Source organism: Furipterus horrens, unplaced genomic scaffold, assembly GCF_987537825.1.
Source record: "Furipterus horrens unplaced genomic scaffold, mFurHor1.1.pri manual_scaffold_4, whole genome shotgun sequence".
Taxonomy (NCBI): Eukaryota; Metazoa; Chordata; class Mammalia; order Chiroptera; family Furipteridae; genus Furipterus; species Furipterus horrens.
Genome location: NW_028327174.1, coordinates 75,912,174 through 75,984,262, shown reverse-complemented (window position 1 = coordinate 75,984,262; position 72,089 = coordinate 75,912,174). Strand labels below are relative to the sequence as shown.

At 35.7% G+C, this 72,089-nt stretch overlaps 1 pseudogene; it reads right to left on the bottom strand.

Annotated features, from left to right (window-relative positions):
- Window positions 1–45,840: 45,840 nt before the first annotated feature.
- On the bottom strand, window positions 45,841–48,236 carry LOC150012249 (mitochondrial import inner membrane translocase subunit TIM14-like; annotated as a pseudogene).
- Window positions 48,237–72,089: the final 23,853 nt, after the last annotated feature.

Here is a 72,089-nt window from a genome sequence, read left to right as displayed (position 1 = left end):
ACACATATGTCCTGTTGATTTAAAATTAATTATATGGGTGTAACTGATCAGTCTGACTAAAATCTGATACCCTTCAAGGAAGACAATATTTAGAATCCCTAGAGCATCAACCACAATGTCCAGAAAATAACTTGAAAATTCCATAAGTGTAAAGAACCAAGAAAAAAGATAAAAGCAGTAACAAAAACAGATTTCCAAGATGTCCTAGGTATGGGAATTAGCAGGCTAAGTCTCTAACATAACTATTATAAATATTCAAGAACTTAAATATTAAATGATAGATATAATCAATAAATAGGAAATCTCAGCTGAGGAATAATATAAATAAGAGTCAAATGAAAATCCTAGTACTGATAATTATAATATATGAAAAAAAAATTAAGTACTAAATGAACTTAACAACACGATAGAGACTACATAATAAAGGGTCTTGTACAAATTAATAAAAATCATTCTATCACAAGATCCAAAAAATAAAGATTGAAAAACAGGAATGCAGCCTCAGTGGCTTTTAAGAAAATGTTAGGCAGTCTATCATTACATACTTGGAGTCCAAGCAAGAAAACAGATATTGGAACAGAAAAAAAAAAGTATTTTGTGGGGAGGCAAAGAATGGGAAGTGACTGCTCAATGGGTTTATGATTTCCTTTAAGAATGATAAAAATATTCTGGAACTATAGTGGTGATGGCTGCATAACACTGTGAATGTACTAAATGTCACTTAAGGTAAATTTTGTTATATGTTTTTGTTATCATTTAAATAAAATGACTGTCAATATCAGAAGTTTGCATGGATGTGGAGCAAGGAAACACTCACATACTGCAAGAAAAAGGGTAAAACTGTATAACTAAAACAATTTGTAATAGTCAAAACTTGGAAATAACTCAAAAATTCTGTATCAGAATAATAGATAAAAATATTTATATTCACAAAATAAAACACTTTTTCACAATAAAAATATCTGAGCTAATACATGCAACCATATATGCATCTCAAAAACAATATTTGGGTAAAAGAAACCAGGTGTGAAAGTACACATACTATATATCATTTATGTCAAATTTAAGAATAGGTAATATTATTTCTCATGGTAAAATTCAGAATACAGAGAAACATTTACTGGGAAGGTAGTAACAGTGAACCTATCAAGATGACAGAAACATTGCATAACCTGATTGGGGTATGTGTCAGGTTGTTCTATATACAATAGTCAAAATGCATAGGATTGTACTTTTAAGACTTCTCATTGCACATATATAAGTTTTACCACAATGAAAACAATTGAGTGGGTAGAATATGAGTAGCTGTGAATCATTGTGGAGATTTTGAAAATATTTTCATGAATTCTTTGATTTTTTAAGTCAACAGATGGAGTTTAATCTCTTTTTCCTTGGTTTTAAACTGATTTTAGTCATTTATTTGCTTCTAATAAACTGAATGCAGTGGAAATAACATTGGATGCCTTCTGAGGCTAAGCCCCAAAGGTTGAGACAGCTTTCACCAGGCTCTCTCATTTAGGGTGCTGATTCTTATAAACTAGCTGCTAAAAGATGATAAAGCCCAAGCCACATGGAGAGGTCACACATACGTGCTCCTGTGACAGTCCCTACCTGAGATCTCAATCAACAGTTATCAACCAGCAGACATGCCAAAAAAAATAAAATTAAAAAAGCCTGTGACACACTATAAATACAATAGAAAACATCCTCATTTATATTCCTTACATAATGAATGTATGTAAAAACCCTATAGTTAACATCATACTTATTGGTAAGAGCCTGAAAATTGTGCCCCTAGGATGAAAACAATGCAAGGATATTTTCTCTCACCCCTGGATTACTAGACTTACTAGGTAATATAGATGGTTAAGACATCATTTATTCAAAAGTTTATCTTTGGATTCAATGCAATTCCAGTTAAATTCTCAGAAAGCAATATCTTAGATAGCAGTAAACTTATCCTAAATTTTATATGAAAAGGAAAAGGATGATGAAGAGATGACACAGTACTAAACGAGGACAAAGTTGAAGGATTGACACTACTCAGTTTCAAGACCTATTATAAAGCTATGTAATCAGATGGCATAGCCAATGTACCAGAGGATCCTGAAATAGACACATGCACATATAGTTAATTGATCTTTCATAAAAGTACAAGTGCAATTCAAATAAAATTGTAATGATCATATTCAACAAATGCTGGAGCAAATGAATGTACATATGCAAAAGTTTTTACGTAAACACAGACCTTATACCTCACACAAATTCAAATTGGATCAGAAACCTAAATGTGAAATTATAAGCAATGAAATTTCCGATGGAAACATAAAATGAAACTACATAACCTTGAGTTGGCAATGGATTTTTATAATATCGATAGCATAGGCCATGAAATAAAAATTAAAAATTGTACTGAATTAAAGTGAAAACAAAATTCACTGCAAATGACATGTTTAACAGAATGAAAAGACAAGCCACAGGCTGGAAGAAAATATTTGGAAAACACGAATCTGGCAAAGGACTTGTATCCAAAATATACACAGAACTATAAACACTCAACAATAAGAAAACTGATGACTCAATTTTAAAAAATGGGCAAGTGTCTGAACAGACACCTCACCAAAGAAGACATTAAAATGATGATGTAAACATATGAAAGAAAAGCTTAACATCATTTGCCATTAGGGAACCACAAATTAAAACAGCAGTGACATAATACTACACACCCATTAGAATGGCCAAAATCTAAAGCTACTGACAACACCAATATTTGCAAAGATGAAGAACAACAGGAACTCTCATTTATTACTGGTGGGGATTCAAAATGATATAATGAGTTTAGAGTTTCTCATAAAGGCTAACATAGTCATAGCATACAATCATGCATTCATACTGCTATGTTTTACCCAATTGATTTGAAGACCTATGCCTACATAAAAAACTGAAGATTAATGGTTATAGGAAATTTATTCATAATTTCCAAAACTGGAAGCAGCCAAGATGTCCTACAATAGGTGAATGGATAAACAAACTGTGGTACATCTATACAATATTATTTATTAATAAAAATAAATGAGCTGTCAAACCATACAAAAATAGATAAATTTTTGATACATATTGCTAATTAAATAAACCATACTGAATGATATCAATTATATGACATTATGAAAAGGCAAAAGTAGAGAGAGTGAACATATCATTGGTTGTTAGGAGTGCAAGGGTAGGGGTTAGAATAGGTGAAGCACAATCACTTTTTTAGGGTGTGCAATCATTGTGTGTGACTCTCTAATGGGAATACAGGACATTAAACATTTATCAATACACATAGACCTTTACAGCACAAACAGTGAACCTCAACACATACAAATGTTTGTAAATTACTCAGGGGTTCAGGATAATTACAAGATAAAATGTAAAATGTGACCAAAAAGTCTAACTGCATTACAAATTATAAAACAACCTCACTGGATGGGGTGGGAGAATAAGTTGCTTAGCTCAGTAAGTTTGGAAATGTAGTGTAAAAGCAATAGGACTAAAATCAATAGGAACTGTACACAAGTTCTCTACTATAGTTGATGAGGTCATTTCCCATGTCATACAGGTTAACAATTCTGAACCCACTTTACATGTTTTACTGGAATTAAACAATTAAGGAAATGGAAGGGCTGGTATGAGTAAGGTTTCTCAATGTTAAAGGAGGAAGCAAAGGTAGGAAGCTAGAATGATCAAACCATGCAGTAATTGATTAGACTTGGAGACATCAGTATCAACTCAGCTTAGTATAGATATAGGTTGTTAAATATTAACATAACTTTTAAATACACATATATGCATAGGTTAGTATACACATATATAGTTCCATGCTCTGTCACCTCAGAGGCCCTAGAAGCAATGACACCCTAAGAACAACAAGCACATCTACCACCCAGATTTTAAACTTCAAATAAAAGAAGCAAGAGCTCCTTAGAGAAACATCTGAGTCTTGGGATGGAGCAGGAAGTATATGGTATGGGCAGAAGCAGGTTTACAGTTGTGAATACACAAGTTTATTCTTATATTGATATTTATTAATTATTGTATTATTTTCCAGATGAACTACTTTTGTCCATCTGTGCATAAAACAAGTCTGGAGCATCTTGTATTGCCAGAAAGCAAGAAACTGCTAAAAATAAATAAATAAATAGATAGATAGATAAATAAATACACACAATTATGAAATATGTCAAAGGAATACAGGAGTCACCTGGAAAAGCTCCCAAGCTGACAAAACTTGGGAAACAGTAAACTAAGTAGTATAGGATTATAACCCAAAATATAAAATAAGTATTCAGAAGTCCATAGTGAGAAACAATGATGAATAATAAGTGGGAGAAAATAAAGAAAAACTTCCAAATAATCTATGTAGATATTATGCCCTATAAAGTTATAGTATCATTTCCCACTTCTTAAGTGTGGACTGTGCATAGTAATTTTCTCCCAGAGAGTATATTATGGAAAGGAAAAATAAAATTAGTAACTCAAGGTTAATATGGTAAGCAGAATAATGACCTCAATAAATTCCCATGTCCTAGTCCCTGGAACATGTGAATACATTATGTTACATAGCAAAGGGGAATTATGGTTGCAGATGAAATTAAGTTTGCTCACCAGCTGACCTTACAATAGGCAGATTATTCTGCATTATTCTGATGGGCCTAATGAAATTACAAGGGTGCTTAACAATGAAAGATGGAAACAGAAAAGTCAGAGGGAGATGTGACTATGGAAAAATGGCACAGAGAGATGCAATATTACTGACTTTGAAGTTGAAGAAAAGGAACCAAGAGTTAAGGAATGTGGGCAGCCTGTAGATTGAAGCTGGAAAGGCAAGAACACAGCTGCTACTCTAGAGGCCCTGAAAAGAACACAGCTCCTCTGAGACTTTAATTGTAGCCTAGAGAGACCCACACTGTATTTGTAACCTATAGAAATGTAAGATGATAATTTTTTGTTGTTTGAAATCTAAGTTTGTGAAAATTTGTTATATCCATAATATTGTAGAAAATGAATACAGGTAACATCAATAGTGAGAAGTAGTATGAATAATATGTATCTGACATTTTGTGACAAGATGTGACATCTTATCTCTGTGGTCTTCTCTCCCCCAAAACACATTATCCTAGTCTAATCATGAGAAAGACATCAAAAAAATCTCAGACATACCTGACCAAAAACCCTTAAAACTGACCAGGTCATCAAAAGCAAAGAAAGTTTCAGCAACTTGCAGCCAAGAAGAGTTTAAGAGACATGACCATATATACAGTATAATGTTATCCAGGAAAAATCCTGGAACAAAAGAAAAAAAAAGGACATTCAGGGACCAACTCCCGGAGCTCGGCTCAGCAGGACTAAGGGCACGGGCACGCGAGCGGGAAAACTCCTCAGCCTGGGGACAATAGGTTCCAATCGCGGGGCAAGCTATCAGGCCGCCTGCGTGTGCAGGGACGCGCGCGCAGGGACACCTCGGAGCTAACGCGAAAACACCCTAGCCCGGCAACAATAGGCGCCAATCACGGGGCAAGCTCTCTGCGGCCGGCGCATGCAGGGACGCGGGCGCGGGGACACCTCCGCGCGAACGCAGAAACACCTCGGCCCGGCAACAATAGGCGCCAATCACAGGGGCAGGGTCACGCGCACAAGGACACCTTAGCTGGCTCCAGTGGTCAGCAAGGGAACGCGCCGTGCCGGCAACCGCGGGCGCACAACATTGCTGCAAGAAACAAGAACCTCTGAACCGCCACACTAGACCAGCTGCAGACGCAGAAAAAGAAGGCGACACACCAAGGCTAAAACGGAGTAAAAACATCCCTTTTTTTTTTTTTCCACTTTTTTTTTTCTCTCTTTCTTCTTTCTTTCTTCTTTACTCTTGCTTTTCTTTCTTTCTTTCTTTCTTCTTTTTTCTTGGGATTTTTTAAAATTTTTTTAAATTTTTATTTATTTATTTTTTCTTTCTTTCTTCTTTTCTTTCTTCTTTTTTTGTTGGTTTTTTTATCCCTTCCAAAAGAAAAACAAACTTTATCTCAAATGTGTTGCATATAACCTCTCCTTCTCATCCTTTCTCTTCAATCATTGTTTATTTGTTTGTGTGTCTAGTTTAGCCCCCCTATCACTCTAAATAATAGAATATAATTACTATATAAACCCAATACAATACAATCCCACTTTCTTACTATATTATGCATTATTCCATCCTTTTCTTCTATTTTTATTAACATACAATGTAAATATTACCTACTGGCTTGCATAGTCTCAACTATTATTAATCTATCACCCCCTCTATCAAAAATTATATTTTTCCTCCCTAAAAACAACTCTTATCTATTCTTCTTATAGTATAAAAGCTCTAATCTCTTTATATTTATATTAATACAGGTTTGTTGGCAGACGATAGCGGGATAGAGGGTGGGGGACATTTTTTGAGGGTGTGGGTCTCCTGCCTGGGCTGTGTGTTTATGTTTTTAACAGCATCTCCACAAAAGAACTCAAGACAAAGTGGATAGAGTGACTCCCAACCAACTAGCCAGAAGGAAGATCCTACCAAAGAACATCTGAAATATAACCAGACAGCATAAACAAATGACATAAAGGGTAACTCAAGAACATCAGACTCAGGATATCAAAGAGACTGCACCACTGAAACCCCCAGATCTCCCATAAAGAATCTCATACCACAAAGGAGGGAAGTCAAAGCAGACTACCCCCCTAAAAAAACAAATAAATAAGTAAATAAAAACAAAAAGAATCCAACATGGTAAGATGCAAAAATAACCCCTCAATGAAAAGAGGAATCCTCAGAAAGAGAGATCGATGAAATAGACATAGCCCAAATGTCAGACATGGAATTCAAAACAATGGTGGTAAAGAAGCTCAATATACTCGACATCCTTAAAAACAACTATGACAACCTCCAAGGAAGTTACCAACAGCTCCAAGAAAATTACAGGGAACTTGCAGAGAACTACACCAGCATAAAAAAAGACATAGAAACTATTAACAAGAACCAGGAAGAATTGAAGAATTCAATCTCTGAACTGAAAAACACAGTAGAATCAGTCAAAAGCAGACTAAACGAAGCAGAGGATCGAATTAGTGAGTTAGAAGATAATGTAGAGAAAAACTCCCAGACAATACAGCAAAATGAAAAAAGATTAAAAAAATATGAACAAGATGTAAGGGAATTACAGGATAGCATGATAAGAAATAATATCAGGATCATAGGAATTAGAGAGGGAGAAGACAAGGAACATGGAATTGAAAAACTGATAGGAGAAATAGTGACAGAAAATTTTCCGAACCTGACGAGAGAAAAAGTTGTACAAGTTCAGGAAGCACAGAGAGTTCCAATGAAGAGGAACCCAAAAAAACCCACTCCAAGGCACATCATAATTAAAACGGCAACATTTCAAGACAAAGAGAGAATCCTAAAAGCAGCAAGAGAAAAACAGCAAATAACATACAAGGGAGCTCTGATAAGGCTATCAACTGTTTTCTCAACAGAAACATTACAAGCCAGAAGGGAATGGTCAAAATTATTTCAAGCAATGAAAAACAAAGGCCTACAACCAAGAATACTCTACCCAGCAAGGCTCTCATTCAAAATAGAAGGTGAAATAAGGAGTTTCTCAGACAAAGGAAGACTGAAAGAATACATCTCCACCAAACCAGCATTGCAAGAGATGTTAAAGGGTGTGTTCTAAGAAAAAAGAAGAAAAGAACAAGAGAGGAGAGGAACAGAGGTACAAAGGGCAATGAATAAATACACGTCAATAATAACCTTAAATGTAAATGGATTAAATGCACCAATTAAAAGACATAGGGTAACAGAATGGATAAGAAAACAGGACCCACATATTTGCTGTCTACAAGAAACACACCTTAAAACAAAAGATTTACACAGACTGAAAGTAAAGGGATATAAAAAAATATTCCAAGCAAACGGACCAGAAAAAAAAGCCGGGGTAGCAGTCCTCATATCAGACAAAACGGATTTCAAAGCAAGGGCAATAAAAAAGAGACAAAGAAGGACATTTCATAATACTTAAAGGAACAATCCATCAAGAAGATATGACATTGATAAACATATATGCACCCAACATAGGAGTACCAAAATACATAAAGCAAATACTAGAAGACCACAAAAAGGATATCAACATCAACACACTCATAGTAGGGGACTTCAACACTCCATTATCAACAATAGACAGATCATCCAAGCAAAGAAACACCAATGATATACAGGCATTGAACAACACACTAAACCACATGGACCTGATATATATATAGAACTTTCCACCCCAAAGAAGCAAAATATACATTCTTTTCAAATGCACATGGGACATTTTCAAAGATAGACCACATGATAGGACACAAAACAAGCCTCAACATTTTCAAGAAAATTGAAATCATATCAAGCATCTTTTCAGATCACAATGCCTTGAAACTAGAAATCAACCTCAGAGAAAAAAATCAAAGACACCCAAACTGATGGAGATTGAATACCATGCTATTAAATAATGAATAGATTAACAACGACATCAAAAAAGAAATCAAGAAATTTCTAGAAACTAATGATAATTAGCACACAACAGCCCAAAACCTGTGGGACACAGCAAAAGCAGTCCTGAGAGGGAAGTTCATAGCAATACAGGCATATCTGAAAAGGATAGAAGAATCTCAAATAAAAAACCTAACCGTAAAGCTACAAGAACTAGAACAACAACAACAAACAAAGCCTAGGGCAAGAAGAAGGAATGAAATCATCAAGATCAGGGCAGAACTAAATGACATAGAGACTAAACAAACAATCCAAAAGATCAGCAAAACTAGGATCTGGTTCTTTGAAAAAATAAGCAAAATTGACAAGCTTCTAGCCAGTCTAATCAAGAAAAAGAGAAGACCCAAATAAAAAAAATCAGAAATGAAAGAGGAAAAATCATGACTGATACCACAGAAATACAAATGATGGTTAGATATTACTACAGACAACTGTATGGCAAGAAATTTGACAATCTAGAACAAATGGACAAATTTCTAGAAACATACAACCTTCCAAAACTGAATCAGAAGAAGTGGAAAGTCTCAACAGACCAATAACAAAGAAGGAAATTGAAACAGTAATCCAAAATCTCCCTGCACACAAAAGCCCTGGACCGGATGGCTTCACAGGCGAATTCTACAAAACATTCAGGGAAGAACTAACTCCTATCCTCCTCAAACTGTTCCGAAAAATCCAAGAAGAGGGGAAAATCCCAAACTTTCTATGAAGCCAGTATTATCCTAATCCGCAAACCAGGTCAAGACACAACAAAGAAAGAAAACTACAGGCCAATATCACTGATGAACATAGATGCTAAAATCCTCAATAAAATATTGGCAAACAGGATCCAGCAATACATCAAAAAGATCATACATCACGATCAAGTGGGATTCATCCCAGGGATGCAAGGATGGTTTAATGTTCGCAAATCAATAAATATAATACATCACCTAAACAGAATGAAAGACAAAAATCACATGATCATATCAATAGATGCAGAAAAAGCATTTGATAAAGTACAACACCCATTATGATGAAAACACTCAGCAAAATGGGAATAGAGGGAGCATACCTTAACATAATTAAGGCTATATATGAGAAGCCTGAGGCCAACATCATACTCAGTGGACAAAAACTGAAAGCATTCCCCCTGAATTCAGGAACTAGACAAGGTTGTCCACTCTCTCCACTCCTATTCAACATAGTGTTGAAAGTCCTAGCCACGGCAATCAGACAAGAAAAAGAAATAAAAGGCATCCAAATTGGGAAAGAGGAAGTAAAACTTTCATTATATGCAGATGACATGAAAGTATACCTAGAAAATCCTATAAACTCCACTAAAAGACTACTCAATATAATAAGTGAATTTGGCAAAATAGCAGGGTACAAAATAAATATACAGAAATCTAAGGCATTTCTGTACACCAACAATAAAATATCAGAGACAGAAACAAAAAAGAAAATACCATTTACTATAGCAACAAGAAAAATAAAGTACCTACAAGTAAATTTAACCAAAGAGATAAAAGACCTGTATTCTGAAAATTATGTAACATTGAAGAAAGAAATTAAGGAAGATACAAATAAATGGAAGCAAATACCATGTTCTTGGATGGGAAGAATCAACATCATCAAAATGGCCATACTACCCAAAGCAATTTACAAATTCAATGCAATCCCTATTAAAATACCAATGACATATTTCACAGACCTAGAACAAATATTCCATAAATTCATATGGAACCAAAAAAGACCCCGAATAGCAAAAGCAATCTTGAGACGGAAGAACACAGCAGGAGGAATCACAACACCAGATATCAAACAATACTACAAAGCCACTGTAATCAAAACAGTATGGTACTGGCATAAGAACAGACATATAGATCAGTGGAACAGAATAGAGAGTCCAGAAACAAACCCAGGCCTCTATGGTCAACTAATATTTGATAAAGGAGGTAGGAACATAAAATGGAGTGAGAAGAGCCTCTTTAACAAATGGTGCTGGGAGAACTGGATAGGGACCTGCAAAAAAATGAAACTAGACCACCAACTTACACCACACACGAGAATAAACTCAAGATGGATCAAAGACTTAAATGTAAGCCGTGACACCATAAAAGTCCTAGAGGAAAACATAGGCAAGAAAATATCAGATATCTCACGTAACAATTTCTTCACGGATACATCTCCTAAAGCAAGAGAAATAAAGGAAAAAACAAATAAATGGGATTACATCAAACTGAAGAGTTTCTGCTCAGCAAAAGAAAACATCAGCAAGATGAAAAGGAAACCAACCATATGGGAAAACATATTTGCCAATGACATCACAGACGGGACTGATTTCCAAAATATATAAAGAGCTGATATGACTGAACATCAAGAAAACAAACAACCCAATTAAAAAATGGGCAAAGGACCTGAACAAACACTTCTCCGAAGAGGACATACAGAAGGTCCATAGACATATGAAAAAATGCTCAACATCATTAGCCATCAGGGAGATGCAAATAAAAACCACAATGAGATACCATTTTACACCAGTCAGAATGGCCATCATCAACAAATCAACAAACAACAAGTGCTGGCGAGGATGTGGAGAAACGGGAACCCTACTGCACTGTTGGTGGGATTGCAGACTGGAGCAGCCACTATGGAAAACAGTTTGGAATTACCTCAAAAGATTAAAAATGGAACTGCCTTTTGAACCAGCGGCTCCACTACTAGGATTATACCCAAAGAATCTTAAAACACCAATTCAAAAGAACTTACGCACCCCTATGTTCATTGCAGCACTGTTTACAATAGCTAAGTGCTGGAAACAGCCTAAGTGCCCATCTGTAGATGAGTGGATCAAAAAACTGTGGTACATTTACACAATGGAATACTATGTAGCAGAAAGAAAGAGGGAACTCCTGCCATTTGCGACAACATGGCTGGAACTAGAAAGAATTTTGCTTAGTGAAATAAGCCAGGCAAAGAAAGAAAAATACCATATGATATCACCTAATATAGGAAACTAAAGAACAACACAAATAAAAGAACTAAGTAGAACAAAGAGCAGAATAGCAGTCAATAGGGGGAAGGGGGGAGGGAGAGAAGGGGGATAAGTAAGGGAAGGGTTTAGTCAAAGAACATATATAAATGACTCATGGACATGGACAACGGGGAGGGATACGATTGCGGGAGAGGGGGTGGGTTGGGTGGGGGAGAGAAATTAGGAGAAAAGGGGACAACTGTAATTGAAAAACCAAAAAAATAAACAACTAAAAAGTGAAAAAAAAAAAAAAAAAAAAGGACATTCAGGTAAAAATGAGAACATTTGAATAAATTATGTACTTTAGTCAATGATTTGTATCAATATTGGTTCATTTATTGTGACAAATGTACCATATTAATGTAAGATATTAATAACAGTAGAAGCTGAGTATGGAGTGTATGGAAACTTTCTGCCATCTCTGTAAATATTTTGTATATATAAAATTGTTATAAAGCAAACAACTGAATTTAAAAAAAAGTAGCCTTTGATAGAATGCCAGTTCCAGTCACTCTCTGACCTCAGTCAGCTGAGGGACTTCAAGGACAAAAGCCTGAGAGACAACTAAGAGAGAGAATTTTCTTCAAAAAATTTTTTTAATGCCAGTACATTTAGGGTCATTTGTTTTGCAGCACTAGATAAAGGGAGCAGTCTTGGAAACTCATAATTCTCCTTTGTATCCCTTCCCTCTCCCTCACCAAATTGCTTTCCTAGGCAAGCGTGGCCAGTCTGCATCAAGATTGGCTCTACAAATGGTCTGGGTCCTCTCACCCTGTGCAATCTCCTACTTCTTTTATTTTGAAGTGAGAGTTCTAAAAACTAATTAAAACCAATTTTGCTGTCTTTGAATGAGAAATTGGGACTTTTTACTAAATGTTCTGTTTTAAACTTTAAATAAAAGCCATCATCTTCTTATACATATTAATAGTAGTAAAAGCAATACCCACTTAGTGGGTCCTTATTTTGTGCCATGTTCAAATCTCGGTATTTTACACATTATCTCATTCAAACCCACAACTTCCTGATGGATGTCGTCGGCAGCCGTCCGTCTCGAGAGACGATGGTGTAGCTTCTTAAGAGTCTATCTGCACCGCCGAGAATGGCTGTGCAGTCCGACTCGGGAGTGACATGGTATCTGTCTCCTCCCGTGTTGAATCGACATCTTGTGATGACGCTGAAGCTACAGAGCCTGGGCAGGGTAATATGGAGGGTCTGCTGTTGCCCATGCAGCAGACCCCCCCTCTCTTCGCAGCTGAAGGGTCCAAGGGAAAGACGGAGTCAATACAGCTTGGCTTCAGGTGCGCCGCAGGAGTTGCCGGTGTTGACTACAACGTCAAACCGCCTTAGGGACTCCGGCTCCGGATTTTCTGTCGGGGTTTACTCCCTTAGCCTTTCCCCTGAAGAGGTATGCCGCAAGGCAGCGGAGGTTTTTTGGAGTCAGAGTTTTCCTTCTCTGATGTACCCTGACTGGAAGATCGAACCAGCGACACTTAGCTCGCAGGCCGACGCTCAATCCACTGAGCTAAACCAGCCAGGGCAGATGGATGTATTACATTGATAATCTTATAGATGATGAAACCAAGTCTTAGGAAGATTAAGTAATTTATTAAAGTTGCACAGGTAGTGAGCACTGCAGTCAGATCTGCAACTAGGTGACTTGACTCCACAATCCATGCATCTAATATACTGTACTTCCTTCCAAAAGGCAAGCCACTTGAACCACTAGAACTTCAGAAACACTGACAAAAATTAAACCAGAATCCTTTTGGGATCTTGGAGATCAATGCACCCAACCATGGTCGTATACCTCATTATTGGATGTCAAATGCCTCCTTTCCCGATGCCTATCTTCTCCTGTGAGCTTATCCCCATTCTTTTCCATGTAGCCTCTCTCTACACCCATTTTTTCACTGTTCCCTTTCCTTCTAAATCTTCCTTCGGAAATGGCCCTTTCATGGTGAACACATTTTCCTACATAACTATTTCACAGTTTACTTATTTCAGTATCCTTTCTTGTATGTCAATAATATATATTTGTTATAATCTTGTTATTTCTGTTTGATAGCATTATTTACCAACCTGGTTACATCTATAGCCATTGGTGGCTGTAGTAGGCTGACCCAGAGTGTGTCCCTCCACCCCAAGCCTCAACCCAGTCCTGAGGGACTTGGACATCTCTGTGGATAAATACCTAGTCTTCTCAATTTCCCTTGGAACTTTTCTTTACTGAAGTCATCCACACCCATGGTCAAATATTGAAAATTGCTCATTTTCCTCAATAGTTCTACCTTCACATTGTAAACTCTAATAGTTCACTCTCCAGATTTTTTGTGTGTGTTTGTGACTTCAACTACACTCTTGCAACCCCATCAATGACCTTGCTTATTTTGATATTTTATATCTGTCTGAAAAAACAAATCAAACAATACTCTAATTCTGAACAGGTCTAACATTCTATCATATCTATTTTCTTTGGGATTCTCAGTACAGTCAAGAAAGTGACTTAATTGCATCATTTGCTACTGTAAAATTACTTGGAAATCTTTGTATATGAAATGCTTCAGCTACCTTTCCCTTTACTTAATACTCACTTATACCTATACACAAATTACAGATTCTCTAGGTCCCTCTAAAGTGCTCCTCAAATATTTACAGGTGCTCACAAACAACTTTGATATAATCTGCCACCCCTACTACACAAAGGAGGTGATCAGTGAATATATCTGGAATGACTAATTCTGGTTACATATTTTTCATTCATAGATACTATAATATTCCGCTACAGTATTCAAGTATGTTGTATGAATTACATCCTTTAGTCATCACAAGAATCCATCAAGATACATAATATCACCATTTCAGAGGAGGAAAATGGCTTAGACAGTAACTAATGTCACATAGAAAATGAGTATTAGAGTCAGAAACTGAACCCATTCTAACATTGAACTGATGCTTTGGCCCACTGTGCTTATGCTCTTAGCCGTCTCAAATTCACCATCCAGTGAATTCTCCTGCTGGTCACTCCGGTGTAAATATAGGGTTGGCTGAGTTTTAGTGCAACACAGAGTGATAGAATTTGCAGGCCTGGGGGAAATCACTGTGACATTTTTAGATTTTAGCAAAGTTTCAGATTCCATATTTTGTTTCTGTGCCCTCACAAAAGTTATCCAGTGTATTTGTTTGAAAGTTCCACAACTGAATCTGAAGAGCAGGGGCTAGTAGTTTGCGATAGCCCCAGGGAGGTACATATCTACAAAACTTTGACAGGAGACTGACTTTTGAAGCTGAGCAGTAGTTAACTGTGGGACACCGGCCTCCTAGTCCCTTGCCCTCCTATTCTGCAATGCCCTGAAGGTTCACCTAGGATTACATAAACCTCATCAGTCTAAAGTGACAGGCCCATGGCATTTCTGGGCTCCTTAAGCAAACCAGCTGTCACCGGTTAATGCATACTGTCCTTAAAATAAATTCTCTTAGTTATTTTATTTTGTGGACTATTTATGAGGAAATGGGTGGAAATTTCACAGCACAGCTGAGATGCTTTTAAATAAGCAGACGGAACCCTTTCCATAAACACTGGACGACATATATAATCAATATTAAACATCTATATTGCACAGACACTGAGTTTTTTGTGGGTCTTTTTTTCACCAATATCCAAAAACTTGAACTATGTGCTTGATTTAGGTAGATTTGTTTCTTTCATGTTATACAAGTTTAAAGAAAAAGAAAAACCACCAACAGTTCCAGAAAATCGAAGTTTGGTTTTAGAGACAATTTTCAGGGTTTTCTTTGTTTTCCATTCACATAATTTTTGAAACTTTTATTTTTACATATTTGGTGACTATATTACTTCGGTATGTACATACCTCTCTTTTTATATAACTTAACTATTTTCAGAGCATTTACACCACTATTACCCTATTTCCCTCACAACAAGCATACTTTGGTTTGCACTTGGTATCCTCATATAAGACAAGGGTAATTTTTACTTTTCATTAACTTTGCTCTTATTGTAGTGAGTCTTTGAAATATCTTAGTTGCTATCTGTTTATCTTTGCAAATCCCTGTCTTCTAGATAACATGTGTCTTGAGAAGAGAATTTAACATTTTAGAAATGTATGTTTAAGCATGCAGCAAAGAGGCATTCTTGTTCTTGCTATATAATTTTAAAATCAGTCTTCCATATGTATGCAGGAAGGCTTTTGTTATTTGCTAACCCTGATTCTCAGACTTGGGTACACCAGGAATGTCAGGGGAGCTTGTTAAAAGTGTAGCTGCTTTCCTTCTTGAGACCCACAGAGCTGGAGACTAGAACATTTTTATGTTAAACTACCTTAATAGGTGATTCTGTGGCACATGAAATCTGAGACCCAGTGCATTGTCAGATTTTGTCAAATTATCTCTCTCCTCAACAACTTTGAGTTATTGTGTGTCACTTTCATTATACTTTTTTTGGCAAATGAGTGAGAACATTAAATACTATGTGAGCTCTTGGAAAACTTTTGCTCAGGAACAAAACTTTTAATGTGAGCCTGTCTAAATCTTTGGGATGGTTAGTCATCCAACAGTAACACACAGATGGTAAGTGACTGAGAAAATTTATAGGGAACATTTTTATTAAAATTATTACTTTATTGCCTAAATTGATGACAACATGTAATTTTCTTCTTTGCAGCCCTTGCTTTAATTTGTTTCATTTCGCTCATGAAGAGGAAAGTTATATTCCCCTGTGATCAGTGTAGCAACATCAAAAGAAGGTGCTTTCATGTATTATTTCATGTGCCATTTTATAATGCCAAATAAAAGGCACATTTTAACAAGAAGAAATCAGAAGGTTAATGTCAATTATGATTATCCTTTCCTTGTGACCACTTGAGTGATCACGATCAGATTAGACTGAGTACACAAAATAGCTCCTCCTATACATGTCAACCTGTTAAAGAGATTATCTTGCTCTTTAAATGTTCCAGTCCTTAAAATAGATATTTCTGAATCAACCTCAGAACTCAGAATTCACAGTTCCAACTTTTTTATAAAAAGAGGAAGAAAAAATTACTAAGATAACTCTCACTGTATTTATTTTTCCTTGAGACCTTGATATCTCTCCTTGGCATTGCTGTGATGTCACGGATTTGCTTCCTTATCCCTAAATTTTGGATTTCTTCAAGGACTAAAGGCAATGCATGCCTGATAAAGAAAAACTTGATTTCTGAGCCTTACAGTTCTCAAGGAGAAGGATAGATTTCTTACTTCTAAATCTGACTGCATCATTTTTATCTTAAAAACTGTGTGCTATTTTCATAGTAAAAAAATTAAAGTTCCAAAACATGGCTATCCTGTTTCATCCCCTAACACCCCTGCCTCCTCCCTGAAGTAAACATACATAGCTCCCTGCATATTTCATTTTGTTTCTTTTCTCATTGCTCATATTCTTTCTGCAGTGTTTGTCCTCACCTCATATTCTTCCTCCTGCTTCTGGAGCCTATCTACCAGCTCAAACTTTGTCTTACAGGTCAGAAAAGGCAAGTAACAAGAATGCTCTTTGGCCTTTAGGCTAGGTGATTTACCCTGTAGTTCCCCAATGCTTTGTGCACGTTCTGTCAGAGTGTATTCAGATTTTTTATCATCTTTCTCCCCAATTGTACTGACCTATTTAAAAAACAGAAATAAGTCTAAATCATCTTGAAAATTTCTAGAGATAGAAATAGCAGAAGCTGTATCTTCTTATCTCTTATTCGCTCCTTATTTCATGTTCCCTGGATTTCTGATTAAGGCTTCAATTCTCATTGTTGTGTTGATGAAATAATTTTATGCCCTCAATAATCTGTCATCAGATTGTTCCCTGATATTTAAAGGAACAACAAAAAACAAATAAACAAGCAAACCCCATATTATTTGAGGGGTTGTTTACGATATCTCATTGTAGGTGTTGTTTAAATCTAGATGGATTTATAAGTTGTCTCTGGTGATGTAAAGAAAAATATTTATGGCCACTATAGGCGAGTTACAGATGTACACCTCTTCCTTGAATGGATAAATAGGAAGACTGTGTTATACTCCAGCAGTGTTTCTCAAAATGTGGTCTTAAGACCACCTGTAACAAAATAACCTGGAGATTTATTCAGAATATGCATTCCTTGGCCTAAATCTTGCCTATTAAAACTGAACACCAAGGATTAGGACCTGGGAATATAAATTTTATAAGATATCCAGGTTATTTACCTATACACTACATTTTGAGAAATACTGTTTTTAATATTCATCAACTTCTGCTATGAGCTATCGTCGTCGTCGGCAGCCGTCCGTCTCGAGAGACGATGGTGTAGCTTCTTAAGAGTCTATCTGCACCGCCGAGAATGGCTGTGCAGTCCGACTCGGGAGTGACACGGTATCTGTCTCCTCCCGTGTTGAATCGACATCTTGCGATGACGCTGGAGTGTCCTCTCAAGTGAAGCTGAAGCTACAGAGCCTGGGCAGGGTGATATGGAGGGTCTGCTGTTGCCCATGCAGCAGACCCCCCCTCTCTTCGCAGCTGAAGGATCCAAGGGAAAGACGGAGTCAATACAGCTTGGCTTCAGGTGCGCCGCAGGAGTTGCCGGTGTTGACTACAACGTCAAACCGCCTTAGGGACTCTGGCTCCGGATTTTCTGTCGGGGTTTACTCCCCTAGCCTTTCCCCTGAAGAGGTATGCCACAAGGCAGCGGAGGTTTTTTGGAGTCAGAGTTTTCCTTCTCTGATGTACCCTGACTGGAAGATCGAACCAGAGACACTTAGCTCGCAGGCCGACGCTCAATCCACTGAGCCAAACCAGCCAGGGACATATGAGCTATAGTAAGTCAATAAATACCTAAGTCTACCTTTCTCCAAAGAAAGGATTATTCATTCAAGTATCATTCTGCATAAGTAAATGATAAATGTGACCCAAATTTTCAGGGGCTGCATGAATCACCAATACAACACTTATTTTTTAAATCCTTTGATGTTTTAAGATTCATCCCATGGAGCTGTTAATTTCTTCAACCAAGGCATAGGTGTGAAAGATTTATTCACTGTTTTTCTAATTATAGTATCACACTATCAACCATGTAGAATGAATCAGTCCTTTCAATGTTGTTTCAGTGTACTGCTGTTGGAGGAAATATACTAGGAAGCTAAGCTAAACTTTCAATCTTAAAAGAGTCTAGAACGAAATGAAACAGAGCATCTCAAAATCAAATATAGAAAATATCCTATTTTTTCCCCTCTCCTGATAACCTTAGAGAGAAAGAGGAGAGAAAAATATAGGAAAGGAGAACTAAAAGAGCTTATAAGGGATCACTCAATATCACTTTTAATATTCAAGTTTACTTTCTTTACATCTTAATAAAAAATTACCACACAATGCTATCTGTATTCCATTAAAATCTATCAAAAATTAATCACTAGAATGTCACATTTTTCATTCAGTTTTTGAAACAGGAGTTTAAGTAACAAATGGGCTAAAATATTCTTTTAGTACTACTTCATCTTTCATTTTTCCATCCCCAACCTACTTTTCTCTGTGATCAATCAAGGACTGTGTAGGAATAAAACAAGAGTCAGTCAAGGTCAAAATAGAAATTCTTCAAAAGAATTCAGTATAAATAGAACTTTGCTGATAAATAACATTTATGAATGGATATAGTTCCCTTATCTCATGGAAGGTCAGCGGATGTGGGTTACATGGAAAGACTTCCTCTGATTAGTCTGAAAAAGTTCTGTCAAATGAGATATGATTTCGTTTATAATTTATCCACAACTTATCTTTGAAGGGCAAGAAACTTTACCACTTTTGTTGGCTAGAATTTCAAGAAAAGGAAGAACTTCCTATAACAAAAGAGTCTATGGCCCTGGCTGCTATGGCTCAGTGGATTGAGCATCAGCCTGCGAACCAAGTATTGCTGGTTCAATTCCCAGTCAGGGCACATGAGTAGGTTGCACGTCAGGTCCCCAGTTGGGAGTGCGAGTGAGAGGCAACCACACAGTGATGTTCCTTTCCCTCTCTTTCTCCTTTCCCCTCTCTAAAAATAGATAAATAAATAAATAAATTATTTTAAAAAGTCTGTGACACTGAAAAGACAAACACATATGTAAGTAAATATGATGTTCCTATGACAATGTACACTATTGTTTTCAATGTGCTACTAGTGAAATCTGGGGTATATGTGCAAAAGAAATTTTCCTCGTGCAGTATATGAACACAGGATAAACCATTTTTCATAAATTGTAGGGAGATACTAGTCAGCCAAAGATGGTATCTGTGTTGTAATTTGTAATTATTAAGTGCTATGTGTTAGATTCAATGCCAATGTTTTGGATTATTTTTTTATTTAACAGCTATACTGTTATGGTAAAGTATTATCATCACAAAAATTTACATATGATGAATATGTAAAAAGATCATAAGACAATTAGAATCCAGATCAGCCTAACTCTAAAGCACATCTTCTTTCCTTATACTATGTCTCTTTTAAAAATATATTTTATTGTTATTCTGTTACAGTTGTCCCAATGTTTACCCCCTTTGCCTTCCTCTGCCCAGCCCATCCCCTGCTCACACATTCATTCCTCAATTATAGGTCATTCCTACATGTTCCTTGGCTAGTCCCTTCCCCTTCTTTCCACCCATATCACTCTCCTCTCTCCCCTCTGGTCATTGTCAGTTTGCTCCTTGTTTCCAACCTCTGGTTCTATTTTGCTCATTAGTTCATTTTGTTCATTAGGTTCCTCTTACAGGTAAGATCATATGGTATTTGTCTTATACCAACCAGCTTATTTCACTTAGCATAATATTCTCCAGTTTCATCCATGCTGTCATGAATGGTAGGAGTTCCTTCTTTCTTTCTGCTCCATGGTATTCCATTGTGTAAATATATCACAGATTTTTTATCCACTCATCTACTGATGGGCACTTAGGCTGTTTCTAATGCTTAACTATTGTAAATAGTGGTGCTATAAACATAGGAGTACATAAGTTCTTTTGAATTGGTGTTTCAGGATTCTTAGGGTATATTCCGTGCAGTGAATCACTGGACCGAAAGGCAGTTCCATTTTTTGTTTTTTGAGGAAATTCCATACTGTTTTCCACAGTGGCCACACCAGTGTGCATTCCCACCAAAAATGCACTAGGGTTCTCTCTTCTCCACATCCTCACCAGCACTTGTTGTTGATTTATTAATGATGGCCATTCTGACTGGTGTGAGGTGATATGTCATTGTGGTTTTAATTTTCATTTCTCTGATGGCTAGTGATGTCGAGCATTTTTTTTTTTTTATGTCTATGGGCCACCTATATGTCTTCCTTGGAGAAGTGTCTAGTCAGGTCTTTTGCCCAGTTTTTAATTGGATTGTTTGACTTACTGGTGTGGAAGCATATACTGTGTTCATGGTTTGGAAGAACTAACATCATTAAAATGTCCACACTACCCAAAGCAATCTATAGATTCACGCAATTCCTATTAAAATATCAATGACATATTTCAAAGGTCTAGAACAAATATTTCAAAAATTTATATGGAACCAAAAAAGACTCCAGATAGCCTCAGCAATATTGAGAAAGAAGAACAAAGTAGGAAGAATCACAATACCTGATATCAAACTTTACTACAAGGCCATTGTAATCAAAACAGTCTGATAATGGCATAAGGACAGACACATAGACAAATGGAACAGAATAGATAGTCCAGAAATGAAACCAAGACTCCATTGTCAATTAATATTTGTTCAAGGGGCCAGGAGCACACAATGGAGTAAAAATAGCCTCTTTAATAAATGGTGTTAGGAAAACTGGACTGGTACATATACCAGAATAAACTCAAAATGGGTCAAATACTTAAATATAAGGTGTGACACCATAAAAGTCCTAGAAGAAAATGGGCAGTAAAATTTCAGATATCCCATCTAGCAATACCTTTGATGATATATTTCCTAGAGCAAGGGAAAAAAAGGAAAAAAATAAAACAAGTGGGACTACATTAAATTAAAATACTTCTGCACAGCTAAAGAAACCATCATTAAAATAAAAAGGTAACTGACTTTATGGGAGAACATGTTTGCCGTTGATACATTATTGGACAAGGGTTTGATCTCCAAAATATATAAAAAAACTTATACTATGTCTTAATGATCATGGATCTGCACTAACTTTGACTGTCATGGTGTCTCCAAGGATGATCAACCCCTTCAACTAACTTGTTAACTTTACCTTCCATTCATTCTTTCTTCCCAACTCAGTATTTAATGATGTTGTTGAACCTAAAACTCTCTCAATTCTAACAATAATATTTAATACATTATAATTACCTCTGATTTGCAAGCCACTTTGGCTAGACTAAAATAAAATTGGTCATAATAACAATATGGAGTCCTGAAATATATCTGGTTTTGTAAAAACATTAAAAGATTCTTTAACATCTCTAGCACACTTTGTTAAATGTCTGGAGCAATCTTGTGCGGGCCTAATTGGCATAGCCGTATATGTAGATCAGAAGTAAGGAAATTTTATATCTGTTCTTACATTATTTATCTTATCAGTGTAACCATGTAAGTTAATATCAATATCATAATACAACATCATATGGTATAAAAGAAAAACTATATAATTCTCCATCTGTCTGCCCTTCCTTCCTTCCTCCTTCCCATCTTATTGTTTTTTTTCTCTCTCTCCCATCAAAGATTTAATGAATGTCTACTGTATGCCATACCCCACTTTAAGCAAGGACATATAGTAGAAAACAAAAACAGTTCGAGTTCAAGGAGCTTTGATTCTAATAAAATTTTATTTATATAAAATAAGTTAATTACCATTCAGATTTTTTTATTTTGCATATTTTTTCAGAAGATCAACATGGCAAAATAAGTTTTATGAGTATTCTTAATAATAATGTTACTTATAATGAGCTAAACTCTGGCTGGTTTAGCTCAGTGGATTGAGCGTCGGCCTGCGAGCTAAGTGTCGCTGGTTCGATCTTCCAGTCAGGGCACATCAGAGAAGGAAACTCTGACTCCAAAAAACCTCCGCTGCCTTGCGGCATACCTCTTCAGGGGAAAGGCTAAGGGAGTAAACCCCGACAGAAAATCCGGAGCCGGAGTCCCTAAGGCGGTTTGACGTTGTAGTCAACACCGGCAACTCCTGCGGCGCACCTGAACCCAAGCTGTATTGACTCCGTCTTTCCCTTGGACCCTTCAGCTGCGAAGAGAGGGGGGGTCTGCTGCATGGGCAACAGCAGACCCTCCATATTACCCTGCCCAGGCTCTGTAGCTTCAGCGTCATCGCAAGATGTCGATTCAACACGGGAGGAGACAGATACCGTGTCACTCCCGAGTCGGACTGCACAGCCATTTTCGGCGGTGCAGATGGACTCTTAAGAAGCTACACCATCGTCTCTCGAGACGGACGGCTGCCGACGAATGAGATAGATTGAATGTTAGTGTCATGTTGGAATAAATGAGGTATATTTAACCACTCCTGTGTTATCAGAGTGTAGCACAGTTTATGGTACTTTTTAGATACTTCATAAATATATTTATGAATTTAAGTGATTTGTATCTGGGATTGCACTTTCTGTTATAGTAGCCACCAGCTACATGTAGTATTTACAGTTATATTTAAATTAGTAAAAATTAAATAATATTAAAAATTCAATTCTTCAGCTTCATTAGTCATATTTAAACTAATCAATAGTCATATCTGGCTACCATATTGGACAGTGTGAGGAGCACTTTAATATCTTTTTTAAATGTTTGGAGCTGAGTGCTTAATTCGTTTCTAGTCTTTCATGTTTAATAATATAAGTATTTTCCACTATAAATTTGCCTCATAAAATTCTAAAATTTTAGGTGATTAGTCATATTTCAAATCCTTACCAGTAACACGTGGCTAGTTGCTACCACTCTGAACAATGAAGAGAACAGTACATCATTGAAGAAAGTTCAATAGAACAGAATTACAGATTTTAAAATTTCACTATTACACTTGATGTCTACTATTGTTCCAACAGATAATCTTATTGGCATCTCATACATTTTCATATGCAGTGTTTAAAAACTAAATTATGAGGGGAGGAAGAGAAGAAGGTAAGTAGGGGAAGGATCTAATCAAGGAACTAGTATAAATGACCCATGGACATGAACAACGGGGTGGGGATTGACTGTGGGAGAAGGGATGGGCTGGGTGTCAGGAGAGCAATGGGGAAAAAAGTGGGACAACTGCAAAAGAAAAAAAATCAAAACAGTGATAAAAAACTAAATTATGAATAGTCTGTCAGTGTAATTTGAATTCCTTTTTCAGCAACCAAAAATTAATAGTATTTTTTAAAGTTCTTGTAATTACTTGTTAGTTAAATTTAGAAATTGTACACAAATGTTATATTACTATGGTCAGACAATGCAGCTAGTCAAATTTCTACTTTGGATAACTTTATAAACTGTTCTTTCTAGCTTAGTATGAGATCTGTTTTTAATGATTGCATCAAACCTTTAAAAAACGTTCTATGAACATTTGAAAAGATTGTATGTAATCTTTGTAGAGTGCAATGTAAATATTTTACCAATATATTTTCAAAATTGTAGTAGTATGTCGAAACTCCTGATTATCTCATTTAAAGGCTCTATTATTCTTTCAAAACCTTCTCTAGAGTATCTACAATTGTCTGCATCTTTATGTAAAAAAACACACTTTCTAACAATTGACTCTTGTTAGTATCTTCCTGGACTGAAGCTGTTTGACCATCTCTCTATGATGATATACTAGGTAGTCCTACATTAGGAAAGGTAAAGGACTCTAAAATCCATTTTAATTATATGTACTCTGTTGGTAATTCCAGGACAACCTGCTAATATACCAGTGAAGTCATTATTGTTCACACCTGCGCATTCCAGTCCATTCCTGTCAGGTTACATCGTTGTCAACCAAATTGTTCTCATTATATTAACTAACAATGATTGAACTTTTTCCAGACAGACCTCATATTTTCCATGTCCATCCAGATGCACAGTAGCAGCTAATACACTTTTGGTTATAAATGCTTAATTTGTACAATTCAAATATTCTAAAACTTATCTTTCTTTAATTCAGAAAAATGCTAATATGCTGTATTCACAATGATTCCTGTAGTGTAAAAAAGTACTCACACACATTTCTAAGTCTAGGATAGGCTTTCATTTTGTTCTCTGACCTTCCCTCATAGTAAAAAGAAATAAGGGGAAAACACAGGAGGTAATATGAAGGAATATTCATGAATGAATTTATTATCAGCATAGACCATTAAAGCGTAACACTAATACAGTTGAGGTCCCACATGATCTAGAGATTATGCAAAATTACATTAAAAAATAACATTGCATCAGAAAAAATTTAAAACTTTGCTCAGGCTTTAAAAATACTCAAAAGTAAATCATGATGACAATTTTTAACATGTCATAATTTGATATTGATATTCTCTCTCTACTCTTATCTCTCACCTATCCCATTCAGTAACTCTACAAAAACACTTTTTCCCCTTTTCTCCTGGTACCCCAACTTATCCTCTTCATACTCCCCTTCTTCCGCACTGTGAGATCTGTCTCCCTCTCCTCTCCTCTCCTCACCTCACCTACCCATACATTCTCCATAGCACCCCTTCCCCTTCTACACGTACCCCTATAAAATGCCAATTCCTTAAACAAAAATTCCCCCTTGATTCTCTCTCCTTTGAAAACATTAGATGCTATCTAGGCACTTGCAGACTAGTTGGCACAAAACAGTGGGGAAAGTTGAGCTCTCACACAGGTATTCCTGGATATGGGTCTTGAATTTGCCTATCATTGGCAGTGTGTTGTGCATAAAATTTTCCTTCTTTGTGCTTTAGTTTCCTTATTTGTAAAACATACACATATCTTAGAGCTGTGATTAAAAAAATAAGATAATTTAAGTGTAAATAACTGGCACCTAGGTATTTCTCCTTCTTTACCCCATCCCTCCATAGTTCTAATACAGCTTCAGTGTCTTTAGAGAATATCATGGTAGGAAATTTCATAAAACAACTGCTTTTAATTCAGTTCATTCATTATTCCTTTCTATGCACATCTGCAGCAATAAAAATAATACATGAATGAAAAGCTAAAAAAAAAAAAAGCAGGTCAGAATATGGTTCAGAAAAGTATATTATGAGAAGCTTGCAATGAGGCCATTTTGAAACATATTATTTTACCATTTCTTCACTATTAAAAAGAAGGAAAGTAGCCAGACAGGAACTTTTATTAAATCATTTTACTTCTGAAGCCTTTTAGGGAATTCTATGGTGACTTTACACTTGGCTCAATAGCCACAGCAATGAGAATTCCTCTCAAGAATAAAAAAATGTTAATCTATTTAGAGGTAAATAGGTTAAGTTTGGGGATTTTAGAACTAACATTTCATGATAATTTCTTATGTTTTAACAATAAAAATATCCTTGAAAATGTTTAAAATAGATTATTTTCATGAATGAAATAAAGTATGTTTTTATCTAAAATTAATGCAAATAAATGAAATAATTAGAAAGAGGACAGCATTTTCAGGTTCAGCTGTTTTGAGAGCCTTCTAAAAAGTCAGCATAGTGTATTAGTTAACTGCACTGAGGCAGAAGTCAAACTTCCCGGGTTGGTATACAGATCTACCCTTTACTGGGGCCAAGTATTAACTATGCCTCAGGTTATTCATCTGTAAAAGTAAGATGATAAGAGGTGACTAAACATTGGAAATACTATCAAGGAATTTATATAGTATCTAGTAAATGCTAAATAAGAAGGCTTTGGGAGCCAGCATGAGTAGAGAAGCTGTGTGTAGTACAGGAGCAGAAATGTTGGTCCAGACCCACACAGTGACAGCTCACGCTCTGCTCTGCTCAGGAACCTCCTCTGTGGCTGCAAGTCTGCCTTCAGCTCTCTGGACCTTGAATTTCTCATCTAAATTAGCGCTAATTTTTAAAATTTCATGAGCTATTACATTTTTAACACTGTGGGGATAAGATGATTAAATGAAAATCTGACATATTTTCAACATCTGTTCCTAGAATCCACACATAAAAAACTAAAATAAATTTAGAAAGACATGGGGCTATAATAGCATTGTATTCAGAAGAACATATTAACAAATATGTTATCTTCTGACAGAAGCTGAAATCTATCAAATATTGAATAGAAAAAATAATTCTCATTTGTTTTACATACCATTAATCATCAAACAAAGAAGAAAAATGAGAATTGTACAAAAACACTGTTTGGGATATGCAAGGATATTTTTCTTATCATGGTCCTCTTTGTCTATTTGTTTGTTTGTTTATCCTCACTTGAGGATATGTTCATTGATTTTAGAGAGAGGAAGAGGAAGGGAGGGGGAGAAATGGGGAGGAGAGAGAGAGGAAGAGAGAAAGGAAGAGAGAGACATTGATGTTAGAGAGACACGTGGATCAGCTGCCTCCTGTACACACCCTGACTGGGGATTGAACCTGAAACCTAGGTATGTGCTTGGACTAGAGATCGAACCTGCAACCTTTTGGTGTATGGGAGGATGCTCCAAACAGTTGAGCCACCTGCCCAAGTCTCCCATGGATCTCTTTAGAAAGAAAGAAGTTTGTAGCAAAGTATGAGGACTAATTAGATTTTAGTTTTTTTGTTAAGTGGGAATGTCTTACTCCGGTTAAAATTATGTCAGGAGATGAGATCAAGAAACTGATTATAGTCAGCTGACCACATTTTCCAGGAAGGCTACTTAGGAAGAATGTAAAGAAAAACACAGTTAGCATAGATTTTTAAAAGGCCACCTCTATTCTTGCATACATGTTTACAAATTCTGTTTCCATTCTGCTACCAAATTAACAATTAAATGATCCAGAAGAAACTATCTTATTAAAGAACAGAATGTAATCTGTGCTGTTATACTTCCTTGGTTTATTATAGAATTATCTGTGAAGATGATTAAATATTACTCACTATTAAGTGATTTATGGTTATGTGACCACTTATCATTAGATGTAATTGTGGCTTTGTGTAGAGATCTAAGTCCTAGAATAAAGTTGTATTAGCAGTGAATCTCTGGAACAGTCCAGGGTAATCCTGACAAAATAACCTCCCTCATCTCCACCAACCTTCTACCCTACCTTTCTGGTATTTTCCATCTTGGTAAATGGAAACATTTATAAGTAAATGAAAATCTCATTTATTACTGACACTGCTCTTCCTTTCACCATCCCTCCCATATCCAATTTATGCCTCATCTTTTATATTTCATCTCAAATATTTCTTGAATCCTTCCATTTCTACCAATCTCCAACACTATTACCTAACCCAAACTGATTCTATTTGTCTTCTGCCCTACTTTACTTATCACCAATAACTCATTTTTTTTAAAAATTCACACTTTTCTCTCTACAAACCATTCTCCATCTTTAAACTACTTGCTTTGTTCTTAGTTTAAGGTACAGTGACCTTAACAGACTGATTCTCTCTACTAAAATATTCTTTCCATCATTTATGCTACACATAGAAACATTTTCAGGAATGGCTTTTCATTCTATAACTTCCCTTTATAGTATTATCTCACAATGTATGCATATATTTATTTATATAATTATAATGTTTGATTAATGTCTGTTTCTCCTGAGAGCAGCCACTGTGCCTGATTTTGCTAGACACTGTCCCCATAAAGCCCAGTGCTTGGAGCACAACAGGTATTGAATATTTTTTGAATGAATGAGTGATTAAAAGAAGGAATAATTGTCAATATTATAAACAGCTTTCTGGCTCATAGCTCAGTCTTTGACTAAGATCGACATTTTATATTAACTCATTTAGGGTGAAAAAGTAAACAATTGAACACATATTTAAACAACCTAGATAATATATTTAATGTCATCAGATTATCTTTGTTGGTGGTGCCATGTAGCAATTAAATGATGAGAATACTTTTCATTATTTACATCTGTTTTTAATAATCTTAATATAAACAGTTTCTGCAAAACTTGTAAGTTTTAATTTGAACTTCCATAGGCCATAATGATGTTATTTCATTGATATTATGAAGTTTTGAATAATCAACATAATTTTTACTTATACCTAGAATTACTATTATTTTTATTTCATCTTTCTTCATATTCAAGTTTTTCTTTCTTTCTTTCTTTAACTGTAAGCTAACATGGGAACCAAATAATAAGTTTTCACTAGATACTTCAAATATGTTTCTCATACAATATTATTCAAAAAACAAACTTTCAAGTAGGCGTCTATTTTTTGGAGACAGAACCCAAACAGATTATGCAGTCAAACCAAAAGCTTTATTTATTTATTTATTTTTGCATTCTTTCTCTCCCTTTATCCTCATCTTTCTCTTATTGCCTCTTTTCTTCTCCCTTTCCTGGATTCACTTCCACCCCTCCTTCCAAACTGTCCTCAGAGCATCTCCTTACTATGCTCTTCCTTTTTGCTCTTCCTGCTCCTCAACCTATTCAGTACACAAAGACATGACTCTTTGGGCTGCAAATACATAATTTATTTTCCTTTTATTTTTTTCCTCATCACATTGGACATTTGATCTGCTTTCCCTGGATTCCATATGCTTAGTTGTAACCCTCCCTTTTCTCATCACCTCTACCACATTGATCCTGCTCTCATGTTCTAGCTGTGTGACTTCTGGCCTTGTGAATCAGTTTTCTCTACTGTAAATCAGATACAATGACAGTATGCGAGGAAAGACCCTAAATTAAGATGATTTGAGGGGCACTGTTTAAAAAAGAATACAAAAGTAAGAGTAAAAATTGGTGTAGCATGGTTATTCATTGAGAAGAAGAAACTGAAATAAAGTATAACTTATTAAAAGCTGATTGAGATGGCAGATATCACAAAAATGAGGAAATAAAGCATATGTGTGTTCATTAACTGACATTTCCTTTTATAATACTTCTTTCCTACAAGTGTTGGTTGTACATTTCTTGATTGCATTTTTAATAATAGTAATTTTGTAAATCATTTTCTATAGAGAGAATAAACAAAAAATTATTCTTCTATCAGAATAGATTGAATATCTTTATTGATAGTCTAGAAATGATTGTTTTAGATTTGTAATCCATAACTAGCAATATCATATAGATTTTTAAAATCCCCTTCTAATTTGGGAAACATTTGTGAAGTTTCTTTCACACATGAACTGTAATATTAGGACTTTTCACAGACTAGGATCTTTCAATCCATATTTCTCCTCTGCTCTCCACACACTACCAGGGCTAGAAGTCACAGGAGCCATTTTTATTCTGAAACCTTTGGCTCTTCATGTAGGATGTAATAGGTTAGTGATAAAGCATCTCAAGACACCTTATATTAACCCATAAGTAATATGTTACAAATCAATTTATCAACTATTTATGGTGAATAACTATTACTTCTATGTCAAGAATACAAGAAATATAATAAAAGTAACATAACATGAAAAGTACTGTCTACTCTGTCTCATTTAGAGTCATTGAAAAATATGTATGTGTGTTAAGTATACTGTGATGATGATGATAAATAACATTTATCTAGATTTACTGTGTGACAGGCACTCTTATAAGTACCTTACAATGATAGTAATCTTTCCCATAACCTATGTGGTATGTAGTTTTTATATTCCTGTTTTACAAATGAAGAAAGTGAGGCACAAATGGTTTCTTTACTATTATATTTAATCTTTACAGTGCATAAATTTTCTCCTTAAAACTGCAAATTGTGAGAATTTTACATACCTTTTTATGGCAAAGTACAACGGCAAAAACCCATCTGAGATAACTTTAAGAACACTTTACCAAAGACTAATATATAGGTCAAATGACTAGATGTATTTTCTTTTTTGAAATCTCTAAACTCTTAGTGATAGACTTAGCTAAACTTGAAAGTTTATGCCAGAGAAATTTTATTACATAGAATGAATTGCTTTAAAATGATACTTATACTATATATCAGGTTATTAAAGTGTTAAGAATCCTAGAAAGGGCTAGTCCCTAGTTTGCAGTGATCTGCCAGTCAGCTTCTTTGTCTTTTAAAGAACTTCTCTTTGAACAGACTGACAGCTGTCTGAGGGGAGGGGAGTTGGGGTAAAGCAATTAAACAAACAAACACACAAAAAACCTCATAGACACAGACAACAGTATGGTGATTACAGGAGGGAAAGGGAAGAGGGGGAAGGTAGGAGAGGATAGGGGGGATAAATGGTAATGGAAGGAGACTTGACTTGGGGTAGAAAACATAATATAATATAGAGATGATGCATTATAGAATTGCACAGCTGAAACCTATATAATTTTATTAACCAATGTCACCCCAATAAATTCAATTAAAATTAAAATTAAAAAAAATACTTCCTTTTTCAAGAGGTAGATCTAAGATCTAATTTTTACAAACATTCACTCTATTCACCTAAAGGGGGTTAATTATGACTCCTTTAAACTATAATTATATCTTGTATAACCAAAACTCTTGTAGTCAGTTTTACTCATAGAGTTGTTTATATCTTTTTCCATACAACAATATAAACATATAACATGCCAGGGACATTTTCTATTTGTTTTTATATGAGCACCAAGCACAGAATTTGATAGATAACACAGACTTAAACATTAGATGTTAAAGAACTCACAAACATTGGAGGATAGCTTTGGAATTTGACCTTTACAAGACATAAAACATTCCGGATATTAGAAAGCTGTGTGAGGGAAAAAAAGATTAAAAATTTCACAAAAGAACTTTTCAAGATTTTTTTCTTGGATTAATTTATGAATTCTTAAATGACAAATGGATACAACCTGGCTCAAACAAGTTCACTAGAATGGGCATGTAAATTTGTACAATTGGAAGACTGATTGCTATTTTTGTTCTTTTCCACTACCTTTAAAATACTGTGCCTTTTGAGCTCTTTTGTATCAGTGACAGTACTCTTTATGAACATAAGAATAACACAGACCTATTTGAGAATCACTGTAATATAATTTAAATATTATTAAATTTAATAAAATGTTTAAAAGCATTTTGAAAATTTCTTTGGAAGTCTTTTTACACGTCACAGCCTAGTAATTAATAACTTGCCCACCTTTAGCATACTCCTGTCTTTTTCAGATAATTTATAACTTATTGTATTTTAATTTCTTAGTTATTCATATTTATACATAGAGCTTACTTACTTTAAAATTTTAGAATCAGACATTCACATTGCCCACTTAAGTTCAACAAAGCCACAGAGTTATAATTGAGCTAATGAAAGATATTAAGCAGCACATAATATGACCAGGTTCATGTTTCAGAAAGCTATTCTTACAACTCTGTGGAAGGGAACAACTGAAGGTGGAGAGACCAGCTACAAGCCTATTTTAAAAGCTGAGCCTAAAGATGATGAGTCTTCAACTACAGAAGTTGTGGCCAGGGTGCGAAATGCAGGATAGATCCCAGAGATGTTAGAGAAAAAGACAAAAAGAGAGGTTCGAGGGCTAATCAAGGAAAATATAATTGTGAGATACAGTAACGTGACAAGGTTTACTGAATGGTGCTTGGACAGAATCACATGTGGTAAAAGTCCCTCACTGCGAGCAACCATCCAGAAGCTCATGAACCTCAGGGAGTCACCATCTAGAAGAAGAGAACAAGCAGACACCCAGGGAAGAAGGTAATCAGATAGGGGGCTTATGTGTCTAGTTCAAGTTGCCTAGCAATAGGGTGGTAAAATCTTTAAGTTAGAGAACTCTGAGGGCCATAGCAGCTTTTGATGTAGTAACATATTTAATCCTCAAAAAAGCTCTATGAAACAGGTACCCTTATGATCTCAATTTACATATGAGAAAATTGTGAAACAGAAAGGGTAACTGCTAGTAATTTGTGGAAGTAGGTTTTGAGCCCCGTCAGCCTAATCTCTTAAATTCAAGTTTACCATGTCAATACACAGGGCAGGTAGCGTAATAAATACTATAGAATACTATAATCAGGATCAAAATAGGGCACTTAACTGTAGTGAACACTATTAGCAATGTACTTCATTCTGCTTTCACAACATCAGTATGCCCAGTGCTATGCTACACATGAAGAACTGAGAACTATAGCAGGATACAAAGTCAATATTCAGAAATCAAAGGCATTTTTGTATACCAACAATGAAATATCAGAAATAAAAACTAGAAAAATAATCCCACTTACTATAGCAACAAGAAAAATAAACTACCTAGGGATAAACTTAACCAAGGCTGTAAAACACCTGTACTGAGAAAACTACAGAACACTGAAGAAAGAAATTGAGGAAGATACAAGTAAATGGAAGCAAATACCGTTTTCAGGAATTGGAAGAATTAACATCATTAAAATGTCCATACTACCCAAAGCAATCTATAGATTCAATGCAGACATATAGATCAATGGAACAGAATAGAGAGACCAGAAATAAACCCAGGTCTCTATGGTTAATTAATATTTGACAAAGGCAGCAGAAGCATAAAAGAGAGTAAAAATGGCCTCTTCAACAAATGGTGTTGGGAGATCTGGACAGGTATATGCAAAAAAATGAAACTAGACCACCAACTTAAACCATACATGAGAATCAACTCAAGATGGATAAGAGACATAAACATACGCTGTGACACCACAAAAGTCCTAGAGGAAAACACAGGCAGTAAAATTTCAGATATCCCATGTAGAAATATTTTCACCAATCTATCTCCTAGGGCAAGGGAAATAAAGGAAAGAATAAACAAATGGAACTACATCAAACTAAAAAGTTTCTGCTCAGTTAAAGAAAACATCAGAAAATGAAAAGGGAATCAACTGTATGGGAAAACATTACCTACCAATGATACCTCAGACAAGGGTTTGATCTCCAAAATATATAAAGAACTATATGACTCAACACCAGGAAGATAAACAATTCAATTAAAAAATGGGCAAACAACATGAACAGACACTTCTCCAAGGAGAACGTACAGGGGGACCACAGACATATGAAAGGATGTTTAACATCACTAGCCATCAAAGAGATGCCAATTGAAACAATTAGATTCTACCTCACACCAGTCAGAATGGCCATCATAAACAAATCAACAAACAACAAGTGCTGGCGAGGATGCGGAGAAAAGGGAAACTTAGTGCACTGTTGGTGGGAATGCAGACTGGTGCAGGCCCTATGAAAAACAGTATGGAAGTTCCTCAAAAAACTAAAAATGCAACTGCCTTTTGATCCAGCAATTCCACTGCTGGGATTATACCCAAAGAATCCTGAAACAGAAATTCAAAAGAACCTGTTCACCACTATGTTCACAGCAGTGCTATTTACAATAGCCAAATGCTAGAAACAGACTAAGTGCCCATCTGTAGATGAGTGGATCAATAAACTGGTACGTTTACACAATGGGATACTATGCAGCAGAAAGAAAGAAGGAACTCCTACCATTCATGACAGCATGGAGAGAACTGGAGAGTATTATGCTTAGTGAAATCAGCCAGGTGGCAAAAGAAGAATACCATATGATCTCTCCTATAACAGGAAGCTAATGAACAAAACAAACAAATGAGCAAAATAGAACCAGAGGCATGGAAAGAGGAACAGAGTGACAGTGGCCAGAGGGCAGGGAGGAGGGAGAGAAGGGGGTTAAGAAGGGGAAGGGTGTAGTCAAGGAACTAGTATAAATGACCTGTAGACAGGGAAAACAGGGCAGGGATTGATTGTGGGAGCGGGGTGGGAGTGCAGTGGAGAGCAATGGGGGAAATATTGGGACAACTGTAATAGAGCAACAATAGAAAAAGAAATTAAGAAAAAACAAAAGTGTGGTACTAACCCACATACTTTCTATTCTATAGGATAATTCTGGCTGTTAAGAAAAAATGCTAAGATGGTATAATCAAAATATTCAAATACCTACCATGTCTGGCTAATTATAAAAATTTCTTTTTTTCATTACATGTATCCTTTACTCATCATTCAATAAGCCAGGTAATCTGCTGGGTGTTGGGTACACTAAGGCATACAAGAAAAACTTAGTCCTTTGAGCCTGTTTTTTGCAAGCAACTAGTAATGACTAAAAACAATTTCTACTTTTTTTTCTTAGACTGATTAATTGAGGATCAGAAGTATTAGAAATTCAATTTTCCCAGGATCACAGAACCTTTAACTGGTAAGGATAGAACTTGAATTAAAGTCAACTGTTTCTAAAAGGTCACATTCACTCAGTCACTGTATATATTGAGAGTTTACTCTGTTTCAGACCGTGAATGCAGCAGTGAATAATGTAAAACCGACAGAAATGGCTCCTGTCATCTTCATATTTATGGCTCTAGCTGTTGCACCAAGCTCTAAATACTAGCCTAGGTCCAGACAAAACATTGGAAACTACAGTAAAGAACTTAATGTAGGGAAAGGGCTAAATATAGAGGGCTGAAGGAGTGGGAGTTTTGAAAGAATCTGGAAACAACTGCTAGGCCAAAGTGTGATTGCTAGACATTGCTCATGGAAGAGCAATAACAAATAAAGAAAGAAACAAAACAAAAAACCAGAAAGGGTCAGTCTTATATCATTCTTTCAGCCTTTCAGTCTCCCTTTACTGCCTTCCAAAGTCAGAATCTAAGAGGAAATCAGGTGGCAAAAGAGAAATGTGGTTTTCAGAGTCCCAGTTCTGAGCACCACAAAGCAATGGTAGAGAGAGGTGGGTTTGGAGCTGAAAGACAATAGGTCAGTGATAGACATACACTATCACCCTATATCTAAAAGAATGTAATTGAAAATCTATGAAGGTTTTGAGCTAGAAAAGGTGGTAGAAGCCACCTGGTCCAACCTGCTATTTTTAAAACGAGATAACTCAGGCCCAAGGGGATTAAAGTGCCTTGTACAAAGTTACAACACTTGTATGTATAAAGCCAAGACCAGAATCTAAATTTTCTTACTCTGCATTTCACTAAAACTTATGCTATTCAATCCTGTCTCTAAGAACAGTGACCAAATTATTGGACAATGATCTCAAAAAAATAAAAAAAGGTAATTTATAAATGATGCCAGAAGTGAAAATTTTATGTAATGGGTCATTTTTATATCCTTCATAGACCAAAATAAAACAAATTACTGTCTAATGACTTTATTTAATATGAGGATACATTTTCAGAATTTAGGGAACAAATGATAGCATGTTACTTAGTCTGTATCTCTCAAGTTCCACTCTTTGACCTGAAGTTGAGTTCTATTAGGTTTGAGATTAAGCCCCTCTCAGGACTGACTAATGAAACTAGAGTAATTGTAAATTATCTGAGGTCATCTCTTTGATCATTTAGTTCTACCCATTGATTCTCAGATATGACATTACAGAGAGAGAGGGACTACCTAGTGCAAAGAATATTAAAGCAACATAGCCTGTTTCTTTGGTCCTTAATCTCAAAGGGCTCTGTGCTAATTGCATTGCCATGGACACACCCTTGCTAGTCAAGGCAAGGAGGACTGTTTGATGAGCTACAGAAGCAACTCCCCCACAGCGCAGCCAAGAACTCTGCCGTGGTGCAGCCAAGCTAAATCAAGGGTTTCTGTGCCTTGTAATCTGTGTAGTTAGCCTAAATGTGTACCATCTTGAAGGTCTGTAGAAAGGTAATTTTTACAAAGATGTATATGCCTTCCAAGGGTTGTTTTCATAAATAAGCTTTTGAACAAAGACACCTACACTTTAAAATCTTTTTAATCCACTTCATGTAAATTGAAAAAAAATTCCACCATGTATTAAAATACTATAAGATAATTGGCCTTTGGTCATGGCTTTTCAGGGATTTACTGATTAACATCACATATGCTTTTGTTCAGGCATTTTTCTCAGTGATCCCTGATATCAAAGCCTTTTGTTTAATTTACTCAGAGCTGGCTTTTCTTTTTATTGTATAAAATGAGAATGGCATTTAATTTTAGCATTTTACTGTCTTGGCATAGAACTGAACTTTGACAATGAGATAATGTTTTATCTTCAAAAAGCAAAATACTCCAGAAATTTAAGTGACTGCACCAGCAAAATTTATTGAGAAAATTATACAGTTGGACATCAATAATATTTTTTGGAGTTTTCTTTTAATATGCTTTATTGATTATGCTGTTACAGTGGTTCTAATTTCTTTTCCCTTTGTTCCCCTCCACCCAGTGACGCCCCTCCTTCCAGTTGCCATCACCCCCCCCCAGTCCATGCCCATTGGTTGTGCATATAGTTCTTCTCAACATCTTCCTATCAACTCCACTCCCTCCTACTATGCTTCTTAATTCCTGTACCATCTCCCGTCCTTTCCCCCCTTCCCCCTCCCTGATGTCCTCCCCCCATAATGTTCCCTGTACCTATAATTTATTTCCCACTCTCATTGCCTACTTAGTTTGCCTTTGTTTTGATTCCCTAGCTTCTGTTGTTGGTTGTTGCAATACAGTTTTCATTTTAATGTTCGTAGTTTTGATCCTCTTTCTCCTAAACAAGTCCCTTTAACATTTAATATAACAGTGGTTTGGATCTGATGAACTTCTTCAGTGTTACTTTGTCCTGGAAGAACTTTCTCTGCCCTTCTATTCTGAACGACAGCTTCTCTGGGTAGAGTAATCATGGTTGTTGGTTTTTGCTTTTCATTACTTTGAATATTTTTTGCCAATCTCTTCTTGTCAGCAGAGTTTCTTTTGAGAAATCAGCTGAGAGTCTTATTGGAACCCCTTTATATGTAATTCTCTTGTTCTCTCTTGCTGCTTTTAAGATTCTCTCTTTATCCTTAATTTTTGACATTTTGATTATAATGTGTCTTGGTGTGGTTCTCCCTGAGTCCAGTTTATTTGGAACTCTCTGTGCTTTCTGGACCTGTAAGTCTATTTCCTTCCCCAAGTTAGGGAAGTTCTGCTTCATTATTGTTTCACATAATTTTTCCATTTCTAGTTCTTCTTCTTCACCTTCTGGCAACCCTATGATTTGGATGTTGGCCCACTTATAGCTGTCCCATAGGTTTCTGAACCTTTCCTCATTTTCCTCACTTTTTGTTTCCTGTTTCTGCACTGGTTTACTGTTTGTTCCTTCCCTATGTTCCGATTTGTTGATTTGATCCCTGGTTTTCTTTCCCTCACCACTAGATTTGTATGTGTTTTCATTAATTTCAGCAGGACTAGCCTTCATTCCTTCCCCAACTTGTTTAAGATCTGCTGCTAGGTCTGTAAGTATTTATATAACCAAAGCTCTGAACTGTGCCTCAGAAAGATTTCCTATCTGCTGAGCCATTATATTAGATATTTGCTGTCTGGTCAGCTGCGTCACCGGGATCTCTATCATGATCTGTGCCATCCTGACAGTTTTGTATTTACCTTTGTTTCCTGGGTGGGGCTGTAACACCTCCTACCCTATAGGGGGCGGAACTGCATGCATTCCTCACTATTGGGAGACCCTTCTCACCACACTGTGGTGCTTTGTGTTGGGGTGGGGGTCCAAGATGGATTCCTGCCATTCACTCTCTGCTGAGAGACGGGGAGCCTCCTCCTCCATCCCCACACCCTCTGGCCCTCACAGTCCGAGGCAATGGGGGTCTGCCTTCCCTGGCATTGGAATTGTGAGCTGATGGGTTTGGTCTGCAGCTGGGGGTGCTCCCCAGGTGCTTCTTGCCTCCCCTTAAATACAGGTGTCTGTGCTTACCGCTGTCCCACCATCGTTGCTGCAGCTGCCACCACCAGCACAGCTTGACCTCTCCACCCTGGCTTCGCCCTTCCTACCAGTCCAGATGAGCACCACTTCTTTATAACTTCATACATTGGACTTCCATGTAGCTTTATTTTCTGGAACTTCTGGTTATTTCTGGTTTTGCAGTAGTTGTATTTCTTTTTAGTTGTGGAGGGAGACAGAGCATGTCAGTCTAGTAGAGATCAGTTGTTCTGAAGCAACATTTAATAGTCTCATTTTGGAAAGCTGCTCTGTTTCCCAAGGTTGACTGTTTCCATGGATAACTATCATTCATAAAAAATGTATTAGATATTCACATTAAGTTAGAGAAGAAATCATTTAATCCTCCCCCCATAACAAGAATAGGTGAAAGATGCTGGTTATTTATAGAGACTATGTAGCATTAGTGGATCAGCTCAAATGCTGCATTTAGGTTTGATTTAATTGCTTGATTTAATTTCTTTCTGTGTGGAAATCAAAATCAAGTCAAATGATAAATTAATTTGTAGGACACACTGCATCTCTCACTGTACTGTTTATGGGATTTTTAAAACTAAAACAAATTAAAACTAGGCTTTAGAATAAAAATAATAATAATTTTCACCTTGGCATTCAAATCTTTTCCCTTTAGATGTATTCTCTTGCTTCTAATTAAATCTTATATTTATCAGAGAGAGAGAAATTATTTTCAGCATCATCAGAAATCCCTTCATTGTCAATATTATTCCAAAGATAGAACAGAGCATTAGCTAGAATAGAACACCCTTAGGTACTCAGAAATGTGGAGGCACATGAGAATTGTGGAAATGAGTAGGAGGGTATGAAAAATAAAGCAAAGCAAGATAGATAAATAGCTATAGATGTTAGAGACAGTTACATGCCATGAACTGTCACAATTTTATAAATGAGTTGTCCAATATTGAATCTATTTAACCTATTAGTAACGTTAATTTAAAATAGTTTTTGTAATGTGCGGGTATTTCTTATTTAAAACCTATCAAAACAGGGATGTTATCTGTGTTAGATGTTAGCTTTTTTACTTTGAAACTAAAATATTATGATCCTCTTTCAAGGTTCTGGATCAGTTTAATGAGAGAATATATTGATATTACAAAATCTACTTTAAATCATTCTCCCAGTCAAAACTTATAAATGCAACAGGATGCAATAAGATTTTTTCTTGTGAATGCAAGATAACATAAGAAAAAATGATTTGATGCTAAGGCTGATGAAAGTAACTCATGCCCATAATCCCTCAGCTAATTGAATCTAAAAAAATATTGGAAGTACAAAATATGGTTATATTAATAAACACCTTCTATAGTGACTAAATATATAGTTGCAACAGAAAAGTTAATTTGGGGGCAAAAAGGGAGCTTCCGGTTTTAAAATAATCTTTGAAAAAATGCAGCCTAAGGTTATGAAAATATACTGAAGCAGACTCAACATAGATCTTTTCATTCAAATCTCATGGTGGGTATTTATTCATTGTACAATTTTACCAAGGGCTTAGTAATCTAAGCATGGACTTTAGAACACATTTATGTAATTTATTAGTCCTGTAATCTCAGAAAAATTATTTAGCCTTTTTGGTAATCTGTTTTCTTATCTATAAAATGGGAATAATGATGGTTAATATTATGGAGTGTTATAGAGAGTTGAGAAATTACATTTTTTATATGGCATTAAGTAATTAGTAACTTTGATTATTGCTATGTCCTACCTATGTGGAATGCAAACAATTCACCAAATACTGTCTCTTCTTTTAAGGAGCAGTTGAGAAGGGCAACTGAGAAGACTGAATTGTAATTAAATTATTGCAATACTATACTATTAGTACATTTTACTTTTAAAAAAGATGATTTGATCATGAATACTGTTTTCCACAAACATATTTTTTTTTTATTTTAGTAGCTTGAAGGATACCTTTTACTTGAGGGGTTGTCTTTTCCTTTTTTTTTTTTTTTCTTTAACTAGATCAGAAAGATTCATATATTTGAATGTCTGGAACTCTGGAATGTTTGAATGTTTGAAAGTTGTGCATATGGGCTGAATAGCAGTCTTATTTTAAGCACATATTTAGTCATAAAATGTGGAAATAGAAAGCTTATTTATAAAATAATTTACATAATAAAGAGTAACGACACACATTTTGTGAACTCACGTGTTGCTGCTTTTGAAAGCTTTGAAAAAGAGGAAGAGGGAAACAGTAATAAAAAATATTGAAAAAATCTACTGTTTAAAGGCTCTTGGAGATCACAAAACTGCAATATGTTATGAGAGACACATTGCACCTTAAATCCTTTTTTTACATAGTAGCTAGTTTATGATGTCTTTTTGGTTTAATAGGAACAACAAGCAGGCTACTGTGGGATCAATTACTTGTTTATGACCAACATGCAATCTAAATAAAGAAAAGTCATTGCTATAAACTTCATTACCCGCTATGGACTGAATATCATGTTCTCTCTCCCTTTTTGTAATAGTCTTCCTGGAGACAGGTGTAAAATCAATATCCCAACTGAAACATAAAGATGCATAACGTAATAACTTAAAATGATGTCACATGACCTGGTGTCCTGAGTTAAGACACAGAATAAAAGTGTACTAGAGGTTTAGAGGAAGCAAAGGAGATCACTGCATGGATGTAAAGACAGTTGGAATTAAGAAATTTAATCTTTTTGAAGTAGTAAAAAGTAAAACTAGTATTTTTGTTAAATTCATTTTACTAATACAGTATAATATATTCTACTATATGTCGTGTTATAAAAACACATACTGTACAAAAAAGTCTACAGTTAGAATACCCACATCCCTTCTCCCTGCTTCTATGCTATTTCCTAAAGAAAGCAATTTTTATCATCTGCTGTGTCTTTTATCCAGATATTTTGTATTGTGTGTGTGTGTGTCTGCACACACATGTGCGTGCACAGATTCACTCAGCAAATTATTATGGAAACTTAAAGGGATCATGAATAATATTAACATGTTGGAGAGGAAAAAAAAATTCTGGGTGCAAAAATAATGATATTATTCCTTTATTTATACTAAAGCTAACTTGAGTTATTAAGAGACTGACAAAGAACAGACTGACAGTGGCCAGAGGAGAGGGGGCAGGAGAAGGGGAGTAAGAAGGGAAAGGATCCAGTCAAGGAGCTAGTATAAATGACCCATGGACATGGACAACAGGGTGGGGATCGACTATGGGAGAGGAGCAGGGATGGGTAAGGCAAGGGAGAGCAATGGGGGAAAAAATGGGACAAATGTAATAGAACAACAATAAAAAAAGAAATTAAAAATAAGAGATTGATTATAAAACATCAAAAGAAAAAATGCACAATATGTATTAAATTGGTTAATATTTCATTCTTATATCAAAGTTAATTTTTAAAGTACTTACTGAGAGCAAACAATGATCTAGTATTTTTAACACATAATCCACCTAATAGCATAAATCTCAAAAGCCTCTACACAGTAGATATTATTAGTCCTAAATTACTGAGGATAAAACTGAGGCTTGGAGTGTGCATGATGACTTTCTCAAGTATATATATATATATATATATATATATATATATATATAGAGAGAGAGAGAGAGAGAGAGAGAGAGAGAGAGAGAGAGAGAGAGTAAAAAGAACCATATTTTGAGTTTCAATTTGTCTAATTCCTAAGCCCATACTGTTTCCATTAAAATGTAATACTTCCCTTCTAATTTTAAAAGAAATAATTAGAAAAATATTAAAAATTAACAAATTAAGTCAAGGGTAAAAACATGTAAGAAATTAGCATTAGGTAATTTTCAGCTGAGAAGCATCAAGTACATAGAGTGCTAACGTTAAAGTCACACCTTCACTTTCATCTTAAATATAGCAAAGTAACTTCTATCACTGGCAAATTTGTTCTTATTTTTTCCTTTTCCCAGCGATCTACAGAGCAGTTTTATAGCTAAAATTTTACCTTAATGAAGTATCTCAAGAAAAATTATAGCCTACACACCAGACACCTCAAAATAATTAAACAATAAAACCAGTGCTATGAAGGTGAGGAGACATTGTTAAAATTAGAAGAAATGTAAAATATAGTGATACACAGGAAATCAAAGTTTTGTGGACATGGTGAGAATTTTCAAGTTGAGCTTCTATGAAATTCTCTCTCTTCCTTAAAAATATCTAGAGAAGAAAAACTCATTCTTCCGCCTCTACACCCATCCCCCACCTTGTGTGGATTGCTGCAGCATAAATAGATTACAGATTTAGAGGGAAAGATCTGCTGCTCTATTTTAAATTTTTTGAGATAACTTCATACTTCTTTCCACAGTGGCTGCACCAATCTGCATTCTCAGCAACAATGCACAAGAGTTCCCCTTTCTGCACATCCTCCCCAGGACTTGTTGTTTGTTGATTTATTGATGGTAGCCATTCTGACCAGTGTGAGGTGATATCTCACTATGGTTTTAATTTGCATTTCTCTGATAGTTAGTGATCTTGAGCATCTTTTAATATGTACATTGGCCATCTATATGTCCTCTTTGGAGAAGTGTCTATTCAGGTCCTTTGTCCATTTTTAATTGCATTATTTGTTTTTGTTTTTTCCTGTTGAATTTTAAAAGTTCTTTATATATTTGGGATATTAACCCCTATCGGATGTATTGACAAATACATTCTCCCATTCAGTAGTTTGTCTTTTCATTTTGTTGATGGTTTCCTTTGTTGTGCAAAAACTTTTTAGTTTGATGTAGTCCCACTTGCTTATTTTTTCCCTTCGTGAGAAAATATATGAGAAAAAAAATATTGCTAAGAGAAATATCTAAGATTTTACTGCCTATGTTTTCTTCTAGGATTTTTATGGTTTTGAGTCTAATATTTCAGTCTTTAATCCATTTTTAATTTATTCTTGTGTGTGACATAAGAGGGTGGTCTAGTTTCATTTTTTTCCACACATCTGTCCAATTTCCCCAACAGAATTTATTGAATAAACTATCATTAGCCCATGCTGTTTTTGCCTCCTCTGTCAATTATTAATTGACTATAAAGGTGTGACTTTATTTCAGGGCTCTCTTTTCTGTTCCAATGATCTGTATGTCTGTTTTTCATGCCAGTATCAGGCTGTTTTGATTACTATGGCCTTACAGTGTAGTTTGATATTAGGTAGCATGATTCCTCCAACTTCGTTCTTCTTTCTTAAGATTGCTGTTGCTATTCAGGGTCTTTTGTGTCCCTATAAATTTTTGTAATATTTGTTCTAGTTCTGTGAAATATGGCATTGGTATCTTGGTAGGAATTTCATTGAATCTATAGATTGCTTTGGGTAGTACGGGCATTTTAATGATGTTAATTCTTCATATCCATGAACATGGTATATGCTTTCACTTATTTGTATCTTCTTCAATGTCTTTCTTCAATGTCTTACAATTTTACAAGTACAGGTCTTCTACATTCCTGGTTAAATTTATTCCTAGGCATTTTATTCTTTTTGAAGCAATTGTGAATGTGATTGCTTTCTTAATTTCCTTTTCTGATAGCTTATTGTTGGCATATAAAATTGAAACTACTTTCTGAATGTTACTTCTGGGAGTTTATCCAAAGAAACCTGAAACACTAATTAAGAATATACGCACCCTTATGTTTATTGCAGCATTATTTACAATAGCCAAGATACAGAAGCAATCAAGTTTCCATCCATAGATAAGTAGATAAATTAGCGATAGTACATTTATACAAGGGAATACTACTCAGCCATAAAAAAGAAGAAAATTATGGATAGACCTGGAGAACTTTATGCTAACTGAAATAAGCCAGAGAAAGACAAATATTATTTAATTTCACACATATGTGGAATCTAATTAACAAACTGAACTAACAAGCAAAATAGGGACAGACTCATAGATAGAGAGCAGGCTATCACTTCTGGGGGTAGAGGTGGAGGGGCCAAGCAAAAAAAGAAAAAGAACTCATGCATAAGAAATACTACTGGAAGACAACTGTCCATGGTTTTGTCGTGGTTCGTATGTCTTGAGATCAGAGGCACCGCACCCCCCCCCTTTTTTCGGACTGTTTTTTTCCAGAGTAACAAACAACCTTAAAAGATAAAGATAGTGTGTCCTTGCAGAGCAAAGATCTGGCACAATAACTGCCCATCACAAAGTATGCAAGTTCCCCAAGCTCACAGTTCCTCTCTTGCCATGTAGCCCATTGTATATGCAGGTGTCAACCCTCTTCATGTTGCCCAGTGAAAATGAAGGCTTAGATGACCAAAGTGGAAATTATACTCTGTCTATTTCTGTTGTTATGAGAAGTAAATTGTCTTGTACCTTATACGTATTTATAAAACTGTGGTAGGCTAACTTGTTACCTTGAAGGAGGGGAAAATCTTAGATTCTTTATAATTCTTGATAAATCCACTATTTTAATTAAGAGTTTCCTAGTAAATACTCTAGCCCTAGTGGTCCCTGAGCTGTCTTAGCATATATGGCATTACATGTACATTACCACAATTGGTTTAAGAACATGTAAACACTTTTCATATTAAATTACTAAATGTTTACAAATATATTAATAAATTATAAACATAACTAGTAAAAATTTTAAAGTTCATAAAATGTTGACTAGTCATTAATATACTATAAAATGGGGTTTTAAAAGATTAACTTGAAGGCTCAGAGATAGATGTAACATTTATTTAATATATTTTTATGAGGAAATAATTATCTCCATTAAATACTTACTGTCAAGCTTTATTTAAACCAAGTTTTTAATGTATGAAGTCTGAATTCTGTCAGTGATATACATCTGTATATACATATATATGTATATGTGTGTTTATGTATATATATGTATATTTGTGGCTAAATTCACTTTTAAAATCATGGTTCGAAGCAGTTGAGCCAGTTTCCTGTACCTTGGCAATCTTTCTTTCCAATGAGATGAGTCTACTATGACAACTTTTGCTAATTCCATCATAATACTTATCACATAGTATTTTTCAAAATATTTTTAAAATTTATTTTTAGAGAGAGGGGAAGGAAGAAAAGAGAGGAAGCAAAACCTCAATGTGTGAGAGAAACATTAATGTGTGGTTGCCTCTCCTATGCACCCAGCTGGGGACCTGGCCTGCAACCTAGTCATGTGCCCTGACTGGCCATCCAACCGATGGCCTTTCAGTTTACAAGATGGCACCCAAGCAACTGAACTACACTGGTCAGGGCTGTCAAATTGTATTTTAATTACCAGTTTATCAGTATCTCATTAGACTGGGGTTCCTTGAGAGTAGAGACTTTCATGGTCACTTTGCCTTGAAGAAATTACCAAATTATTTGCTAAAATGAGTAATGCATAACATTTCTATTCAAATGGTATGTATTTACCCATAATTTTTGAGTGGTTACCTCCAAATATTCTATAATCTGACTTAAAATTCTCAAGTTTAAACAAACTTATGCCAAAGCTTTGACTTTGTGCTAAATCATTTTTAAAGTTCATAGCTTTGGGACATTTTATAAATACTGGTACTTGAATACATAACCAGTAAGAACTTAAAATTCATGATATATTTACTTCATTTTTTAGCTTGAACTTCTAGTAAAACTCTAGCTTCATTGGTTTTGGCTCCTATATAAGGAGATCCTCTCTTGTCTGGGTGATTTAAAAGCATAATTCATCAATGAGCATCATTTACTTTTACCGTATTGGCAGTAGGGACCTAGTATTCATGCTGCTTCTTGTTCTGTCATTTTGGGTTCAAAGCCACCTCTGTAATAGCCAACACTGAAGGCAGACTTTGGTAGACTTTGAAAAACTTGTTTGACTAAGTCTCCGTATTCTTCATGGCTTGCAAAACATAATGGCCATGACTCCGGCTCCGCTCCCCTGCCTCCACTGATAGTGTGGTTCATTCCAGCCGTGTAGCCTGGCCACCAATTCCATGCCTTTACCAGAAAGCAAGGCAGCCAGCATTACCAGGGATGAAATGTTCAGACACAGGAACCCTAGAGACTTTTTGTTTTGTAAAAGATTTTTAAAAACAATTTCAAGCCCTGGATGGTGTGGCTCAGTAGATTGAGTCCTGGCTTGATTCCCTGTCAGGACCATGTCTGCAGTTGTCAGTTGGGGGCAACCAGTCAATGTATCTCTCACACACTGATGTTTCTCTCCCTCTCTTTCTCCATCCCTTCTCCTCTCTCTAAAATACAAACAGAAAAATAATTTCTCAGTATGATGTACATTACACACATGGCTTGGAAAGGCAGAAAAACAACCCGTCTAATTAAGTTAGCTTCATTCCTGAAACTTTCCCTGGAAACTTCTAAGAATTAATAAATGCTTTAAGAAAAACTTAACTACATCATGATCTTAGCTACAGAGTATCACAAATAACCAATAATTCACACTTTTACTGTAGCCTGATAGTTAAAAAAAAGTTACTCTTCAGTTCCTTGATAATTAGTTCCTGTCATCAAAGCTTTGATTACAATTTGATTTAAAAAAACTTAAAATGTCAAGAACCGTGTGTTTTGATAAATATGGATGACATTTTAAAAGCAAAGAAGGTAGAGTCTACAAAAGAGGATGAACATAAGTGTTTTATGCTGTATTTATTAATAAAATGCCTTATATCTCCTTCACACAAGTTTTTGCTCCTTTATATGAGTGATAGCTTCTGTTTAGAAAGAAGAATGTAACCCCTTATTTCCCTTACCAGGAAAGCGTGTGACTTTACTAAGTTTATACTACTACAATAGATCTAAAAATACACTATTCAAAGAAAAATTAGAGTATTTATAAGAAATCCTGTTTAGAGGAGTCAGATGCAGAGAGCTCCCCAAATTATGAACTATATTCTAAATTTATTTTACTTTTTAACCAAATTCTTAAAAATATATCAGTGCATATTTATTAATTATCACACCATATAATTCTGTCTCTCCATTTGAGTAAAATCAAAGGCTTACTAACAGTTGGGAAGTATGTTGCTAAAGGGAATGATATACCATAGGAGGAGCTCCTATGTAAAACAGCTTGGAAAAAACTTACTTGTGAATTTTTTAAATATTGCATAATTTAACAACTTAATTCTCAGATATTAACTGACTATTTTGCATTGCATTTTGATCTGTGGTACTTGATATTAGCTTCTCTCCATACTGATTTTGCTACCTCTTATTAGAAAGTTATTATGTAAAATCACCAGTTGTGCAAACTAAATATATTCAGACATAAAACACAATTTTTCAAAGCTTTGGGTTAGTTTAGTAAATGAAAACACAAATTTAATTAAAATATACCTACAGCAATGAACTAATAGTTTACCATTTCTTAATTTTGTTCGTTGGAGTTCAGATTTTTCTTTTGATAATACATGCTATTTGACAAAAAGTGAATACAAAGCTAGATGCAAACTTGCTGACCTTCTCTTGTAGCAGGTTCCTACTCATTGGGTGACTCTGTTTGTTGATGACATATAAACTTATTCTATACCTGTTTCTGATTAATTTTGTTTGCCAACAATGTATTTTATTGATTTCCTAAAAAAAAAAAAAAAAAAATCACCTGAGATAGGTCTTAATCAGTACATTATGATTGCCACATATGCATATAAAAATAGTCTTATCATTTGTTTCTCAGTAACATTTTAATGGCTTTATTGAGTGTAGCTGATATAAAATAAATGCAAATATTTAAGGTATAACATTTTGGTAAGTTATGACATTTGTATATACCCATGACACTATCACCACAATCAAGATATCAAAATAATCTAACCTTGAGATGGTAATTTTGTGTGTCAAACTGAGGGTGTTTTGGATGAGATTAACATTTAAGCTGGTAAATTTTAGGTAAAGCAGATCACTCTCTATAATGTGGGTGGGTCTCATTCAATCAGTTGAAGATCCTCATAATAACAAAGAACAAGCCTGAATTCAGCAGACTGCCTTCAGGCTCCATCTGTGCCATTAGTATTCCAGGGGCTTGAGTGAGTCTATCAGCTTTTGTGCAGAATTTTGACTTGCCAGCCTCCATAATCACACAAATTAATTTATTATGCTAAATCTCTTTATACATACACACACATCCTATTGATTCTGTCTCTCTTGAGAACCCTGATTAATATAGATTTGCATAACCAATAGTGGGGCAGTGCTAAGAAAAAATATCTAGAAATCTGATTGGGACTTTGTACTGGGTAGAGGTTGGAAGAGTTTTTAAGTGCACGTTGAAAAAAACTTAGACCAATTTAAAGAGATTATTGGTGGGAATATGTGGTGTCTCAGAAGAAAATGGGGAACAAGTTATCAGATAGTGGAGGAAAAACAATCCTTGTTTAAAAGTAGCAAAGTACTTGGCTGAATTATACATTCAGTGTTTTGTGAAAAAGAGTTAAAAGTGATACATACGATATGCTTTTAACTACTTGTACATGTAGCTGAGGATATTTCTAAGTACAGTGTTAAAGTGCAGCCTGATTTCTCTCCTGCACATAGTAAAATGTGAGAGGAGAAAGATAAATGGAAGAAATTGTTAAGTAAAAAGGAATAAGAACTTGAAGATTGAAAAATTTTCCAGGAGGATATATGTTCTAGAGAGAAAACCTAGGATGTGGCTGGAAAATCACTTGATAAAGAGATCACAGATGTTACTTATGGATTTAATCAGCCATCTCAGCAGAAACCAGGAAAAGAGGTGGAATATTTACAAACGACAGCTCCAACAAGCGTTACTATCCAAAATAGATAAAGATTTCATACAACTCAACATCAAACAAACAAACAATCCAATTACAACATAGGCAGATGGCCTGGACACTTCTCCCAAGACAAACAAATGACCAACAGATATACAAAAAGCTGTTCAACCTACAATTAGAATTACTATTATCAACAAGACAGGTAATAACAAGTGCTGGAGAGGGTGTGGAAGAAAAGAACTCTCTTTCACTGCAGGTGGGAATGTAAACTGGTACAGTTACTATGGAAAACAGTATGGAGGTTCCTTAAAAAATTAAGACTAGAGTTACTGTATGACCTAGCAACAGCTATTCTGAGCATCTACATGAAAAAAGTTGAAAACACTTATTCGCACATATATATGCATCCCTGTGTTCATCAGCACTATTAATAGTGGCCAAGACATGGAAACAACCAAACTGTCCTTTGATAGAGGATTGGATAAAGAATGTGTAGTACATATGCATTATATAATACTACTCAGCCATAAGAAAGATGAAATAGTGTCAATTGTGACAACATGGATGCACCTTAAGAATATCATGCTAAAAGGACTAAGTTAGTGAGAAAAAGCTAAGAACCATATGATTTCATTCATACATGGGATATAAAACTGAAACTCATAGACAAAGACAACAGTACGGTGGTTACCAGAGGGTTAGTAAATGGTAAAGGGGGCCAAATGTACAGTAAGAGAAGATAATTTGACTTTAGTTGGTAGGTACACAATGCAATATACAGAGTATGTATCACAGAAAGTTATACTTGAAACCTATGTAATTTTATTAACCAATGTCACCCTAATAAATTTAATTAAAAAAAAAAAGATTCAGTACTTTAAAGATGCCAATTCTCCCCAAACTGATCTCAATTCTAATCAAAACTGAAGAGGAGATAAGATTGTTGTTTCACTACATCATATTGGAACAGCTGATTATTCAAATGCAAAAAGAACTATAACCCACACCTTCCATCTAGTAAAAAATTAACTCAATATGGAAGATAGATATAAATGTTAAAACTTAAATCTATAAAATTCTGGAAAAAACATAAGAAGAAAACTCTATGGCTTTAGACTATGCAAACACAATTTCCCCCCTGAAAATTCAATTAAAATCGTTATAGGGTCTATGATAGTTCTTCTGAACATGGAGTAAACAATTCAGTGGAGTTGAAATTTTATTGTCTTAAATATATCTAAAATTAATGGTCCTGAAATTAATTTAGATGCTCTATTTCTGCTTACCAAAAGTAATTTTGCTTAAACATTCCCCAATACCTTACAATGAATTGTACAAAAATAAAAATAGGCCCTATTTTCTTTACTCTTTACAAAGACGTACAACTATTATCTCATAGGCCTCACAGCAATCCTCTGGGGAAAATGCTATTATTTTCAAAATATGAAGATATTGATGGACAGTTATAGAATGATTTGCTTAATGAGCAAAACAAAAGCTGTGATTCAAACCAAGTTTTACTGACTCCATTGACTCGAGAGCTAATACTCCATCACTAAAACACATATGATATTTTCATTTCAACCTCCTACTCTTCATAAGCAAAAATCTAATAAAATGTTATTAGAACCTGTACTTTGCCCATAGAAACTGATTATTTTAAGGGTAGGTAGACAACTTAAATACTTGGTTTGAATTACAGTATTCCCTCACTTATTGCAGGTATTATGTTCTAGACCCCCCTCAAAGTAGGAACCTTACATTTATTCTACACTCTTCAACCTACATAACTTTAACAACATACGAATAAAGTACCACAAAATCCCGTGATATAGCAAAAAATCCGCGATAAATAATTAAATATAATATTTTTAAAAATCTTGCAACACAGTGAGGCCACAGTAAGTGAACCGTGATATAGAGAAAGAAACTACTGTAACTTCTGCCTGCTTGAAGAAAATGAAGTATATAAACCTTTCACTTTCAAACAAGCTCTATTGCTGAATAGTTTTGGCTATTTTCTGTTACCTTTCTTTAAAAATTTTCTTTTTTTTTAAAATGTTTTTTATTGATTATATTGTTACAACAGTTCCAATTTTCTCCCCTTTGCTCCCTTCCACCCAGCATCTCCCTCCCCCAGCAATCACCCCCCAAGTCCATACCCCTGGTTCGTAAAAAATAACTACTTTAAAAATTTTCACCCAAGGATATATTTACTGACTTTTGAGACAGAAGAAGAGAGAAAGGGAAGAGGGAAAGGAGGGAGGAAAAGGGGAGAGAGAGAGAAACTAATAGGTTGCTTCCTGTTCATGCTCTGACTGGGGACTGAACATGCAATCTAGGTATATGCCTTGACTGGGATTGAATCCACAGCCTTTTGGTGTACAGGATGATGCTCCAACCAACTGAGTCACCCTTAATGATTAACTTAACATTAAGATATAATGAATTTAAAAGAAGTTCACAAATATAATTTCCTACTAATTTAACTGTGTATATATATATGTTCCCTTTAAAGTTACACAGTTACAAGAAAGATGAGTAGGAAGAATAAGTATATGACAAATTAAGATACAATATATTACAGGAATATAGTAAATAAATTCCAAATTAACTGACAGATTATAGAGTTAATATATGAGAGCGTGGTGTATAAATTCTTTGTGAGGGGTGGGATTTGACCCAAGTTATAAAGAAAACAATAACTTCTTTTTAGGGATGCAATATGGAAGTGAAGCCTACAATACTGATTTTCGATATTAATAAATATACTCATTTTAACTAGATAATCTGCTGTTAATAATCTTCATATTAACCCAAATGAAGAAGGTGATAAGATTGCAGCAGAAGCAAGGGGGAAAAGAGTGATTATAATTTATCCGGTAGTAAACACAACCACCATATTCTCCTTGGTGTTGTAGTATCTCAAACAAAAGCAATTCTTTAGAATTCACGTTGGAAAGGAGATAACAGGGCATTTTAGGCAAAGGGAAGTTAGCAAGGCATTTCATCAATTCCTTCTTTACAACTCTCTAGGCTCTCATCTCCTCCTGCCTGGCTTATTGCGATAGCTATCTCAATGGCCTTCTAGCTGGTAAGCTCTCCTGGCTTCCAACCCATTCTATTCACAGCAACTGTGTTAATCTCTCCCAAACACCCATTTGTTGATGCCAATCTTTTGATCAAATGACTTAAGGCAGCAATTTTAGGGACTATTACTATAGTTAGGCAACATTAAAATTGTTCCTCAAATATGTTTTTGCAGTCAAAAATATATGGGGAATGTTTTAAAAAGCCACACTTGTTTGTTTGAAAGTTCTTAATACTTTAATGTGCTAATACCTAAAATTAATCTTTAAAGTGGGGGTGAGATGATGATGTAGCATTGACTTTCGAACACCTAGTTTGGGACAAGCTGCCATAAAATAAAGACAGGTTGTGGTGACTATTTCAAAAGTTATACATTTATCAAACCATCAAGTTATACACCTTAAATACATACAATTTTTAACTGACAACTATACTTCAGTAAAGCTGGAAAGAAGAATGGATAAGAAATTTACTAAAAAGGAAAGTTATGAGGTATAAGTTCAATATAAAAAATTATTTTATTTACATATATTAGTAATAATTGATAAAATTTAAAACTAATGCAATTAAAATTTGATAAAATTTTGCATTTCTTTTATAATAAAAATGTAAGACATTGCTGAGGGAATTTAAAATACTAAAAAATACAGACATATGTCTTGATCCAAAAAGAAAGACATTATTTTTTTAGTTGATTCTCCATCACTTAATGTACATTTCAACACAATCCCTGTCAGAATTTCAGAAGGTTATTTTGGATAGAAATCCACAGGATGATTCTAAAATTTATGTGACAATGCAAATGCCCTAGAACAAACAATTTTCAAGAAGAAGAACAGTGTCAGAAAAGTTATATTACCAGTTTTTAAGACTTACTGTTAAACTACAGTAATCAAGGCAATATATTATTGGAACATAAAATAGATGAAGAAAACAAAACAGAATAGAGAGTCTAGAAAAACATCCATCTATATATTGCCCATTCATTTTGATAAAGGGGCAAAGATGATTTTCAATAGAGAAAGAAGAATGTTTCCAAAAAATAGAGCTGGAGCAACTGATTATCTATATACGAAGTAATAAACTTGGGCCCTTACCTTATACCATATGCAATTATTTACTTGAAATGGATCATACATTGATCTAAATATAAAGGTTAACACTATAACACTTCTATTGAAGATACTGGAGAAAAGTTTTGTGGTTTTATATTATGAAAAGATTTCTTTAAAAAAATCTAAAATAAGCCATAAACATTTGAAAAATGGGACTATCAAAATTATAAACTTCTAACTCTTCAATACCCATTGTTAAGGCAAGTAAGAGGCAATTTACAGACAAGGAGACAATATTGGCAAACATAACTGATGAAGGATTTGAGTCTAGAATATAAAAAGAAATCCTGTAACTCAATAAATACACACATTTCAATTTTAAAAATAAAGAGACAGAAGATTTGAACAAACACTTCATCAAAGAAAATTTACAAATTGAAAGTAAGCATAAGAAAAAATGTTTAAGATCATTAGCCATCAGTGAAGTGCAAATTTCAACACTATGTGATGCCATTAAACACCCTCTTGAATTGGTAAAATTAAAAGACTGGCTATAACACATGTCTGTATGTATGGATGTAGAGCAACTGGAACTTTCAGAAACTGCTGGTGTTAACAGTTTTACAAAATTAAACATACAGATACCTGATGATAGAGCATTTCCACTTTTAGGTATTTACACAAAATGTGGCTTGTTCACAAGTGTTAACGGGAGATTTGTGTGTTTGGGATTCTTTATTAAAAGCTAGAAACTTTTAACTAAAAGCTAGAAAAAACCCAAATGACAATGAATCAATCGAATTGTGGTATAATCACAAGATGGGATATTTCTCAGTATGTAATTTCAATAAAGAACAAACTATTGATTCATATAAGATTTCAAAGCACATATGTTAAGGGGAAAAAAAGCTACATTCTCTTCCCCCATACAAGTGTGTATAAAGTATAATTCCATTAATGTAAACTTCTAGAAAATGCAAATTAATATATGACGACAGAAGGTAGGTCAGTGGTTGTTTGGAGATGGGGTGGTTGGTGGAAGAGCTAGATTACACAAGAGCACTGGGGAACCTCAGGAGTCTGCAGAAATGTTTGTTATTTTAATTGCAGTAATGGTGTCATAGGTATATTCATATATTAAAATGTATCACATATCAATTGAGACAGGCTGTCCCCAGTGCCCTGGCTCAGTGGAAACTCCCTGTCCAGTAGAGGTTTTGAGATAGTGGATGAAAAGCAATGAAGTAACGTGAACACTGTCTTTTGTCTGGGAGGAGGAGAGGTGGCAAATCTCTCAAAAGAAGAAGAGCCCTGAATGTTCCCTCCTAGTCCTTTTTATTGAGGAGGGTATTCGGGAGATACAAGGTCAGGATTCATAAATTACTAATCAGCTTCAAATGCTTGGGTTACAGTTAACAATTACTGATTACAGATAACAATGTAAGAAACACAGTGACCATTCGGGTCAGGATCTGTTAGACATCCTGATGGCACATTGACACTAGGTGCAAGGCTTCATACATTTTTCCAGGTATTTGATGATATACACTGTTTATAGTTAACTAAGAGATAAGAAAAACAGAGCAAGCTTCAAAGCACATGTATTCTTTAAATCTAATTCCCATGGGAACCCTCTGAAAGGCCTTTGAGTCATGCCTGCCTCCGGCCTTCCCTATTTTCCAGTCGAGTCTTATAGGCCTCTTAAGGACCTGGCTTGAGGCTGGGCTAAATCCCAGAAACCACACAAAGCAGTCCCCTACAATCAATATGTGCAGCTTATTGGATGTCAATTTTACCTCAATCAGCTGTAAAAAAAATTACATGGGGTAAAAGAACAAATAAAGACAAACTTTCTTATTTTCAAATTTATTTCTCTGCAGTCTGTCCAGTCTCTGAAAATACTCAAATGACATTCGATCACACTTGCTCATCTCTGATGTCTAAAGGTGGTCTGGCTAAATGTCTCCCCCTTTGGAACTGTACTATGATTTTTCTCTCCTGGAACTTAGGAAACTTAATTTTATCCTCAAAATTTGTTTATGTCATCAAGATAAGCCTAGGTGTTAAACTGTCCTAGAAAATTATCTGAATATGTACTGATCTAAGTGTTGATTTATTTCAGAAAGTATCCTTTTTTTTTTTTTCTTTTAGAACGTCTTTGAAAGTATTTTCTATATATGGTAGAACAAAAGAAGGTTTACAGTTGTGAGTATGAAAAACAGAGTTTATTCTCGTATTACTATTGATTCTATTGTTTGTGGGTCAATTTACTGCAGCATTTATTTTTAATTTTGTCTTTGATATAAATAGTCTTCTTACAGCCAATATTTTCCCCTAAATATTGTGCAGAGGTTCTCTTTAACTTTCCTATGTCATATCATGGCATTGCTTCAATTTGTTAAATTGGAACACTCCAAGTTATTAATGATTTCATCCTTTGTCCAATTGTTCAGATCATTCAGCTGTTTGAAGGGGATGTTACAAAGGAAAACAGGGCATTAGGCAGCCAATTCCTTGTCAACTTTTCCTGCAGATTTATTGATTTCCTTTCCCTCTTGGCATGGCTAGGCAAATAGATATGTGGTCATGATGAGATCTCTATTTCTAGGCTTCGAGAAGCAAATACCATCTTAAAAACAGTTTTATCCCATGTGACTTTCTATGGCTCAAAGGATTTTGCTATTGAACCTAGACAAAGACTGTCTTTGTTGACCCCAAATGTTTCTACACTATTGTTCCCTTGTTTCTTCTTTGACCCACCAATAGCTACAATCTTCCCCTTTCTTGTTAAATTACAGATCACGGTTATTTTGTGTGTTGATAAGATCCCTCCCTATACTATGCAATGAGATGGAGTCTACAAATATCACCCACAATTAATCCCTAAGCTAGAGAATTTATTAGTGCTCCTTAGAATGTTCCCAACTATCTTCTAAACTCTTGGTCATATTAGGATATTAGATAATATTACTTGAGTTGAGGAGAGCTTCATCCAGACATAAATTGTATATTATTGAGCAAATAACTTTTAGAATTTGAAGTATGGCCTTGATGCCACTGTTTAGTTTTGGTATATTTATAATTTATGTCCAATTTGGGTTGTTTTTCTTCTTTGAAAGAGTTTGAAAGAGATAAATGCATTGTGCATTTTACTGGCATTCTTGGAAGTCTTCCCAAATTAGCATTAAAGTCACATTCAATTTTTCTCTGTGCAGCAAACAAAACATTTGATCAATTCAGATGAGACATGATTAGCACCCATTTGCCTAATCTCTTTTAATAATTTGACAGGTAATAGCCTCCTTATTGGTCTCTCTGCTTCAGCTCTTGTTCCCCTCTTCAGTTTATTTTCAGCAGAGCAGTCTGAATTATTCTGTTAAAATGAAAGTCAGATCACGTCAGTTTTCCACTTCAAAATCCTCCAATAGCTTTCATCTCATTCTGAATAAAATCTGAGATTAGTATGATAAATTACAAGGATGTTCAGGATCCAGGCCCCCTTTAGTTCTCTAACCTCATCTCTCACACTTTCTCCCAAATTCACACACGTTGAGGGTCCCTGCTTTGCTTCTTGCACAGGCCAACCATGCTCCACCTCAATCCCTTTGCATTGGCTCTTGCCCCAGCTTGGGCCACTCAGATAAAGAGTCAGCTCAAGCAGAAACTTTCCTAACCACAGTATCTTAAATTTCAACACCTTATAATCCTACCTTTCTTTCCTGCGTTTTAGCTCCCTTAGCACTTACCATCGATTTTACTTTTTTATCTTGCTTATTATGTGTCCTCCCCATGAGATTATAAATTCTATATGGGCAAGGCTTTTTGTCTGTTTGGTTCACTACTGTATCCTCAGTGACTAGAGCACTGTCTGGACATTATGGATGAAATGCTTGAGTTCCTCCAAATTCATATGTTGAAGCCACTAACCTCAATGTGATGGTATTAGTTGAGGCCTTTGGGAAGTAACTAAGTTTAGATGAGGTCATGAGGTTGGAGCCCCCATGATAAGATCAGCACTCATTTAGGGAGCAAAAAGCCACCAGAGCTTCTTCTCTTTGCCACGTGAGATACAGAGAGAAGGCAGCCATCTGCAATTGAGAAGAGGACTCCCACTAGACACAGCCATGCTGATACCTTGATTTTAGCCTTCTAAACTCCAGAACTGTGAAAAATAAATGCCTCTTGTTTAAGCCATCAAGTCTATGGCATTTTGTTATGGCAGCCCAAGTCCACTAAACCACTGGCTCATTATAGGAAGTCAATAGTTGAATGAGTACATAAATAAATCAGGATATGGAAAGGAAAGACCCTGATAATTGTATCTCAGGACTTTCTAAGCAGGAGAACTTAGCTGCCACAGACCACTAAGATGATGCTCGTTACCCAATTTGGTGGTAAAATATAAAACCAATGACCTCGAACTATTGTTGACAGTGTGTTCAATTCAACATGTTCAATTCCATAAAAACACTACAGTGTTTATAAATGCAGGCTGTGGAGCCATAACATATGGGTTGAATCTTTAGCTAAACCTCTTACCAGTCCCTTGTAGAAATTACTTAATCTCTTGTGAGTCATCGGTAAAATGGGTATAAAATAATACCTGCCTCAAAGAATTGTTGTGAGGACTACATAAGTTCATATACTAAAACATTTAGAATTATTGGCACATACTTAGTGCTCAATAAATATTAGATATTGTTAATCAATTGTGAAGTTGCATAGCTTTATTCTTGGATTTACAAGTAAAGATGTGTCTCTAAGCCTAATAGCTTTCATTGTCAAACCACTTGGTTTTAGATTGTCTTTTCAAATGGATAATCCTGCACAGAATGTCAAAATTCATTTTTTACAAGGAATGAGTAATACATTTTTAACCTTTGAAAATAAATTGTTCCTGATTCTCCTAAATATCACAAAGATTACAACTGCCTAGAGACAAAACCAGTAAATATGAGAACTTTCAGAGAGATCTTTCTTAGATAAAAAGGTGATGCCTACTTCTACCTTTCGTAATGACCAACAACTACAATCACACAATCATAGAATATTAAAACTATTATAGGAATAAAAGACCATTGAGGTTTTACTCCTCATTTTTCTCTTGATCAAATTGAAGCTCTAGTACTCTGAGAATTTTCATAAAGGGTATTTAATACGTAATACAAGTTTTATGAGTTAAAACTAGAAAAACATAATGGTGCACTTTCTATTTGCTTAGTCCAAAGCTAAAATTATTTTAGCATAAGTAGACTATTAAAAGTTCAACATATATAACAATACTCAAATGCTAGATAGTCTTCAAATGTTTGGGAATAGGATGTTAAGTGAATTCATCTCTGTTGAATGCATGAGTTCTACATAAAACCCCACATGCTTATGCATAAACATGGTTACATTTAACACATTATGAAGAGAGTTCTTCAGTTTTACAAATTAACTTTCTGCATTTAGATTAAGTGTATCGGAGAGATCAGAAGATGGTAGAGGAGTAAGTGGAAGCTACACTAACTTCCTCCCAGGACCAGTCTGGATTTACAACTTAATTTTGGAGAAATCGTCTGGAATAACCAACCGAACACTAGCTGGAGAGAAGTCTTATAACCACAGAGAGACAGAAAAGGCCGCTACATCACAACATGACTGGTACGGAGTGCGGAGATGCGGAAGGGCTGGCTGGGCTCCCACGGGTGGCAGCTGAAGGCACTGAGAAACAGTTCAGCAGCCAGGGGCTCCCCCTGAGAAGGGCAGGGTCCAAACCCCCAGCTGGGCTTCCCAGCCTACAGCAACAGAGTGGAAAGTAAAATAGTATTCAACTGTGAAAAGCAAAAAGCCACAGGGTTTCTTGCTAGCCAGAGAGAAACAGCAGGAGGAAAAGAGCTCTTAAGTGGATCACATACGAAAATATTTGGCCCCCACTTACCCTGGGCTCAAGCAGAGGGAAGGCAGAGAGGACTGGAGACACTTGGGGAGAGTTTGGTGTGGTGGCTTTGAGGGGAGAACTGGAGGAGCAGCCGACCAGGTCCCAGTGCTGACTCATCCCCACACTGCAGGCAGACCATTCCCCTCCAAGTGGTATCAGCCTGAGGGGAAGCAAAAGCCCTGCCTACAGGAATTAAGCTGCCACACCCACAGTCATTAAGCCTGACAGCTAATCACAGATTGAATAGATTAACAACTAAAGAAGACAGACAAAGGCAGTAGATCCCTGGAAGTCTCCAACAGGCTGCCTAGGGCCAGACTGGTACATAATCTGATGCCACCAGGGGCAGATCCAGGAAGTGCAGATCATTCTAAGAAGCACCAACAAACAATAGGAGTCACAAAAATGGGGAGACAGAGAAACAACCCACCATCGAAAGGAAAGGCAGAATCCCCAGAAAGAGTGCTAAATAAAATAGAGGGGAGCAAACTATCAGATATGGAATTCAAAACATGGATTATGGAGAAGCTAAATGAGCTCAGTGGAAACTACAAAGAACTCCAGGGAAACTACAGGGAACTCCAGAAAAACTACAAGGAACTTATGGAGAATTACACCACCATGAAAAAGGACATGGAAGCTATCAATAAGAGCCAGGAGGAAATGAAGAATACGATCTCTGAATTGAAGAACATAGTAGAAGGAATTAAAAGCAGGCTACAGGAAGCAGAAGATCGGATCAGCAAGCTGGAGGACAATGTAGACAAAAGCTCCCAGACAGTGCAACAAAATGAAAAAAGACTGAACAAGACTGAAGAGGTTCTAAGACAGCTGCAGGACAACATGAAACATAATAATATCCGTATCATAGGAATTCCAGAAGGAGAAGAAGAAGAGCAAGGGATAAAAATCTCTTTGAAAAACTAATGACAGAAAACTTCCCTAACATGAGGAGAGAAAGAGTCACGCAAGTCCAGGAAGCACATAGGGTCCCAATGAAGATGAACCCCAACAGGCCCACTTCAAGACACATTATAATTAAAATGGCATATTTGAAAGACAAAGAGAAAATCCTAAAAGCAGCAAGAGAGAAACAACTAATAACATACAAGGGGGCTCCAATAAGGCTTTCATCAGATTTCTCAGCAGAAACACTACAAGCCAGAAGGAAATGGCAAAAAAAAAAAATATTCCAAGCAATGAAAAATAAAGGTCTACAATCAAGAATACTCTACCCAGCAAGGCTCTCATTCAAACTGGAAGGTGAAATAAGGAGTTTCCAAGACAAAGGAAGGCTAAAAGAATACATCTCCACCAAACAAGCATTGCAAGACATGCTAAAGGGTCTACTTTAAGAAGATGAAGAAACAGAGAGAGACAGAGAGGAACACAAGTACAAAGGGGGGAAATGACAATGAATAAGTACCTATCAATAATAACCTTAAATGTAAATGGATTAAATGCACCAATCAAAAGACATAGGGTAGCTGAATGGATTAGAAAGCATGACCCATATATATGCTGTCTACAAGAGACCCACCTTAGAACAAAAGATCTACACAGACTGAACGTGAAGGGATCGGAAAAAGTATTTCAAGCAAATGGACATGAAAAAAAAGCTGGGGTAGCAATACTTATATCAGACAAAACAGATTTCACAGCAAAGGCCATAAAAAGAGACAAAGAAGGACATTTCATAATACTTAAGGGAAAAATCCATCAAGAAGGTATAACCCTTATGAATATATATGCATTCAACTTAAGAGCACCTAAGTATGTAAGGAAAATTTTGAAAGACTCCAAGAAAGATATAGACAGCAACACACTTATAGTAGGGGACTTTAACACCCCATTGTCAACAATGGACAGATCTTCGAAGCAAAGAAACACTAAAAATATTGAGGCACTGAACAACACTCTACCTCAAATGGACTTTGTTGATATATATAAAACTTTTCACCCCAAAGAAGCAAAATATACATTCTTTTCAAGTGCACATGGAACATTTTCAAAGATAGACCACATGGTAGGACACAAAACAAGCCTCAACAAATTCAAGAAAATTGAAATTATATCAAGCATCTTTTCAGATCACAATGGCTTAAAATTGGAAATCAACCTCAAGGAAAAAAAGTCAAAAACATTCAAACTCGTGGAGAATGAATAACATGCTATTAAATAATGAATGGGTTAACAATGACATCAAGGAAGAAATCAAAAAGTTTCTGGAAACTAATGATAATGAACCCACAACAACCCAAAACCTATGGGATACAGCGAAAGCAGTCCTGAGAGGAAAGTTCATAGCAATACAGGCCTACCTAAAAAAGCTAGAAGAATCTCTAGTAAAAAAATTAACCCTAGAGCTATAAGAACTAGAGGAAGAACAACAAGGAAAGCCCAGATCAAGTAGAAGAAAGAAAATCATCAAGATCAGAGCAGAATTAAATAACATAGAGACTAAACTAACAATTCAAAAGATCAACATAAGTAGGAGCTGGTTCTTTGAAAAGGTAAACAAAATTGACAAGCCTTTAACCGGCTCATCAAGACAAAAAGAGAGAGGACCCAAATAAATAAAATCAGAAATAAAAGAGGAGAAATCACAACCAATACCACAGCAATACAAAAGATTGTAAGAAATTATTATGAACAACTGTATGGCAAAAAATTTGAAACCTAAAGGAAATGGACAAATTCCTAGAAACATATAGTCTTCCAAAACTGAATCAAGAAGAAGCAGAAAGCCTGAATAGACCAATAACAACTAGTGAAATTGAAGCAGTAATCAAAAACCTCCCGGCACACAAAAGCCCTGGACCGGATGGCTTCACAGGTGAATTCTACAAAACATTTAGGAAAGAACTAACTCCTATCCTCCTCAGACTATTCCAGAAGATCCAAGAAGAGGGAAGACTCCCAAAATTGTTCTATGAAGTCAGTATTACCCTAATTCCAAAACCAGGTCAAGACACAACAAAGAAAGAAAACTACAGTCCAGTATCGCTGATGAACATAGATACTAAAATCCTCAACAAAATATTGGCAAACCGGATCCAGCAACACATTAGAAAGCTCATACACCACGATCAAGTGGGATTCATTCAAGGGATGCAAGGATGGTTTAATATTCACGAATCAATAAACGTAATAAAACACAAAAACTAAATGAAAGACAAAAACCACATGATCATATCAAGAGATGCTGAAAAAGCATCTGATAAAGTACAACACCCATTTATGATGAAAACTCTCAGCAAAATGGGAATAGAGGGGGCATACCTCAACATAATAAAGGCCATATACGAGAAACCTGAAGCCAACATCATACTCAGTGGGCAAAAACTGAGAGCATTGCCCCTGAGGTCAGGAACAAGACAAGGATGTCTACTCTCTCCACTCCTATTCAACATAGTCTTGGAAGTTCTAGCCACAGCAATCAGACAAGAGAGAGAAATAAAAGGCATCCAAATTGGGAAAGAGGAAGTAAAACTGTCATTATTTGCAGATGACATGATAGTGTACACAGAAAACCCTATAGACTCCACAAAAAACTACTCGACCTAATAAGTGAATTCAGTAAAATAGCAGGGTACAAAGTCAATATTCAGAAATCAATGGCATTTCTGTACAACAACAACAAAATCTCAGAGATAGAAACTAAAAGAAAAATCTCATTTACCATAGCAACAAGAAAAATGAAGTACCTAGGAATAAACTTAACCAAGGAGGTAAAAGATCTGTACTCAGAAAACTACATAACACCGAAGAAAGAAATTAAGGAAGATACAAATAAATGGAAGCATATACCATGCTCATGGATGGGAAGAATTAACATCATTAAAATGTCCATACTACCCAAAACAATTTACAGATTCAATGCAATCCATATTAAAATACCAACGACATTTTTCACAGACCTGGAACAAATACTTCAAAAATTTATATGGAACCGAAAAAGAGCCTGAATAGCCACAGCAATTTTGAGGAAGAAGAATACAGTAGGAGGAATCACAATACGTGATATCAAACTATACTACAAGGCCACCGTAATCAAAACAGTCTGGTACTGGCATTAGAATAGACATATAGATCAATGGAACAGAATAGAGAGCCCAGAAATAAACCCAGGTCTATATGGTCAACTAATATTTAACAAAGGGGGAAGGAACATCAAATGGAGTGAAAAGAGCCTCTTCAACAAATGGTGTTGGGAGATTAAGTATATCATCCCATTGAAAGTGGATACTGTTGGGTTGAAGTGATAAAAAATGTAGCATATAATTTTTATATTAAGAGTATTTGGTAAATCAAAATTATTTTCAAACTTCTATATCTTCATGCAATTGCAAGCAATTCAACATTATGATTTCTGTTTTAACTAACTAAAGTGAATTATCTAAATAAATAGTATGTAATTAAGTGAAGAGGGGTGTTTTAGGGGTTTTGCACTGATCACTCATTACACCAACAGCGTACTACCTCCAACTGACACAGTGAATCTTACAAAAGCCACTGTGCTCCCTACCTCTAATGAGAATTTTAATTATCCCAAAATTTATGCTGCTATTTCTCTCATATGCTTTCTTTCTCTACTCATGATTTCCTCTTTGTATGCATGACTTGATGTACATAGCATGGCAGTGCCTTTAGCTAACACACCACTTATAAAAAAGGAAATTCCTCTTACTCTTGGAAATGCTTGAGAAAAACACTTACATGGAAAAGTTTGTTCTTAGGATGTCTGAATATTAAACGGTCAAGAGCACTCATTGAGTTACTTAAATGACATCACTTAAATATTTCTACTCCTCCATAGAAACTTGAGAATACAAGGCTGATCCCCAGGCTAGAGATCTATTTATCTTCTTTTTAGCAGATGTCATCATCTGCTATAATGCCCAAAGTGATATTCAGTGTTACCTCATACAAAAATTATCACATTTTCAAATATCTATGTGATATTGACAAGGGTAAAGCCAACTGATTAGTTTTTAAAAAATTAGCAATATTTTATATCAAGTAGGTGTACATATATTTTTCTATGCAGTAATAGCACTTATGATTTCTCCTTGATTGAATTTTAGTTCCTAAGCATCAACTTCTTTCTGGAATAGCTGAGTGCTTTGGGCCTATTGAGCCATTATCTTTTATTGAGGGAGAGATGAATATCAGTCCCTACAGAATAGTGAAGCTTTTACCTGGTTCTCTTCACAGTGGGGCTCCTTTACGATGCCTTTTCTAATGCAACCAGGGAATAAAGTGGAAGTCAGAAGGAGAAAATGAAATCAATTGAAATAAAATCATCAAGTGGGCATGGCTTTAGCTTCTCTCAGCAGGATAATCTGATATGATTAATCTACAGTGATAAAGGCAGCCCTTTGGGAGTCCCTGGCAGTTTCCATGAGTATTGAAGTATACTAGTTCTAGAAGTAATAGCTGTTACTTATGAAAATTTTTTTTTTACCTAAAAGATGTTATATCTGATAAATAAATCTTGGGATAGAATAAAATGTTCCTTCATTCTTCAACTTTTTAAAGCAGAATTTAAAAACTTTTTTTATAAAGAAATTTTTTAAAATGTGAAGGAGGTACTGTATAACCTTCCTTGGAATTGAACAACTCATTTAAAGAAAATAATGTAAATGGTTAGCTAGTTGTTTTTTTTTTTTTTTTTTTTTTTTTTTTTTTTTTTGCCTGGAAATGCTAAATATCTTATATTCACCACTTTGTTTTTTAAAGTAATTTTTCCTGAAATTTTTCAGAATTAGCATGCCAGGACTTTCCTTAGGGGTAAATTAGGAAAATGGAGAAAGATGCTAAAAATATATGAATGTTTTTTTTTTTCAGATTTAATGTGTTTTATTGATTAAAATATTACATTTGTGCCAATTTCCCTTCCCTCTGCTCCCCTCCACCCGGTGGCCCCCCTCCCTCCAGTTGTCCCCCCCTTTTAGATTATGTCCATTAGTTGTGCATACAGTTCCTCCCAACCTCTCTCCGTCTATTCCATTCCCTCCTACCATGATCCCCAATTCCTATATCATCTCCCTCCCTCTCCCCACTCCCTCTCCCTGTTGACCTCCCCCCAATATGCTTCCCGTACCCACAGTTCCTTTTCCCCTCTCGTTGCCTGTTTAGTTTGCCTTTGTTTCATCTCCCTAGCTTCTGTTTTTTAAACCAGTCCCTTTAACATCTCATATAACAGTGGTTTGGATCTAATGAACTCTTTCAGTTTTATTTTGTCCTGGAAACACTTTCTCTGTCCTTCTATTCTGAATGACAATTTCGCTGGATAGAGTATTCGTGGTTGTAGGTTTTGGATTTTCATTACTTTGAATATTTCTTGCCAGTCCCTTCTTGCTTGTAGGGTCTCCCTTGAGAAGTCAGCTGATAGTCTAATTGGGACCCCTTTGTACATAATTCTTTTCTTCTCTCTTGCTGCTTTTAAGATTCTCTCTTTATCTTTAATTTTTGACATTTTGATTATAATGTGTCTTGGAGTGGTTCTCCCTGGGTCCAGTCTCTTGGGAACTCTCCTTGCTTCCTGGACCTGCAAGTCTATTCCCTTCCCCAAGTCTGGGAAGTTCTCCTTTATTATATTTTCACTCAATTTTTCAAGTTCTAGTTCATCTTCCTCACTCTCTGGCAAACCAATGATTCTTATGTTGGGCCTTTTATAGCTGTCCCAGAGGTTTCTGATCCTCTCATTGTTGCTTCCCATTTCCTCTCGCTGCATTGGTTGACTGCTTGTTCCTTCTCCATATTCCAGTTTGTTGAAATGAACTCTGGATTTTTTTTCCTCACCATCTGTCTCGTATGTGGTTTTGTTCCTTTCTTTATGAATGTTTTTCGCTTCTTTCTTATCTTTTTCCTGCTCTTTTGTGAATTCTGTAAGACACCTGATAACAATGGCCCAGAACTGAGCCTCTGACAGGTTTCTTATCTGTTCATCTGTCAGGTTCTCTATCTGTTGCCTGGTGAGTTGTGTCACCGGGATTTCTATAGTTGTCTGCCACATTTTGACAGATGCGTTTTGTTTTCTTGGGCCAGCTGTCCGGGGCAGTGCCTGTGTACGCGTCACAAATCAGCAACTGGCGCCTGTCTGCGACCTATTTCGCAGCCCTGTGGTGCTTTCTTTGGGGGCGGGGGTCCAAGATGGATTCACACAGTTATTCAGCTAGGAGACCGGGATCCGTCCTCCCGCCCCCCTGGGCCTCACTGTTCAAGGCGATGCAGTGGCTGCTCTCCCCAGCGCTGGGGTCGCGCACTGCCAGGGGCTTGACTGCCGCCGGGATTTTTCGCCGCCCGCCACTGTCTCAGGTGCGACCGCCAACAGCACTGCCCTCTTTAACTCTTACCTGCCCAAATGGCACCGCTGGTTTATAACTTCATATGTTGGGCTTCCGTGTAGTTTTATTTTCTGGAATTTCTAGTTATCCTTTGTTTTGAAGTAGTTGTATTCCTCTCTAGTTGTAGAGGGAGACCTAGCGTGTCCGTCTAAGCCTCCATCTTGGCCGGAAGTCCTATATGAATGTTTTTTAAACTGAACATTTGTATAACCTCAATATGTTCAGAATATCTACTCTAAAAAGCCATTAAATAGACTTCCACTACCAGGTAAGATGCAGAGGATCTGAAAGACGTTTCCTCCCATGAAATCAAAACAAAATGAAAATCATACTCCTTTGTTGGATTAGGAAAAAGTAGCATGTTTAAAAAGTAAAAAACTTGATAAATGAAATCCCAAGGAGAAAGCAGCTTTGATAATTGAGCAGAATAGTGACAGCTTCTATACAATTCCCAGAGAAAATGTATAGACTTAGAAAAAATATATAAAATCTTTATTCCATTTTTTCATTTCTGGGATAAAAAAAAGTTCCAAATAAACCCAAAGTAAGAGGGGATAAAATTATAAAATTGAAAAATTAGATTAGAAAATTATTCAGGAGAAAATAGAAAATAGAAAAAAATCGAGGGAACTAAAACTGGTTTTTGGAAAAGAGAAACAAAAGTGATCAAACTCTAGTTATGATAAAGGGCAGCAACAGCAAAAGAAAGAAAATGCCAACAGTCAATATCAGAAATAAAAAGGAAGAATTACTACAGGCATTCAGTGAGTTATAAGCAAATATTATGAATAATTTTATGCCAGTAAGTTTGATAACTCAGAAAATATAGACAAATCCCTTTAAAGAAACCAGTTATCAAAACAAATCCAAAAACAACTAGAGATCTTGAATAGCCTTAAACCAATTAAATAACTTGAATTCATAATTTAAAACTTTTCTACAAATAAAACACTTGGCCCAAACTTCACTAGTGAATGCTATGAAACACATAAGACTGTCTATAAACATTTCAATAGAAACAAAAATAGGATTTGATCAAATTCTAGGCTCATTTATGATAAAAATTTTCAACAAAACAGTAATATGAGAGACATTCTTCAATCTAATAAAGATCATCGATGAGAAAATGTCTATAGTTAGCTTCATATGTAATGATCAAATACTTTCTGTTAGGGCCAGAGACCCCAGGTTGCCTGCCCCATAACCTGCCACCCGAGTCAGGCCTTGCAATACAGGCTATGGCCGGTGGTCACTGTGTTCTCAGGAGCTGTGGCCTGCAGTCACTCAGGACCTGAGCCACCGCCTGTGCTGAGACACACAGGGTCTGCATCACCACCCAAGCACCCAATCACTAGGTTCCCTGTTAACAGAGGTGACTAAGGCATAGCTGCTGCATCCTGCTGAGAACTAATTACACCCCATTGTCCCTTCCCCTTTCCCTTAATCATTTACCATAAGTCTCCTGACAGCCATCCCTAATCAGAAGACATTGTTCTTTCACAAACACCTATACCCTGGACTCTAGAGCCGAACAGCAGGGTGACCCATCCCCCTGAGGATTTTCTCCAAGCCCTTAAGAATCCTTCTATCCCTTCCCTTGCTGCTGTAATCTGCTCAGAGTCAGCCACCTGCTTGAATATTCCTCAACGAAGTCTTTGAACTGGTTCACCCAACTCCTCCCTTCTTCTGGGCACAAAACTAACACTTCTCTTTCTAAGACATCCAGACAAGCCTATTAGTTTTCACCACTTCTAACAATGTTGTAATGGAGTTTCCATCCATACCAGAAGACAAGTAAAATCAATAGAAATAGTAAAGATTGAAAAGAAATATGAAATATATTTTTTTTCATGGACAACATAACTTTGTTCATAATAATTTTTAAAAATCTACCTCCCACCAAAAAGAAACAAAATGCTAGAATTACTAAGCAACTTCTCCAGACTGTAGTTCACAAGGACAACATACAAAAATCTGTTGCATTTTTATAAACTAGGAACAGTTGAATTATGAAAATTAGAAACCCCAATCATTTATAATACCATAAAAAGGATATATTTAGTAAAAATTATTTAAGCTCTCTACACTGAAAAATAATAAAATACAAAATACTGCTGAGAGAAACTAAAGAAAAATTAAATTGAGAAACATGCCAGTGTATTAATTGGGTGATTCAACCTTGTTATGATGTTAATTCCATCAAAATAAATCAATTCCAGTCAAAATCCCAGCTAGTCTCATTCCTCTCTCCTTCTCTTCTCTCTTTCTTCTCTAGTAAAATAAAACAAGCTGATTCTAAAATATAAAAAACTATTAAATGCAAAGAACATTAAATAACCAAAATAATCTTTGAATAGCAGATACACTAATTAATCTTACAAATTACTATTAAGCTATAGCAATTGAAATGAGATGCAAAGCGTGAGGTCTCTGAAACAGACACTTTCCCACACAGCCCCTGGTTGGAGGAAGGGGAGAAGCAGATGATAAGCTTAAAGTATTTGCATAACTATGACAAGTTGGTAGCTAGTAATAGCTGTACTACCACCCTAGGCAAAGGGCCCACGTGACTCTGGAAGCATTCAGCTGCTCCTGACATGGCCAGGGGAGCTTCTATAGCACCTGAGCAAGACGCATGGAGGCAGAAACCGCTATGTAACAGGGTTATGCATGACCTGACTAAGAATGGTAGCCGAAAGAATGTAAATGACATGTGGAAACTGGGATATGTAGCTCATTGTGGGAGTAGCAAAGTAGGAGGTCACTAGGAAGCACCAGATCAGGATTTAAAATGAGGGCGGGCAACCATGAGGAGAGAGCCATGTGCTCAGAGTGAGTGTAAAAGAGGAAGAGGAGGAGTAGCCATGAGGAAGGAGCCCTGAGCTGGGAGGGGATTCAGCCATGCTGCCTGTAGTGAAATAGCAGCCATGCAGTGTGTAGTGAAGCTGGTCTTCTGTGAGAAGGGAGAAGCAAGCAAGCAGCTACGTAGTCTGTAGTCAGGATTCTGCCATGCGGCCTGGTGTAGTAAGGAAGGAGACATGCTGCTGCTCTGACTATGCCTGCTCTAGCTGACTCTGAAGCCACCAAGGACTCTGCCTTACAGGACACTGATCTGCTGGGACTCAGGAGATACAAATTACTGTCTTGGGATGTGTGCCTCCCCAGGACTCTGCTATGATCCAATGTAACATGACACATGTTTTCCTGGACTATTACATGAAGGTTGAGGACAACATACCCCAGATCCTGAAGGAGAGAGCTGTTGCGAGAGGATGGCGACTTTGAAACCCAAAAGTGTACCTTCCAGAGAGATTGGAGAACTGTTTGCACAGCTGGCTTAAGATAATGATACAAAGAATTATCAGGCTTGTTTTCAGTTTATAGCCTGGTGGGGAGCAAGGGAAGTGCTGGGCCTCATGGGAGAACAGGGCTCTGAGCTGGAGTGCTCCAACCCCCCTGAGGTTTCACCCATGTAAATAAAAACCTGTTTCCTCCAACACTAATTGTTGGGTCATGCACCAAGGTGCAATGTGCATGGTCCCACACTGCTTGGTTGCACAATCAAAAAGGTATGTTATGGTGTAAGGATCAATAAGTATATCAGTGAAACAAAGGGTTGGAAATAGACAAGCCCATGTGATTAATGGAATTTTTACAAAGTGATAAATCAATTCAATGAGGTAAGAAAGTTTTTCAACAAAATATCTGAAACACTGGATATCCACATGGAAACTGATGAATCCTAACTCATATCTCATACATGCACAAAATTTAAAAATCAATAGAAAAATGCATTTATGATCTTGGCTAGGCAAAGATTTCTTAGAATAAAAAATGCAATAAAGAGAATATAAAATAGTAATAAAGGGGATTTCATCAAAATTTAAAAACTTCTACTCTCCATAAGACAATATTAAGAAATTAAAGACAGCCACAGACTCAGAAAAAAAAAATTTATTATAGAATTATAGGATAGTTGTTTGACTTATAAATCACTAGTTACAAACAATTCAAAAAAAATGCACAAAAGACATTTCACAAAAAAGTTAAATAATGGAAATAAGCACTTAAAGAGCCGTTCATCCTTACTAGTAATCAGTAAAAATCAAATACCATAAAGTAAAACTCACTAAGATGGCTAAAATTATATCATCAATTCCAAATGTTATGAAAACGTGAAACAACTGTAACTCTCACGCACTACCGGCAGAGGTATACAATCTTATGACTATTTGGAAAACATTTTGGCAATTTCATATCAACTCAAACATATGCTTACTATTTGAGCAAGCCATCCACTCCCATTTCTACCCAAGAAAAATAAAAAACATGTCCAGTGAAAGATCTGTAGAAGAATTTTCACAGCAGCTTTATTTATAATTGTCAAAAATATAAGAGTGGGAGAGGAGAAATGTCCATTGACAAGCAAATGTATAGATAAAATTTTGTATGTTTATATTCATCCAATAGAATGATATTCCATGAACCTTAAAAACATGATGAGCAAAAAGAAGTCAAACCACAAAAATTTGTACATTACATGATTTCACTTCCATAGAGCTCAAGAACAGGCAAACTAATTCATGGTGTTGGAAACAAGCAAGTGGCTGTTTAGATGAGAGTGGGCGATTGTCAGCAAGAGAGCGTGAAAAACTAGAATGGAAATTTTCTGTATCTTGACTGGGACAATGTTTTTACTGTTGTTTATCTCTGTCAAAACACATACTATACAGTTAAGAAATGTGAATTAACGGTATGTAAATTCTGCCTCAATAAAAATATTTTAAATTTCTGGTTAATATTCTCTTTTCATCACACTGAATACTATCATAAAGAAGGACAGGAAGTGAGTGCAGGGTCAAGTTCATGGTCATAGCAACCTCCCCCATACTTTTCTTTGTATTCCCTAAATGATCATTTAATTAGTGCTTATATGTGCTAGGTATTATATTAAACATAAAGTATAGAAAGTCCATTAATATATGATTCCTACACCAGAGTATAAAGTTTAAAAAACACACCATTAATTAACCCAGATACCCTCGACTCCACCCAACTCACACCAGCTTGCAGATTTCAACTAACATTTTAAACAACGTGTCAACAAATCTCCTGGATCCATAATCAATAACTCCCAGATGATGGGAAGCCAGTTCTACTCTCTTTGTTTCTGAAAGTAATTTTGTGTGATAGAGGAAGCGTCTCAATGTAATTCTTTGTACCGCCTGAATCCCAATGCAGTTCTTGATATCTCTGCCAGAAACTGTCCTGTATCCTCAGGGTGATAAATGTGAGTACTGCATGCACATTCCAATGAAGAGACAAAGAGCCAAGGGCAGAGTGTGAAATGCCTATGCACTAGCCCATATATTTTAAATTTTATCCCCAAAGCTGTAGGAGGCCATTATAACTGGGGTGGTGGGAAAGGGGAGTGAGGCCATTATCAACTTTCATTTTTAAGCAGAATAAAGATAAGCTCAGTTTTGCCTTAGGAGAAATCATTATGGTCACAATTGGAGGAAAGATTTGAGGATAAAATATTATACATAGGGAGACCACTTTTAGACTCCTATGCTCAATCAAGAAGCCATAGGTTAAAACAAGGGAGATGTATGGAGAAGTGAGAAATACTAAGGAAGAAGAATATATATAAGAGATGAGAATGGAGGTTCTATACAAAGCAATTCTCTAAGTTCCTCAGGT